The sequence below is a fragment of the Gobio gobio genome (genome assembly GCF_949357685.1).
Source record: "Gobio gobio genome assembly, chromosome: 21".
NCBI classification, from domain to species: domain Eukaryota; kingdom Metazoa; phylum Chordata; class Actinopteri; order Cypriniformes; family Gobionidae; genus Gobio; species Gobio gobio.
In genome coordinates, this window is record NC_137117.1 from 32094878 (window position 1) to 32166966 (window position 72089).

Genomic DNA, 72089 nt, shown 5'->3' on the forward strand with positions numbered 1-72089 from the left:
TTCATCTGTTTGCCAGACTTATTATTAGTGAGCATCTGATCTTCTCACCAATCCTCAAGTTATTCGCTGTATGTCCAAACTGACCTTGCCTTGGCAGCACTGGCATAACATTAGAATCCAGAATAATTTATCATGTTCTTTCTCTTTTTTTTGTACCTCAAGGCTTATTCCACATTCCCACACATCCTTTGTAAACAAACACTAAAAATGATTTTTCTACTTCCCATTTTCCAGTTCTGCATACCCTTCTATGCGTGGGCTTGGAAATCATTACTCAAGTTAAGAAAAACAATGACAGAAAGACCAGGGAACAAAAATGTTAAAAACATAAATGAAATTTTAAAAAAACGAATATTGGAAAAGGAGAATGTCTGATTATTTTAGGTATTACACATCCTTTACAAATGAATTTTCAATAATTTACCTTTTTTTAATCTAATTTTATAATATTTTTGATTGCATTTACAAACTTTTCTAGCTGGTTAAATATTTTTGAAAAAAGGTCTCATTTGTTAACATTACTTAATGCATTAACGCACCATAAATCACCAATATATTCTTACAGCATTTACCCTTTTCATGTTTGTTCACAGTGCATTAACTAATGTTAACAGATACAACTTTTGATCTTAAAATGTATGTTTTTAAGATAAACACATTTTTTAAAGTTACTTTTAAAAGTAATGCGCTACAATTTAGCGTTCCCCAAAAAAGTAACTAATTGTGATACTTAGTGACTTTATATGAAAAGTAATGCGCTATGTTACTTTTTCGTTTCCTGAGTGGGGCTTGCTTGTTTATCTATTTTTTTTCTGGATCTCAGAAGAATAGGACACAGGAGAAGAAAGTTAAACACTCTTACTTCAGCAATAAAAACAAAAAATAAAACAAATGTTTATCTAAAGTCATTTTTGCTTATTTGTATGATTGATTTGGATCATCGAAGGCCAGCAGCAAAGACATTGGTTAATAACGTGAGATTAAATGCATAAAGTATATTAGTGTAATATAACATTTCATTATTCCAGGTTTGTATTTCACTATTTTATTCATTTTGAGGAATATTGAATCCGTTTTTGTGCAAGTGATATGAGTAAATGCTCACATTAAACTACAATAACCATCACATTCAAAGTACTTTCACTACTTATTTGAAAAAGTAACTTTAAAAGTAGTAATGCGTTATTTTACTCAGCATGTGAAAAAAGTAATCTGATTACGTAACTCATACACTGTTAGTAAATAAATGTTGAGATTAACTTTATTTATTGTTCATGTTAACTAATGTAGTTAACCAATGTTAACAACTGAAACGTTATTGTAAAGTGTTGAACATAACTAGTAAAATTCACTGACTTCAAGATTTCATTCCTTTCTATGACTATTCCTTGCCTGGAAACCACAATTTTAAATTATTTGTGTTATCGTGTTATTTGTATGGAAACACAAGCCTGTGCATGTAAAGAAAGTTCAAATGGATCGATTTTCGCAAACAAACTGATGCAACCATTAACGTACAAAAAAAAATGAATTAGAATAAATCTAGATGTCTTGTGATGCATTTAAAACTCCCTTGCATAATCTAAACTAGTTGAAAATAGTATGATATCACAACATTGTACAATAAATATGAGGTTGCTTTGTGTTTCTTGGCAGAAGCATGAAAATGTCTATTTCAGCGCCTTATGGTTAAAAGTCATCTGAAGCCCTCCTGCCACAACGAAACAGATGCCGGGAAGCAGATTCATGACCTCCTAAAATACATGCTCATTAAAAACTCTTGTACCTCACACCTTCCTCTCTGAGCACCATTTAACCAAGCATTAAAAAAACTAAAAGCAACAGACTAGAACGCATGCACTATACAATCTTTTGGTTTTAAGTGACACATATACGTTGATGACACAGTGCTGATCGAACCAACTGACAGAGACAGAATCAATATCACAAACACAAGTTTAAATTACATACATCGAGGCAGTGTTTTAGGCTAAGCATTTGAATGAGAGGGACAACCCTTCAGGATCTATGTCTGCTACCACCTGTTAACCCTGGCCAACACCCTCCAGACCCGTGGTTTCACACTACAACCATCCCGTTCTGCTCCACACCACACTGCCATAGAACATGAGGTGAGGGGTTAATCTGATATTGTGCTGAAGGAAACTACAAAGCAGCGAGCAGATGGCCATCTTTGAGCAAGGTTTCTGCTAAAACACATAGCCAGAGATGGAAACAAGAGAAGCATTTTTTTACTTAAACCACAAAATTTTTGGCTTGACTTTCACGTCTTTGTGCAGATAATGAAGAGATAAAACAGCGCAAATGTGCATGCGATGAAGTGTTCCTCTATGGGATATGGAAAAACCAACAAGGGATGGGTCAAATTAATGAGATATTATTGAATATCTCACTTAAGTCTAACACAGATGAAGATGGGAAGCCTTTACAGAGTATGAAAAGTGCAATGAACAGTCAGACAAGTGTCCATCGCAGTCTTTCCCACCATTTATCCATCTGTGAGATCCGGCAACAAGATAACATTTGTTGGATGTGAGACTATGGGAGTATTTGAACTTCCTCATGACATTTCTCCCTAAGGGTGTGTGTGTGTGTGTGTGTGCGTGTGTGTGTGGTGGGCTATGGCACCAGCCACACATTAAATATGCACAGTTATAATTGTGCTACAGCAGGTTATTGTGTAGTCAAGCTGTAAATTACAACCAAGCTACAGTCACATAAAAAAAGATTCATTTTTTCAGGAAAAAATATGTAAAAATACTACAGTTAAAACCTGTTAATTGGTGTAACTCTAAATTACCTTGCCATATGAAAAACTCTAAACAGCATTATATGTAATTTTACTGTAAAATAGTCAAATTTATGTTTTTTTTCATGTAACAGCTTTGAATTACAGCATACTTTATGGTAAAACAGCAAAAGGATTATTATATTTTATATATATTATATTAGATTATCAGTAATGCAAATTATAGTCTAGTTTTTGTTACATTTATTGCATTTCTTTAGTGCTGTGTGTTGTCTTTATATGACCCTGTTTGCCGTGATTATTATGTTTCTAGCATGTTATATGTTTCACAAGTTTACACGTACATGAAATCAGATATAGTAATTTATTAGTATTTGGCGTGCCCTCCAGGGGAGGTCTCCGAGCTCAGAATTTGGCCCGAACCCAGAGTACTCCTCCTCCTTGACTGGGATAGGATAGAAACCAGCCAAGAGTGTGCTAATGGGGTGGAGGGATGCTGTGAAACTTGTCTCGGGACAAGAGGTGAGAGACGGATATAGAGATATATATATATATATATATATATATATATATATATATATATATATATATATATATATATATATATATATATATATATATATATATATATATATATATATATATATATATATTATATATTATATTATATATATATATATACGGCTTCCTCTTGCACTGATTGGTTTGATTACCGGAACATGCTCCTCCCGAACTTTGTTAATTAAACTTCATTTGGCAGCAGCTCTTCTAGACCTAATTGATGGAGTGTGTAGATTTTCATTTCTTAAACAACCATGTACGAAGACACATCATGTCTATATTCCAGGATGACAATGTCAAGATTCATCAGCCTCAAACTGTGAAAGAATGGTAGGGAGGGAGCCTGAAGAATCATTTTCACACATTAATCGGCACCTCTGAGTCCAGGGGCCTCATTTATAAACGGTGTGTACGCACAAAAGAAGGCGTACGCCACTCTCTACGCAATAATTGGTATTTATAAAAAGCAAACTTGACGGGAAAATGTGCGGTCCTTCACGCAAGCTCTGACCCAGGCGTACGCACAAAAACGGGTGAAATGAGAAATGGCGACACCGTCGGCAGATGGAAGAAACACGTGAAAGTGTGTGAAACTGTAGACCGTTGTGTAAAAGAAATGGCAATACTGCCTCTCATAAATAACTTGAAGACTTCACAAAGCAAGTATTGCAATTAACAGCCTACACGAACACCCGTTTGATCGATCTGCAGTGTAAAACAAACAAAATCAAACGAAAATTACAACAGAAATGCAAAAAAAAAAAAAAGGTGAAATATGTTCTGCAACAATATTGGCATGTTATGCAATTCATCCTCATAAATAATATGGTAAACAGAACAAAATAATGTAAAAAATTGATATTCTCGTCAATGTGTCCATCTGGCGGAGCAGATATAGATGCAATTAGATAGACAGATAGATAGATAGATAATTAGGGAGATATATAGATAAATAGATAGATAGATGTATTAATTGTCCACTGTGGAAAGTTGTTTTCATAGTAAAAAATTTCTTCATCAGCTACGGAATCATGGTATTCATGCAAATGCCTTTAGTTTGTTTTATTTTCGATAAAATAACATATGACGTATGTCTGAACCATTCAGAAAGCTGCAAGAAATTACATTTGCACTGAACTATTTCCCATTTCCACGTAGATAATAGGGATAGGGATTAATAGGGATTCCCCAATAATTGCCGCCAGTCTCTCATCAAGAGGGGTCAGCTCCGGTGTCCCCTTTCCCCCACCCGTGGCAGACACACTCTGGCGATGGAGCGCTAGACGCTTTTTTGCCTCGACTTTGATGTCCGACCATTTCTTTTTTTTTTTCGGCCACGGTCCGAGGTTGTGAGGCTACAGCATTTACGGCGTCTGCAACCTTTTGCACCTCAAGTTCCTTTTTGGCATTAGTAGGCTAATACCCACACTGTGCCCTCCAAAAAATATTTTTCTCCTCTTTTTCACCTCGCCAACGATAATTTCTACTTCACATTGAGTGAAGTTACGTTTTTTTGATTTCCTCTCTGTATTTGCCATGATTTCGCAATCGATGAATATTAACTTGTGGGCGTTTCACAAACTATTTATGGGCAACTATGGGCGTGACATGAAGCCGCAAAAGCTGCGCTACATTTAGAATTGATTGTGATTTATTAAGGGAAAACTGCGTAGGATGTGCGTGCGCACGGTTTTATAAATCCGAATATTTCTGTGCGTACGCACGTCCTATGTTTTATCCGTACACCACTTCTGACGCAAATCCTATGCAAAGTTTTATAAATGAGGCCCCTGACCTTAAATTCATTGAAAGTCTTTGGGGTGTGCTGGAGGAGACTTTACAGAGTGCTTGACTCTTGCATTGTCAATATGACGTCACTTTGTAGGCCAACCAGCAGTTAGCTTCGCACTGGTTCCCTCAAGAAAAGCCCAATAGGATTTTTACATAGGCTTTTGGATTATCGCAAAAAACAAGCTCTGTGATCAACAAAAGTGTATGATACTCACACGTTTTGTCCATCAAGATCATTTTCACAGATAAACACAACTTTTATGAATTTTGAAGCTTAAATGCAGTCGCCAGAAGTAAAAAGCTAAAGGTAGGCTATGAACGAACTACACCACGGTCGCTCGACTTCAACGTCACCATCACTAAGCTTCCGACAACTCAAACTCTAAAAAAAGTTTGAATAGTTTATAAGAGCACGATTAGGAGCATAATGAGGCTGTAAAAGCGGATAGAGTTTACCTGTTCGCTGTGATGGCGTTTAATGTCCCCGACAGCCCCCACCTTTTTCAAGACAAAAAAAATCACGAGTGGGGTAATACTGATGTATTTTATGTCGTAGAATAAAACGTGAAAGTGTCTTAAGCTTGTGTTCACCATAGACCTTATTTCAGCCATTTAAACAAAATCGGGACGATGGGACCAGAAGTGCTAAAATGCTAACTAGCTTCCACGTTTTGGCCTACAAAGTGAAATTTCAAAAAGAAATTTTGTGAGACGTTGTGAGATCCAGGCGATCACTGGGCGCTCAGCACTCATAAACCCCGGCGTGAGCAGCCTTTCCTCGGCCAGCCCTTCTGGCGTCTGCCGCTGGCTCTGATGTCCTGTAGTGGTTCTTCTTGTGTGGATCTAACAGGCGATCTTTGCTCTCATGAATCTATAATTTGTTGTCTGCCAAATCGTTTTGACTGAGGGCAAAGAGAAGTTTCATAACTTTATTTTTTAAGGATATTTAAATATACATGCAGTGAATATAATGTAGGAGTTGCCTGGACCACATTTGTGTGGCTATTAATGCTTGATATATATTTTTAATGAAAATGAAAAGAGGCAGAGTGGTGTTTTATGTAGGGATGCACCGGTTGACCGGAACCGGACGTTTTTTGCTTCTAACGCGCGAACGGCAACCGGTTTTCTTTGTATTTTTCTGCCGATTTTTCCGGAAGTGCGCCCGCGTGCACATACGCCTATATCGCAATCATTCGCGAACATGTCACTTGTGTGTTACAAACGGAAACTGGAGAACTGAGGGAAGAGACGAGATACGCTGAAGGGAATGAAGAGCCGCTTTCCTGCGCGAGCTGAAGTTGCGCGAGCTTACCTCTCCGCGCCCTGCACAAGCGTAGATAGTGAGCGTTTGTTCAGCTCAGCTTCTCACATGGTGGATCGGATGAGAACGAAACAGACTAACTTGTGACAAAGCCGAAATACTTATTTTTGTAGCCTAAAGAAGAACATGCATGCACTTTTGAAATGAAATACTATCAGTTCTGTAGCCTATAGGATGATAATTTTTATTTTACCTTAAAATTACATTGACTTAATTTGATTTAACATTTTGGAACAATTATATACTTTGGTTTTATTTAATTTCACTGGTAAAGACTTTTTTTCTTTACACTGAATTTAAAAACAAATGCTGATTTAAGTAACATCTTTGTTTGGATTGCAGAATATGCAGTTTTTGCCTTTAATTTCACCTTTCAGCCTTTAAATTTCCAATTCAATTTCCCGTTAATTTCAGATTGCGGACTTGTTTTCATTAGCCAAAAGCCAATTTAGCCTGTTAAATACCAAATAAACATCTTGTTCATGTATACTTTAATTCTTTTATTCTGTAAAAAAACAAAAAAAACAAAAACAAACGGAAATCGGTATCGGAATCGGCCAGTTTTCTTGAAAAAAATCGGTATCGGAATCGGCCATGTAAAATCATGATTGGTGCATCACTAGTTTTATGACATATTTCTCCTGGAGCGCCTTGAACATGCGTCTATTTCACTTCAAACGCTCGATTTCTACGCGCATCCAATTCGCCTCGGAAGCGTGAATGGATTCAAAATGTTCACGCGTCAAACTAGATGCGATTTTGACGCTCTATTCGCGTTTGGTGTGAACGCAGCATAAGACCTTCGTTCATCTTCTGAACACAAATGAAGATATTTTTGATGAAATCCAATAGCTCTCTGAACCATCCATAGACAGCAATGTAATTAACACTTTCAAGGTCCAGAAAGGCATTAAAGACATTGTTAAAGCTACACTGTGTGATATTTTCCCCCATCTAGTGGTGAAAAGGTATATGACCATCCAGTAAATTTTAGTTTCTGTTCCTCTCAATTCCGATTTCGTTTTAACTCATACGGTGGCCGATTTAGACCAAGATTAACATGAATTCCAGCTCGACCTCGTCCACATTCGACACGGTGCCTGTGGGATATTCTGTGCGCAGTGGGACCGTTGGAACTCAACTGGCCTAATTATTCGGCTAGAAAGAACTGCAGCTAATCCAGAGTGAACTTTGATGATAGTAATGTTTATTCAGTCATCCAATTGCAAGGCATAAACAGGTTTGCGTGGATATGTACATAAATGTGGTTTCTGTGAGAGAACAAATAAGGATGGTAAATATACATACACAGTTAAGAACTGTATAACTACCGGTATACTTATAAGTTACATTTGTATAATGTAACCGTAAACCAGAGCTTATTGTACCATATATAGGCGCTAAATGCAGCTGCATTAAAAGGAGCGGAGCTGCCGCTGCTGCTGCTAACAAGCGGTGTCCGGTTACAAAAGTGTGTGCGCCGCTTTAACGTTAGCACTGCAGTGCGCTCTGTATAACAATTGTTAATATGCCGATCAGACCTGATACATATTTCCATCAACATACATTACAATCAAATATTTTCTATAAACGAATAAACATTGTTGATAACAAAATAGGTGAGCATTATGCTATTGTATGTTGACACAAAAATACTTCTGAGGTGACATCAACTGAATTACGTGATGACACACTCTGAAACACATCTACAATGACAATAACTATTATTACTTACGGAGTTATTAACGCACAGAAATACCACACAAGGAAAAACAGACTTTTGAGGAATAAACAAGCCAGGAAAACTCCATATAACTCTGTTACTGGAGCTGCTGAGATGAAAACTCTCTGCACATGCACCAGACAAGTCTGAACAAGTTGACGCGCATATGCGCGAGGCAGAGAATTTTGTACAGTGCCATCAAGTGTTAAAACCGGTTAAAACGCCAAAGGCGAAGCTTGAATTTACGGGTATGTCCCTCTTTGGCTAATGTACTTTCAAGATGGAGGGGCAACATGGCGACCACCGTTAGATCCCATTACCTTATGTATTTTCAATGGCATATTATAAACTTACGAGAATACTTTATTACTTGAAAGAAGTAAATATACATTAATGAGCACATATATTTTTGAAAGAACTAAGTGTTTTTAGCTTAGAATAGACTAAAAAAGTTACACAGTGTAGCTTTGTTAAAATAGTCCATGTGACTACAGTGGTTCAACCTTAATTTGGAAAGAAATGAGAATACTTTTTATGCGATAAAACAAAAATAACGACTTTATTCAACAATTTTGTTCTAGCCTGTGTCAGTCTCCTATGCGGTTTACATTGTAGATACAGTGCGTCACCTGCGTCATAACACACATGCGTCATGGTGCTCACGTGAACAGCATCGGCTGCGGTAGAACTCAAAAGCGCAATGGAAACTGCGTAGGAGACAATGTTTTTGCTACCTTTCTGGGCCTTGAAAGTGTTAATTAAATAGCTGTCTATGGAGGGGTACGAGAGCTCTCGGATTTCATCAAAAATATCTTAATTTGTGTTCCGAAGATGAACAAAGGTCTTACGGATTTGGAACGACATGAGGGTGAGGAATTAATGACAGAATTGTCATTTTTGGGTGAACTAGCTATCCCTTTAAAACTTTGTCTAAAAAACATGTTTGTCCAACTAGCAGTTAGTTTAGACATACAGCTTTCCAATTCAAATTAGACCAATCTATCTTTTTATGTAGCTTACTTTAAAAAGTTATAAATCTAGATCATTCCAGTAATTCATTCCAGTATGAAAATATGCACAACACTTTACAATAAATATGAAGCTGCTTTGTGTTTCTTGGCTGAAGCATGGATGGTGCAGATGTACCAGATCACTAAAATGTCAAGTTCAGTGCCTTATGGTTAAAAGGCATCTTAAGACCTCCTGACACATCGAAACACTCGGATGAAGAATGCACCAAAAGTTAACAGATGCTGGGAGGCAGATTGATGACCTTCTAAAATACATGCTCATTAAAAGCTCTTGTACCTCACACCTTCCAGTGGGTGTTTGTGTAGTTAAACATTAACGGTTTCCATCTTTCAGGATATGGATGAAGCCCAGCTTGAATCACATTATCTAGGTCTGTTAAGCCACGTTTCCACCGCAGGAACTTTCCCCAGGAACTAGGGACTTTGGGGTGGTACTCTGTGTGTTTCGACCGCAGGGACCGGGGTCTAAATGAAGTTCCAGGTAAAAATGTCCCCCTCAGAAAGTCCCTGCTCGTGAGGTAGTACTTTTTCAAAGTTTAAGAAATTTCGGGGGTGGGACTTGGGCTCTGAACTATTGAGTTAACGCAGCATTTTATTTAAACCATCATTTTTAAAAGTCTGCTGTGGTGCGTGCAGTAATAATTGTTTGCTATTCGAATCAACAATGGAGTTTAATAAATAAGACTGATGGACAGGCGACGAGGTTTGGGCTTTATTAAGCCAATATGCAGAGGACGAAATACAGTGGGAACTGGAAAGTCACGGGCAGTCCTACGTCACCGGACTAATTTGCCTAATCTTCACGGTACTTTAGACTGCAATGAAAATGCAGACAGCAACAGGTCTGGAAAAAAGTTTTCCTGGGACGAATTGTTCCGGGTAATTTCAGTGGAAACTTGGCGCAAGTCAGACTTTACAAAAACCAGGGTTTCCCCAAAGCAGTGTGAGCTAAGTTGATCATAGAGACAATGGTTCTACGATCTATTTAGGCTTGCGATTCTTTTGGGAAGCGCAGCCCAGATCGGTACAATTTCAGTCAGAATAAAGTGTTCACATGACATTTTAAAAAGACTGATTACTGCTTTTAGTCCAACTGAAATCGAACTTTGAATGTGATGATCGTATAGTATTAGAGAATTACTGTTAAAAGTGCATTCAGTAACTTTTTCTTTACTGACACCTACTGGCCTGTATGAAGTTTAAACAACTGCTTTACATTGAAACGGTTTATCTTGTTTCTTACTTGCTTTGTAAAGTACTGGCTGAAAGCTCTGTATAAATTAAACAAATTATTAGAGATAGTAATAGTAATACTTGCAATTTTAGTCAAATGCTTGGCTGGTCAGATGAAGTCAACATGGTAGGAAAGGGATGGCCTGATCCATGACAAATCAAATCTTTATCTAGAAGGCTGGAATCTTCATATTATGCGAGTTTATATCATTTTAATGATATTTCTCATGAGCACCATTCATTGCTTTACATTTTTCATTTAGAAAAAATGACTGAGAGCACCTTTAAGTGCAGCTGCTCCTGACAGCAAGTTCATTCAGATGATCTACAGGTTTTCATAAAACCTGACCACCTTATCATAAATATACCAACTGGTAATCTGATACATACTCAGTGTAAACATTAAAACAACAAAACAAAACCCCTTTCCAACTGCAACCTCAGAGACTGAATGAGCTCCTCCATCTAAATAAAGCAGCTACACATCAACATGACAATACAGACTACTAACACAATTACCAACTACTGACATTTCATGCTAATTCATGTTCATTTTGACAGTATATTCCATATATATTAAGCGCACTTATATGGTAAAAGACAGACATAGCCTATTCGGGTATAAAAGGTGTTGGCAATTTTTGTGCCTCTGACATAATCTGCGTCTATTCAGTTAATTTCATCAGCAACAACCACAGAAGTTAAAGTGAACTAAGTGCGTTTCACATAAATAACAGGTTAAATCTAGCACGCAACAACAGAAAGTCTAAAATACACAGCAGGTTTGAAATCAACAGAGTTTTGTTATCTTCTTACCTGCATTTAAAGCGATGAAATCTTCTTTGGGAACAAAAAACGCGCCGCTTCGCCTCCCACTGACTCGCAGTGATTTGAATCCCGATTAATCCGCACGAGCGAGGAGACTTTCAGTCTATAAACTTCACCGGGAGCGCTTGAGCCCGACCCGTTTACACACGTGTGTTGGTCCCTCGCTGTCTGTCTCCACGCAAAGAATGATTTCCCAAAAAACTAATGAGTGAAACGAGTCCCAGTGTATTTTTAGACGCGCAAACTCCTGGAAGCCCGTCTCTTGTCTATCATTCGCGGCTCTGACTGTGTGTATTTGGTGAGGAATAACGGGAGGTGAGCGTCAGTTCACAGTAGAGTTATTGTCCGCTAGTGCGACCCGGCGGCCGCTGATGGAAAAGGGCTGGGCTTCAGACATCGCCTAGTCCACACACGAGAGACTGAACACAAAAACAGCCGTGATTATTCATCTGAATGTTCTCTAAGAGTCTACACTTAAAAAAAAAATGCTTTGTTAACAAACAAAGATTTATTTGTTTGTTAATATAGAATTTAATCAAAACAATGTTTGTCTGCAATATAAAATTTTAACAAAACATGTTTGTTTCTGTATTTAACATTTAAACAAAACATGTTTGTTTGTTTGTTAATATAACATTTAAACAAAACATGTTTGTTTGTTAATATACCGTTTAAACAAAAATATTGTTTGTTAAATTTAACATCTAAACAAGCCATGTTGTTCCTTTGTTAATTTAGCGTTTAAACAAAAATGATTGTTTATTTGTTAATATAACAAAACAAAACATGTTGTTTCTTTGTTAATATAGGCTAACATTTAAACAAAACATTGTCTGTTTGTTAATATAACATTTAAACAAAACATTGTTTGTTTGTTAATATAACATTTAAACAAACATGTTGTTTCTTTGTTAATATAGGCTAATATTTAAACAAAACATTGTTTTGCTTGTTTGTTTGTTAATATAGCATTTAAAGAACATGTTTGTTAATTTAAAGAAAACATGTTTGTTTATTTGTTAATATAACATTTAAACAGAAACATGTTTGTTTGATTGTATGTTTGTTAATATAACACTTAAACAAAACATGTTATTTAATTGTTAATACAACATTTAAACAAAACATTTGTTAATATAACGTTTAATAACCATATTTGATTGTTTGATTGTTTATTAAAATATAACATGTATTTATTTTGTTTTTAAAATATAGCGTTATATTGTTTGTTAAAATAATGTAACCTGTATTTGTTTGTTTGTTGTCTGCATCATTCTGTGAATTCTGGTTCTGTAAAGAGAGTTTAAAAACACACAAAAAACATAAAACAGAGGACCATGCTTTTCTTTTGAAAGACCTAGAGGTCTGTCCGTCCGTCCATCCATCCATCCATCCATCCATCCATCCATCCATCCATCCATCCATCCATCCATCCATCCATCCATCCATCCATCCATCCATCCATCCATCCCTCCCTCATCTATCTATCTATCTATCTATCTATCTATCTATCTATCTATCTATCTATCTATCGATCTATCTATCTATCTATCTATCTATCTATCTATCTATCTATCTATCTATCTATCTATCTATCTATCTATCTATCTATCTATCTATCTGCCTGTTTATCTTGTTTATTTCACATTCACTTATACAAACTTGAGTGATAAAGCATTGCCAGTTTAGGTCTTAACACATACTTTATAGAGGGGGTTACAGGGGCAAAGGTCATGTTTGGCCTAACTATCAATCCAAACAATGAAACTGAGAGGAAATGCAAAATAAAAAGTGTAAGAAAAGAAAATTGCAGGATTTTTTAAATCCATTGATTTATGTGGGAAATTTTGTAATTCCTCCTTTGATTTAATTATCCATCATTTTAAATAGTATTTCTGTGACTGTATTTGTATGTGTATGTGTGTGACAGCCAGCGAGAGCAGAAGAGAGCCATGTTGAGTGTATGTGCTCATGGTCACACAGATGGTGGGTGTGTTGAGTAGGTGTTTGTTTGAGTGGGTGTGTCTGTGCGGTGGGAGTTCACAGTGTGCCAAAGAAAGAACACACAAACACATTCATGAAAACACACCCAATCGCGCCACACCTCTCACCCAGCATCACATACATGCGACCAATCCCTATTCACCTCACAGTGGGCATCACAAAAATACAACCAATCTCTTGTCACCTCTGTGTATGCCTCATGGGCAGTCTCCCCCACACCTTCAAAGTAAACCGACATCAAGGCCTTACTCTTTTCCACAAACACATCATGTTTATTTGAACATATCAGACCGATTGAATTGCTTTGAAATTCACTGTGTAATGGTGTATGTTTTGAATATGTGTGTTGCAGTTATGGACACTTTCTGAGTACATTATCAGAGGTGACAAAGAGACCTAAAGCCAAGATTGATTTATATTTATATATTCCATATTTACTAACCTCCTTAAAATGGCATTTAATTACTAAGCATAAGCCGACTGAGCTGAATTAGAAGGACACACTCTTTACAAATGCCTAAAGATAAACAAAAAAAGAAATTAATCTTGAAAAACTTGTAAGGCTGCTTAAAACCAGAAGAGGCCACTGTTGTCCAAATATTCAATTTATTATAGCATAGGCCCTACTTATACACACCCTGTCTTTGTCTAAATAGATTACATAGAGTAGTTATCACTTTTACTACAGTGAATATTATGTTTTAAGATGTTTTAATCCTAAATAACTTATTTCTCAATTTTGCCTCAGAAAAAAAGATGTTGGATTTACAATAGTTTCCATTATTATAACTTGCGTAAGTTATGGTAATAGAATTTGGCATTGATATATTGACATTGACTAAAAAATACTGAAACACAAAACAGTTCTTGAAGCAGTAAAAACTGAATAAAATTCACACAAACATATCAAACCATTCCTTTGCCCATGTTTACTAATTTAAACAATTAACAATTAAAATAATTAATTATTTAAAAAATCATTAAAACACAATTGTGTCCAGTATCAATATGACAACCTGCCCCAACCTGACAAGAAAAATAACCCTTATTGACCAGGTACTACAAAAATATGATATAAAAATGCTATTATAATTATACGAGAAAATTAATAAACAATCATCCACAACCATTTATATTTACATTTTATGCATATAGCAGACATTTATGCATATAGCAGACACTTTTATCCAAAGAGACTTACAAAAGAGGAATAAAGGCAATTCGTCAAAGAGCCAACAATATTCATAATAAAGAAATGCCAGGTTTATTAGACAACTAGATTAGGAAGCAACCTATAGAAGAGGAGCATTGCAGAAAAGTGTGTGTGTGCGTATTTGTTTTATATAATATAATTATGAAGATAGTAGTGATATTATAAACATGTTTTTGCGTGTTTGAATGCGTGTGAAAGTTCTCTGCCTTGAGGAACTGACCTTTGACCTTCTGTGAGAGAGTCTTTTTATTCCTCTGAAATCCAGTGTTTTCTTACACACAGGGGCCAGAAGAAGAGGAATCTGCAAACACTACCTCTATTTGATGTAACACCTGTATGTGAAAAACACATGTACATGAATCACCTCTGAATTGACCTATTGCTAAAACATTCGGACCAGTCCTACCTTGGCAAATGCTGTCTGACAACAATCGATTTTGTCAAATGGGTCTTATGACATATATATACATATATATACACCGATCAGGCATAACATTATGACAGGTGAAGTGAATGACACTGATTATCTCTTCATCACAGCACCTGTTAGTTGCTGGGACATTTTAGGCAGCAAGTGATAATTTTGTCCTCAAAGTTGATGTGTTAGAAGCAGGAAAAATGGGCAAGCATAAGGATTTGAAAGAGTTTGACAAAGTTACCTGGGGAACCATGGCACCAGGATGCACTAGTGGAAGAAGGCAAGCTGGCGGAGGCAGTGTGATGCTTTGGGCAATGTTCTGCTGGGAAACCTTGAGTACTGCCATCCATGTGGATGTTACTTTGACACGTACCACCTACCTAAGCATTGTTGCAGACCATCTACACCCTTTCATGGAAACAGTATTCCCTGGTGGCTGTGGCCTCTTTCAGCAGGATAATGCGCCCTGCCACAAAGCAAAAATAGTTCAGGAATGGTTTGAGGAGCAAAACAACGAGTTTGAGGTGTTGACTTGGCCTCCAACACTGAAACAAAAGATTTTTACTGCTTGTTCAAATTGCTTAATTAAAATGAGCTAAAGCAATCCAATTGATATACATTTTGTCCTAACTTTATGTAGTAGAAATGTGAAATTATTTTTGAATTTGGTGCCTTCTACACTCTAAAAAAAAAGGCTCGTAATCATAGGGGAACCTTTTTTAGTGCTATATAGCACCAATTTTGGTGCTTCAGTGGTTCTTCAGCGGTTCTTCAGAGGTGCTATATAGCACCTTAGTCAAAGAACCGGTGAAGAACCTCTGAAGAACCGCTGAAGAACCACTGAAGCACCAAAATTGGTGCTATATAGCACTAAAAAAGGTTCCCCTATGATTACGAGCCAAGAACCATTTTTGGTGCAATATGGAACCTTTTTTTTTTTAGAGTGTAGACTGAGAAAAGACAGAAGATGTATTTTTGTCTCATGTGGATTAAAGACAACAACTCCCAGAATGCACTTGCTTCAATGAGGCCACGCCCAAAGCCACGGCTATTGGTTATCTCTTGCCCACCGCGGCACCGCCCCCAACGTCGTTTGATATTCATAGTAATAAAATAATTTTGTTCAGTTAGAGAATAGACACTACAATTAAAAACTGAACGTGTCTTTTCAATAAAGTGTGAGTGAGCCGAATGAAAGTCACGACACAGACGCAGCAGGAGTCAGATTTCATTCATCACAAGAAGAGCTGAGCAGAGCTGAGGTAAGCGCGGCGGTCATTCTCGGCGCGTGTCCAGTCTGGCGCGTTATCAGATCGCATGTGGAAGCCTAACTTTCAAAGGAATTTATTGAAAAGTTGAAACATTCACTTTGCTCCGTACCGCTCCGTTATGAATGCTCGAGCCGAGCGGCCGTGCGCATTCACATTCTGTGAGTGAGATCCCTCCCCTGTGGGCGGGTTGAAAACATGCGGAACTAGCTCCTGTAGTCTCTAGCCTCTGGCCAAAAAATCCTCAGATGACGCAAAATGACGATATTTGCGTCATCGGAGGATTTTTTTCCAGAAATAAAATGCATAATTATCTCGTCTCAGGGGGATATGAGGGGGGAAAGTACCATAATTCGAATATACTACTGGGTTTCTACTGATACAAAGCTTAATGCTAAATGACTGAAGTTACCCTTTAATTTGATTGTGTTCAATCCACTTAAATATAAGTCAAATGTAAGTTTACTTAATCCATTTGTGTTGAGATTGGGTGGGGCTTGTTAGTTCCCAGCATGCTTTGCATATGGCTAAATCAAGAGAGAGTAAATGTTATTTTATATGTAAAAGTGTTATTTGATGTATTTTTGAGCAAGATGAGAAAGGGGGAGACTTTAATAGTGTTTAATATTCAATTATATTGGAATTGTTGACAGAAGTGTTGAAAGAAACACTTTGGGTTACCATTGTGGAGAAGAGTAGAGCATTTGCTTCGGCTGTGGACTAAAACAACTAATGCCGTAACGGCTTTGCTGAAGGAGCTTTAAAAGCTTAGCATTTAAGATGCTAATGTGTGCTGTTACTAGCTAAAAATTTGATATCTATCTGCTATGCTTCAGTTGTGTAACATTGAAATATATGATTTTGAAATGGAGGAATGAATATATGAAATTGAATGCCTGAATCATGTCAGGGAGCCATAGAAAATTCAATTAGAGACTACTTAATTAAATCACTTAAAATGTACTAGTTCTATGATGTTGATGTTACATGAACAAATGATGTTAGTTTAACTTAATTGATTCATGTGGGACCGATGTACACAATTAAATCTTGTAAATCCAACACACTTTTTTTTTTTCAGTGAACTTCCCCAGATCTCAATCCAATGAAGCATCTGTGGGATGTCCTGAACAAACAAGTATGATTCATGGAGGCCCCACCTTGCAACTTACAGGACTTAAAGGATCTGCTGCTAACATCTTGGTGCCAGATACCACAGCACACCTTCAGGGGTCTAGCGGAGTCCATGCCTCGACGGGTCAGGGCTGTTTTGGCAGCAAAAGGGGGACCAACACAATATCATTATGTTATGACTGATCTGTGTATATAGCATAACCTGACAAAAAATAAGTTGGGTCCAATGTTGTTTGGACCCCAAAGTTTTTGTCTTTTGTGTTCTGCATAAGAAAGAAAGTCATGTTTGGAACGACATGAGGACGATCATTCTAAATTATAACATTTTCATTTTTGATTGAATCAATGACCCATTTTTTTGCATGCAACTCATACTAATGTTTCCCGAAGCCTCATGACTCTGACAAATAACAATGAGTCATATTATCTGAAGCAATGTCAGCGTAGGCCTATGTGGGACTCATCTGGATGATTCTATTAATCATCATGGCACACACTTTACCCTATGACAGCAGTGAATGTCATCTCTTCATGTCTTCTGCTCATTTGGCTCACATTTTGCTGTATGGTCATGCTGGATGTCACACAATAGCCTCAAACGTCACAGTCCGCCCATGTGCACTAACTGTCTGATCCATATTGCACACAAATCTGGAAAACACGTTTTTTAATGTAAAAAGTTTCAATCTGATTGTTTTTGAGGAGTAAAAGCACAAAGGCATGTTTTGTATCACTCTGTCTGGAAACAAAGTTGAACACAGCTGGTGCTTTTGAAGATGAAAAAATCGCTTTGAAGATTCAATTTTGCAAGGTTAGTGACATCAAATCTCTTAATAATAATGAGTTTTATTTGAGACTGCCACAACATTATTTAAATAATTTTTTTTCCCCACACTGGTACAGTATAAACAGCATATTAGATGGTCTCTTGCTGCCTTAGTGGGAGGTTCTTAACCAGACTTTTTAACGTCCAGTCAAAGATCTGGCTACACAAGATAAAATACTGTTGAAAAGTTTGGGGTCTGTAAAATGTTTTTGAAAGAAAACTATTATGCTCATCAAGTCTGGTCAGGATCAGGGTCCCCTGGTCTTCAGGGTCACATGATCATTCAGAAATCATTATAATTTGCTAATTTGGTGCTCAAGAAACATTTCTTATTATTATCAATGATGAAAACATGTTGTGTTGCTTAATATTTTTTTTTATATATATATATATATATATATTTTTTTTTTTTAAAGAACAGCATATATGTGAAATAGACTTTTTTCATAACAATAGCCGCGTTTCCAACGCAGGAACTTTCCCCACGAACTAGGAACTATGGGGTGGTACTCGGTGTGTTTCGACTGCAGGAACCAGGGTAAAAGTCTTTACTGTCACTTTTACTGTCACAAAAAAATTAAATAAACATCTTGCTGTAGTAGTCTATATATGACCCTGGACCACAAAACCATGCATTCATAAGTCACAGGGGTATATTTGTGGCAATAGCCAACAATACATTGTATGGGTCAAAATTATAGATTTTTCTTTTATGCCAAAAATCATTTGGATATTAAGGAAAGATCATGTTCCATGAAGATATTTTGTAAATTTCCTACCGTAAATATATAAAAAATTTATTATAATATGCATTATAATATGTATTATAGGACTTCATTTGGACAGCTTTAAAGGTGATTTTCTCAATATTTTTTTAATATTTGTATCTCGGCCAAATATTGTCCTAACAAACCATACATCAATGGGAAGGGTATTTATTCAGCTTTCAGATGATGTATAAATCTCAATTTAAAAGAATTTACCCTTATGACTGGTTATGTGGTCCAGGGTCACATATATGACTATGCATTTTCCTCAAAAGTCCATAACAGATGGTTTAAAAGGTTCTGTTGTGACAACTTACCCCAAATAGTGTGACAAAAAGCTACCCTGAGAAATACACACTAAAGTAAAAAGACTGACAACTTACATACATGTTTTATGCGTTATATGTGTTTTTTAAACCTATATTAGTCTTGTATCAGAAAGTGACGAAAATATTAGGCCTATTAGGACAAATATTATAATATTTTCCAGCTATCATAGTTTCTGTCACACTTTAGTTTAGGGTCTAATTCTCACTATTAACTAACTATATTAACTATGACTTTTGCCTCAGTAAACCCATAATACTGCTTATTAATAGCTAGTAAAGTAGTTGTTAAGTTTAGGTACTGAGTAGGATTAAAGGGATAGTTCCACCAAAAATGACAATTACCTCATTTACTCCCCCTCAAGCCATCCTAGGTGTATACGACAATCTTCTTTCAGACGAACACAATCAGAGTTATATTAAAAAATATCCTGGCTCTTCAAAGCATTATAATGGCAGTGAATGGCAGTCCAAAATTTGAACGGAGAGAGGCGTTTCACTTTCTTCATAAGTTGAATATGCAAGGTGGTCTGGCGAAAGCTAGATATTTTCTTTATAACGCATTAAATAGGGTTACACAAACGCATTGCTTCACTTCAGAAGGCATTTAATAACTCCACGGAGCCGTGTGGATTACTTTTATAATGGATGGATGCACTCTTTTGGGCTTACATTTTTGGGCTGCCATTATAATGCTTGGATTAGCCAGGACGTTTTTTCTATATAACTCTCATTGTATTCGTCTGACAGAAGAATACAATATACACCTAGAGGGTGAGTAAATCATGGGGTAATTTTCATTTTTGGGTGAACTATCCCTTTAAGGGATGTAGAAAATGGTCATGCAGAATAAGGCATGATTAATATGTGCTACAAACAGCCAATATCCTAATATGCATGCAAATAAGCAACTAGTTAATAGTGAGAATTGGACCCTAAACTAAAGTGTTACCATAGTTTCTACCAAAGCACAACAGTTACAGGGCTAGTCTGTTTATTTTTTTATTTTTATGTTTTATGGTATCCGCTGTGGTCAATAAAACCCTAAACTTCCTGGAAGTTCAACACGTTGTTGTTGAGGAATAAAGACAGACGACAGTCAAGTTTATTCGACGCTAAAGACAAATAACTACTGTTATACTCATCCGTGTTGTTGTTTTGGTTCAGCAGAACGCAAGGACCCTCACCTAAATCACGTGACGGTGAAGGTGCGTGGAGGTGGGCGTGTCCTCGCGACTCTGACTGGCGCTCACCTGGGTCACTGTGAACAATTCGAGTGGTCGAACAGTGCGCTTTGACGGAAGTGGACACGAAGAATAAGGTGGACGTCTCCATGGCTTCACCTCTGAAAGCGGGATTCCACAGACTGGAGATCCAGAAAACTACATGGGATGTTCCAGACCGATACGCCTCACTCAAGCCCGTTGGCTCTGGAGCCTATGGGACAGTATGGTAAGGAAGGGGGCTTATGTTGGGTCAGATTTATATATGTGAAATGGGAGCGGGTTTATACTGTAGTGTACACGATAAGGGGAATTTACATGGCTTTGGGCAAATAAGAGAGATTAAAAGATGTTAAAAAGTTTTATACATAAAGGGGATTTATATAGCAAGATTCTGGAACTGATTTGGCATATGAAGCATGTGAACAAAGCCCTATTCAATTTCGAGTATTCTAATAAATAACAATAACTGTGGTGTAGTAGATGTAGTAATAATTCTTGAATTTGCATAATGCATCGTTTTTACAAACAGTAGGCCTACTGTTGATGATTACAAACTACCGGTATGTTCATTATGCAGATGTATAGATTTAGTAATAAATGATTTACTTTATGCATCTATGACATAGACTTGAGAATGTAGTGAGCCTTAGGTAAAATAAACAGCTGTGGACTCACATACCTGAGGGGCAGGTTTCAGCACGTTTGCTGATAACACAGAAATTCCCCCAAAATACTGACTCAATCAATAAAGCTTTCTACTGTCATGAGCCTGTATTATTTTATTTATTTATAAGGACAGTACATTAATGATGTGCCGGTATTAGCTAATCTACAACTGTATCCATTGACCAGATGTTAAAAGAACCATAAAAGTTAAAAAAATGTACAAACAAAATTTACAGACACATTTTTTCTTGCACTTTTATGCTTTAAATACCACATTTGTTTTGGTATTTGACATCAGACCATGTGATAATATAAAAGTGTCTAAACAAAAACAATAAAAGCTATATTTTTTTTAATAGAAAGTTGAAGCTTGAACAAATATTTGAACAATTCATGGCACACAAACAAGTTATGGCCCTAAGATGTATATTTTAGGTGTATTTAAGTCTATATACAGTATAGCAAATCTAGTCATAAAAATTAATAGAGGGAATAAAAGTCCACTTGAATGTATTTTCTCCTAACATTACAACAAACACCACAGCTCTTTCATGAACATCTGTTGTACTGGAGATATTTGTTTTGCATACAGTAAATATGGAGCTGTAGATTTACAAATATGCATTATTTAAATATGCATGAACTAAAAATGTAGTAATCAAATGCACATCATTCATTATCAAAACAGGGAAATGATACATTATTTCTGATAAAATATGTAATAATACCAGGAAAGTGAACAAGGAAAAACAACACTTTCTGTAATATTTCTTTATACTGAAATTGCGTGATTCCAGCAGATTTGAGTTCTTAGCCGTATGATGTAGTGCTTGCATGCCATCTCTCTCAGTAATCTGTGAAAATGAATTTCATGTCAAATGAAAGTGTGATGCGATGGTTCCTAATGATAACTTCTGTGCAGTTCTGCAATCGACCAGAAGACAAAGGAAAAGGTTGCCATTAAAAAGCTTTACAGACCATTCCAGTCTCTGATCCATGCTAAACGTGCCTACAGAGAACTCCGGCTGCTCCGTCACATCCAACACGACAACGTAAGTCTCAAATCCCCAAGAAACCCAGGATAGGATTAAATATCACACGTTTCTGGATTATTTACATTGTTTGTGTCTTCCTTATGACAGTCTCATACTTTATAAACTTTCATTTATCATTTAGACCGGAGCTTTAACATTTGTTTTGTATGTGTGTAGTTTGTAACAGCATCATAATCCATCTGTCAATTGAAAGAGAATGAAAAGATTTCATGATACTACTTTTGTGAAAGCCCCCCTTTATCTTCACAAACCGGTTTCTGTGCTTAGTAAACAGTACGCCTGACCTCACGCTGCTGCAGATTTATTATGTACTTCAAGTTGAGTAGCAAGAGGATCAAGAATAATTTATGCAATATGTTATCCTCTTTTCAAACCCCAGACCAGTTAAGTCACTGGAATTACTAATTCATCATTCTTTGTTTAGCAGCGTTTAGGCGAAGTATGCCAGGGCAAAGTTTGCTTTAATGATTTTTTTTTTTTTTAAACAGCAAATAAACATGTACCTGCAAGCAGCAATTATGGATTAGGTCTGTATAGATTGGTGTGGTCATGACGTGTTTTTGAATACAGTCATGTTAAGCAGATCAATATTCCTTTTAAAGGATCGGTTTACCCAAAAATGAAAATTCTATCATTTACCCACCCTCAAGTTGTAGGAAGAAATTGAGGGTAAATATTGACAAAATTAGAATTTTTGGGTGATTTATCCCTTTTAATCCAATTATGTTTGTGAGGCTTGGTCTGCTCTGAAGATTGGGAAAATCTCATTAATCTGTTCAAATTGTTGACCTTGAAGTATTGTTAATCATAGTAATGTGATGTTCCCTTGAAAAGTATTACGTTAGCCCTGAGAAATTTTCTCAAGGGAAAGTAAAAGTTTAGCGGGTATCAGACCAACGTTTTGCGAGCGAATGCAACGTTTCTCAAGGGAACGAAAATATTTGCTAGTGAATTCAAAAACATAACAAATATTAATGTCATATTTGTGTCCCATACACTTGGTGAAAATGTATGATTTGAGGTAATATATTCAAAATGTATGGTACATTTTTGCCTGATCAGTTTTGTAATATTCACATCTTTAAATGTCCGATGGTCTGTCATATACTTCTATTATGCGAGAAGCAGTAGAACAGTAAGAAAACGAACAAATACTATATGTGCCATTCTTCCATTCTTGGGATAAATTATATTGCCCTTCACTTCATTAAATAATTGTAAGATGAATGATGTTTAACAATTCATTAATTGGTAATACACAGACCATTCCTGAATGCAAATGTATTGTTCTTCCTGCAGGTGATCTGCCTCCTTAATGTCTTTACCCCCGATTCCTCGCTGGAGAAATTTGATACTTTGTGAGTATCGAGATGAACAGAATGCATTCCTGTGCAGAAATCTTGCACTTGTCATGACAGGCTGAGGGATGCAGCGCATGCATGCATTTGTGTGTATTTATTTGTGTGTGAGTGAGAGGATGTGCTCCATACAGAGTTTTTATGGCCATTTAAAGTTAATTGTTTTTTTAAATTACAGACTTCCGTGATATTGAAATGCCTACATTGTCTAATGTTTTTTTCCCAGCTATATGGTGATGCCATTTGTAGCTCAGGATCTTAGCCACATAATGAAGAGGAAACAATTAACCAGCAAAGTCATCATATACCTGTTCTATCAGATACTGCGAGGACTCAAGGTTTGCCTTAATCCTAATCATTGAAACTCTTTAATTCTTCTGTACTTCCGTTATTGATGCCTTCGATAGACGTCATACACTAACTTCCTTGTATACCACTTATTGATGACATTGAAACATGAATATTGATTGATATTGCAGCTAATAATATGTTTTTCCCTTAGTATATCCATTCTGCTGGGATTATTCATCGGGTATGTACTCTGTAAAGTAAATCATGTCTGTTTATTCATAAAGTGATAAATATACATTACAGTTCAAAAGTTTGGGGTTGGTAAGATTGTTTAAAAAAAATAAAATAAAATTATGCTCACCAAGGTTGCATTTGTTTGATACAGTAAAAACAGTAATATTGTTAAATATTAATACAATTTTAAAAAGCTGTTTTCTATTTGAATATATTTAGGGGCCAAGCACCGAAGATTTCTTATTATTATTATTCCGCCATTGAAGTCTATGGCAGCCCATAGTGGTAAAGTTATGAAATTCGGCACACAGATAGAGGATAGTCCCAACTGTCCCTATAGCAAACTTTGAGTCTCTAACTCAATCCCTCAAGCGCCACCACCTGTCCAAAGTTGCACTCATGTTTATGCTAATAACTTTTGAACCATAAGAGCTAGAAACAAAATTCTTCTGATTCCTTGGCTCAAGACGATTCGATTGCACCCTATATCGTCATTTTCCGTCATGAAAATGTTCCTGCCATTTTGAATTTTCTGAAAAAAATACTTTTGCAAACTCGTCCTAGGCCGTTGCTCCAATTTTCACAAAAATTTAACCAGATCATCTTCAGGAATCTTATGGAATTCAAGTTGATTCGTCAAACTGTTTTTGATAAACGCACAAACAAATTTTATGTAGCGGTTGCAAAAATACACTTAAGGCTATATCTCTGCAACGCTTTATCGTATTCAAACCCAACTTAGTACATGTCATCACAAGCATGACCCGAGGCAACATGCAGCGTTTTGGCACAGTGCCACTACTGGTCCGGAGATACGAAAAATGCCTATTTTTGCTTATAACTTCTGAACCGTTTGTCCAAAAATCAAGTGATCTCGTTAGATTCAGGATGGCATGCCGAGTCGTCTGATATCCAATTTTACCATATCGTCCATTTTGGCTGTCGGCCATTTTGAATTATGTGCTAAAATGCTGTATTTTATGAACACATGAACAGATTATTAGGAAACTCGGTATGGGTCATCAGCACGATGCCCTGAAGGAGCCTGAGAAGTTTTGAAACAGCGCCACCTAGTGGAGATTTTTTTTACAAACACTTATAACTTTGGGTGGGATTGACTTATTTTCATGGGAGTAAATTTTTTTTGTCTCCTGAATCCTTGCCGTGTACAATGATACCAGACTTACCAGGTTTCGGCGTATGGTTCGTGCAGCGTGGTAATTTAGCACTTATAAAATGTTAGCTGATATTTTCGAAACCTCTAGTCCGATCGAGACAAAACCAGAAAACATCAGAAGTTCGGAAACATAGGTCGCTAGCTACAAGCTAATCCCCTATTGTCAAAATATTGATAGTAAGGGGTAGTAAAATCCAATCAAAGTCAGGTGTCAGTCATTTTTTACGTGTTTTTTCATATAAATGTCTATAACTCCAGAAGAAAATGAGATATTTTCACCAAAATTGACACACACATGTATGGGCTCACTCCGAGGACACATACAAAAAATGGTAGGATTGTGCCTCTTGGTGACGTTATAATAGAACAAAACATGAAATTCCCATAGACTACAATGCATTTTTCAGCCTTTTTGACTAAAATCATCTCATTGCTGCCGTTTATCTGACACTCCCAGCCATTTTGGCATGTCTTGTCTTCTTATTTGCGCTTGGCCCCGGTATTGCTGCTTGCAGCTATATTTTAAAATATATTTATTCCTGTGATGGTAAAGCAGAATTTTCAGCATCATTACTCCAGTCTTCATTGTCACATGATCCTTCAGAAATCATTCTAATATGATGATTTAATGTGCATTAATTCTGATTACCTTTGGAATATTCTTGTGCATGTAAACGCAGCTTCTGATGAAACATTATGAAATGACACTAGTATCTTGTTTCAGGATCTTAAGCCCAGTAACCTTGCCGTGGATGAAAACTGTGAATTGAAGGTAAACATAGTTAAATAGTTATTATTTAAATAAAATTATCATAAAATAAATGATCAGCAAAATAATAGTAAAATATTACAAATGATATTACAAACAAATGATCATGATGATATTGTTTTTTAGGCTCTACTAGAATAGGTTTTTATGCTTGACTTGACATTATTTTTCACATATTTGACATTGTTGCAGCACCTCTCTTCCTAGTCTGTCAGTAACGCTCTGTTTAGTTCTTGTCTCTATGAAGCCCCTCCTTTCGAAAAGCGTAATGTTCTCTGATTGGCCAGTGTGTTGTGATTGGTCAGCCGCTTGGAGTGTGTTTTGAAAATGTCACGCCCCTTACCAAAACAGCGAGTTTAAACACACTACTAACGCAACTCGTCCCTTTATTTAGCTTATGCCTTGGGCGGGAATTATTTAAATGAGGAATATTGTGACGTGTTTGTTCCTGGAAGAAAACGCAAGACTGAGTAGCCTGACAAGCCAGACCCACATCAAGATGTTGGGTCTGGGAACACACCATTGGCAGGGCTCAATCAGAGGGGCTGGATAAACGGTTGTTTTTCAAATTCCCTCTGTACGCAATAGGACAGTGCTACAACCAACCAGAGCAACAGAGCAGAGCGAGTTGATAGATTAAACGGCAAAACTCAGAACACATCTTCCTATTTTAAGAATGACTTCAGTGCCGTCAAGTTTGTTCTTTTATCAAAGAAAAGCTTAACTCCAAGTCTTCCAGAGTCGCGGTCAAAGCCGTTTCGAAAGACCGCTGTTCGCCAGCAGCAGCAGCCATGTTCTTTGTTTTCAAGTAGCAGGGAATTCATTCGGAACCGTCATTATGTTTAGCCCGCCCACTGACTCTATACACGATGTGATTGGCCTGACTAGAGTTTGGTTTTTCAAGCTCGCAAGCCAACGGAGAGTTGCTAGATGACCCTGGCTGCAAATTACATTTGCTGCCGCTAGGGTGGCCCTCGATTTCTAGGCTAACAATCGAGGGTTTTCAGAGATTTTGGCTTACTGATATAGAGAATAACTCCCCTTTGAGTGACTTTGTGCTTTGTAGCTTTACAGACTTTGTAGCTTTTCATGCTCCAACAGCAACATTACACACTAAAGAAAGTTGAACATGTAAAAAGCATTATATGTCCTCTGTACAGGGCTCCCACACTTCTTGAAAGTACTTGAATTTCAGACACATGGATTCAAGGCCTGGAAAGTACTTGAAAACTAACATAGGTCCTTGAAAGTGCTTGAATTAAGCGTGACCTACATTTTGTTAGAGTAGCATGGTGCTATTACAAAAATTGGCCTTTATGTGCTGCCAAAGCCAGAAAAAAACGGCGCTACTGATTGGGGAGGAAGTGGGAAAAACCTGAAAAAATGCTGCGTGAGCGGATGGATTGTGATCACGTGCAGGCAGCTCTGCATAATGAGCACATAACGTGGAGCTTTTAAACTAGCTTAGTGCCAAGTGCAAATTCAGCGATGCTTGGCTCATTGTTAAGCTACATAAAAATTGGTTTATCAAAGTTCCAACGAATAACGCTTAATAAAGTAGTGTTTATAAGCCACTTCTTTGTTTACAGAGGTTACCGGGGAAACCAATATATTTCTGCTGTTCCATAAGCGCCATCTACTGCCAAAGAGTGAAATTGCATTTTCAGCGAGTCAGTTGGTTTGTTCAGACTAATTCAGACTACATATTTTTACGCCGCTTACACACAGAGTTGTAAATGTTATCTGGTGGATCGATGAGAAGCTAATGTGCTTTTATAACATATCTAGAATATTAAGTTGTATTAATATATTAATATAAATATAAAGTTGTTGTAGTATAATATAAAGTAAGTCGTTTTTACAGTCATTTTATGGTTTAGGATGTTTCCATAAAGACTGATCTCACCCTGCACAGGTCTTAAAAGCCTTAAAATATATATTTTAAAAGATGCAATGTACACGTGATTAATAAATAATTTTGCATATTTTTAAGGCCTAACAATTAACTCTTCCATATCTTTTCATTTAATTGGAAAATGTATGTATACAATATTATCTCTATATTTTGATGTTTTAATAAAGTAATGATTTATAAAAAAAGAAAACTAAAACCTGTGTGAAATAAATGTTAAAAGCAGGAATAAGAGACCTGCAAACTGCATCTCTCGTTAAAACTTGCTCCCTCTCGTACACTCTACCTTCCTCTTTCCTCATTAGATTTAAAAAAAAAAAGTCACATGGCCCTAAAATTTTAATTAGTTGTCAGTATATGCCTTAGATACTGCAGTAGTGATAAACACAGGTAGTAACACACAGATTGGCAGTAACACACCCACCTTTAATGTATTTATTATGCTTGATTTAAAATAAAAGGTGCTTTATAAAGTCCTTGAATCTGAAATTCATGAAAGAGTGGGAACCCTGTCTGTAACTACTATAACCACTTTTCCACCGTCAGCCCGAGCAGTTCTAAGGTTGGTTAATGCAAATTAATTAGAAAATGACTCCATTACGTGGTCGGTATATACATCTCATATCGTCTGTAAACTCTTGGGTTACCAATTTGATTTACATTACAAAGATCTCTGTTATCAGCCCCACAATGGAAAATGAAACCATATCCGTACCGGCTGGGCCGGATCAGCACAGAATGGAGCGGTTAAGCAATAGGAAAGGTTGGAAAAGTGGCTTATGTGGCCTGTTTCTTACACTATTTGTTAGATTCTGGACTTTGGACTGGCAAGACACACCGAAACTGAGATGACGGGCTATGTGGTGACACGCTGGTACAGAGCTCCCGAAATCATTTTCAACTGGATGCATTATACTCAAACAGGTGACCTTTGAACCGCCCAACACATTGTGTACAAAGTGGTTCTGTTTTATCTTGGTACGTTTTAAGTCACTGTCTTGTCACAACTCACTGTTCTTTGTTCAGTTGACGTTTGGTCTGCTGGCTGCATCCTGGCCGAGATGATAACAGGAGAGGTGCTTTTCCCAGGCAGTGACAGTATCCTTTCTCATTCCTCGCTTTTTAACTATGACTGTCAAGCAAAATAGTGCCTATTCCTTAACGTTATGTTTAGGTATTGACCAGCTGAAGAAGATCCTCACCCTGACAGGCACACCAAACTCAACGCTTATTATGAAAATGCAAAGCAAAGATGTAGGCAAATACCATCAGACAACTGTCTATTTTAGGATCTTTTTCTAGTCTGTTTGTCATTATTGTATTTATGTGCTGGCAGGCGCAGTCATATGTCCGCTCACTTCCAGTACAAAAGAAAAAGGCTTTCAAAGAGGTCTTTTCTGGTATGGATCCTACTGGTATGTCCACAACTCCCAAATCGATTCCACTTTTATACACTATTTAAACCAATAGCTCCCAGTAATTATTAACTAACAGCTTCAATTTTCTTGTGTGATATTGCATTGTTTTTGAATAAGTAAAAGTCGCCCTCTAGTGGTAAACTAGTACATTAGCTACTATGATAGCTTTTATTATTTTGGCTTTACTTTACAAAGCTTCAACATTTGTCTTGACAAGCTTTCCCATCTGTTGCATCTTTTACTGTAATTCAGCTTGGATTTAATGCGTGTTCCATCTACAGCCATCGATCTGTTGGAAGGCATGCTGGTTTTGGACCCGGAGGTCAGACTTACAGCAAAAAGTGGCCTTTCACATCCATATCTGTCTGAGTTCCATGACCCTGAAAACGAACCTGTGTCTCCTGCATATGATGATTCTTTTGAGAGTCTGGATCTGGGAGTCAGCGAATGGAAGAGTGAGAGCAGCATACACACATAAAACTTTTAAACTCATTTAACTTTTCAAATGTATTCTGTACTTTGTCACTCTGTAAATTCTCATGCTGGTCTTGCCTTATATTTGTATTTAAAGCTATTCTGCCTTTGTATGTCTCACAGGTCTTATCCACATGGAGATCATGACATTTGACCCAGACAACCCCAGAGTGACTGCAACATAATACCTCATCTTTACATCGGGAGAACAGCACTCCAAAGAATTACAGACACTGTTGAACTATTGATTGCTTTTTTATTATTATTATTATCAAACACCTTTAGCTAGATGTCTTTAACACCTGTTGTTATCAAGCACGGTTTACTATATCATTAAATCCTTTTTTTTTGTCATCAAACATTGTTCGCTGGCTATCTTCAAACATAGATTTTGACTACATTAAGTTTGTGAACCAACTTTTAAAGAATTTTAAAGTACTCAGGTATTTTAAGATAATGAAATGAGGAAAAATAAAAGTGTAAAAAATAAAGGTGAATGTCATTTTATTTGTGGATGTCTTTGTTCTTTCGTTTATTATATTATATTGACATTTAATATTAGCTGTTCATCCTCATGTGAGGACCCTCATCCTAATATTAAATTTAAAAGGCATCTATATAGTTGTATTATAATATTATAATATATATCTAAAATATGATATGGAAAATATTTGGTTTATTTTAAGTGTCGTGGTTATGTTTCTTTTTTTTTTTACAATTATATATATTTATACTCACATTTATTTCAAATTTATTTACACATATTTTTATTTTCTGTCTATTATTAATTTATTTTGACAAAATCTTAACTTTTCCATGAACACTTTAGAAACGTTAGTTGATATAGTAAAATTGACAAATAGCCGATAGAGGACGCTATTAGGTTAGGTAGTAATTAAAGTTAGTAATTGTAAGTTCCAACAAGTTTCCATTGAACAATGGCGATCTACTTTGATGTTTCCTGCACCATTAAATGAGTATATCATTTTGTATCTACGGAATCAAGAAGCTCTATAAGGTTTGTTTCTAATGGTATTTGACCTGCTCGCGAGGTCTTCAGTCTGATAAATCAATCAACGGCTAGGGTAGTATCTTTCAAAGGACACTTATCAGGTTTACCCGCTTAAACAACAACAGAATTGTCCTTTAAGGAGTATGAGTAATACTAACTGACCTGCCAGCCAAACCCTTATTGAATGGGAGCTTAGTGTGCCTGTTGCAACCCGATATTTTGGCTCTGCTTGGTCAGGTGTGGTTGGGTCCTATGGGAACGCGTTGGAATAGTGTTCGGTAGTGTTTATCTGTTTAGCCAACACATGTTTAATGTGTAGTGTACATTTAACAGCGACATTTAACTCTCTGAAGTGTTGTGACTTTAATACCCACATGTTTTCTGAGTGTATTGCGCGCCCTTGCCTTTCCAATCTTGATGTGATCAAGAAGTTTAATTTTTCCCTATTGCACCAGAACATAGTCACTATTCAGAACAGTGGTGGATCAATTCATTTTTTGATTTTCAGTTTTAAACCTTTTACATTTGTTCCCCACAGTCTCTAACATATACCTTAAAATCTATTTTTAAATATTTTTGAAAGTAATGATCAATATGTACACTCCCATCTATTTAATATTTAAGTTAAATCTGTTCGTGCTTTTTACTTGATTACACTACACTTGTAGATTTAACTTTTCTTGACAAAGGTTTTATGAAACCATAAACTACATTATTTTATTAATTTCTTTTCTTTATTGTGGACACTATGTCATTGACCCATTTACCTCTTGCAGTGATGATTAAATGATCAATTATGTAAGTTGCATTTGTGTATTCCTATGTTGTGTAAAAGAGAACGGTCGATGGAATAAAAACTGAAGACAAGTGATTGTATATAACCCTGATTTATTGATGTTTCCATGTGGTACATGGTTCATGATTCGATGAATACAACAATTTTAACAAAACAGCTCATCAGCCCATCATCCAAAATCAGGGAAAGAAAAGAGTAAAAGTTACTTCTCTCTGAGGGAAGTAAAATCTCAAAGAGTAGCTTTTGTTGCACTATAATGCAGCAGAAACATTAACAATGCTGGTTGTAGTGACAAGGAATTTTAAGGCAGTTGAAATGCAATTTCTTTTGTGTGAATTTAATACTTGCATGTTGTGACATAGAGCAACAAAAGCTATTCAATACTTGAGCCCCATGCTTTGTTTCTCTAATTAGTTCTTTTCCCACTGTGCATCCCCTAAAGTACTATTGGTACTCTGGATGAGGAGTGATGCCAAAAGGAAACAACAAGAGTCAAATACAACACGGTGAATGTGAAAAGCTGTTTTGCAGGTACCGTATCTAACACTTGACATTAACGTCTCTTTGGGTCACGGTGGTTTTTGGGGGTTAAACACATAAGAAATGTTGAACACATTGAAATGTGGAGTGAAAAGATCTTGTTGCCCAGGTGGTAGATGATATTAGGAAGGGGGAACTGGGTGGATGAGTTTAGAAGCGGCGCTTCTGGCTAGACTGCACCACAGAGGAGCGGGACATTGACATTTGTCCACCGCCGCCACCACCACTCATGCTCATGCTGGAGCCACCGCTATATCCAAAGCCACTGCCGCCGCTGCCACCACCGAAACCGCTGCCGCCACCGAAGCCGCTTCCACCACCGAAGCCTCCGCCGCTGCCACCACCATAGCTGCTGCCACCACCGAATCCTCCATATCCACCGCCGCCGCCGCCACCGCCTGTGAACCGACAAACAAATACATTAGTTATACTGAACACCAATGCAGTTTATTCCATGCAAATTATGTGCTGATAATGTCTTTTTATCTAAGGTAAAGATAAAAAATATAATTAGCTTACTGCTGCTTGACTCCTGGATGTGGATGGTTGCAGAACTGCCACCAGATGCAATCCTGACAAAATTAAAAGAAAATAAATATCAATGTCCATACAAAGATGAATTTCAAGAGAAACAAACAGCTTTCAAATTAGAAAAGTTACTGACCTTGTCTCCTCTCCTTCCAGGAGCTTCCTGTAGGTTGCGATCTCAATGTCCAAGGCCAGTTTGACATTCATGAGCTCCTGGTACTCACGCACCTGGCGCGCCATATCCTGCTTTGCTCTTTGCAGAGCCTCCTCCAGTTCCTTAATGCGGAGCTTGGCATCCTTCACTGCCAGTTCTCCACGTTCCTCAGCCTCAGCGATCTGAGATTCCAGGTTGGCGCGCTGAGCAATTCAAAGAAGACATTACAACTTTAGTTTTCAGCAGCACTTTTTTTTACATTAGTCCTATCCTCTTCTCAGGGACTGAGATATTCCTAACATCACATGCAAGTTTTGATAATTGAACGAGCTTTTATTTAAAAGTACATTTAGTACACACTAGGGATTTGGATGGCAATCTAATTCAGGCCGAAACCTTGTCCAAAAGCATCCGAAGCTTAACAAACTACTTACTTGTCCCTTGACAGCTTCAATTTCATTCTGAAGTCTGCTGATCATGCGGTTGAGCTCAGCAATCTCAGCCTTGGTGTTGCGAAGGTCATCTCCGTATTTGCCGGCAGATGACTGCATCTCCTCGAACTAGAAGACGAAAAGAGAGACATTGTCATTAGGATCTGTTTGTTGGTTGCTAAAAATAGTCATGGTTTGATGCTTGAAAGTCTTTTTCTCACCTTCTGTTTGTACCACGACTCGGCCTCTGCACGGCTGCGGTTGGCAATGTCCTCATACTGAGCACGGACCTCGGCAACGATGGAATCCATATCCAGGTTGCGACTGTTGTCCATTTCCACAATGACTGATGTGTCTTTGATCTGTCCCTGGAGTTCGCGCAGTTCCTAAAATTGCAAGGTGAAGGTATAAGGCATTGAGATAAATCTAACATTGAAAACAAGCTTTGTAGTCATCATCTTGTTCCATCAAACACTCACCTCCTCAAAGATGGCTCTAAGGAAGTTGATTTCATCTTGAAGGGAATCAACCTTGGCCTCAAGCTCAACCTTATTCATGTACGCAGCGTCAACATCCTATGAAGAAATGTACAAAGCTCAATATAATGGGTTGACTCTACAGATAAACAATCAAAATAATTGGAAAATATATAACTAGAGGGTCAGGAAAGCAGCCAAAGGTATTACCTTCTTGAGCAGGACAAATTCGTTTTCCACTGCGGCACGCTTGTTGATTTCATCCTCATATCTGCAAAGAAAAGTTTTCCATTTTAGCACATTCCTTTTGAAATTATACCATTCACACAAAATGCGCTTCATAGACCACTAAACCTGTTCTTGCGCAGCTACTGTACTTACTTGTTCTTAAAGTCCTCCACCAAATTCTGCATGTTCTTCATCTCTCCTTCTAGCTTCATCTTCTCATTACCGAGTCCATCAAGCTGTCTGCGCAGGTTGGAGATATAGGCCTCGAACATGGCGTCGATGTTGGAGCGGGTGGTAGTCTGGTCTTGCAGTAAACTCCATTTTGTCTCAAGTACTTTGTTCTGCTGCTCTAGGAAGCGCACCTGTATTTGAAATAAACCAATAAAGGATTTGAATAAATGGCTTTATTAGGAAAAGAAGGCATCAGGGACTTTTGATATGCCATTACTTATGCCACAAGATGTGTCTTTTGCAGTAATTGCATGTCAACACTTGTATTGACACACCTTTGGCAACTTTAAAGTAACTGTTCTATTAATACGGACACTCCCCTTTGAGATGATAAAATGCTAACCTCATATGACTGTGCTCCTAAAACAATGTTTCCCTTCTGGCATAAAGGCGAGGCTCCTAGGAGACCTGTGCCAAAGGGCACGCCTTTACCCTCAGGTGCTAACTGTACTCTTCGTTCTGCATATTCATGGAATGTCAATAATTATCTGTACAAACTCACAATGGCTTTGAGCTTGCAGGATTCACATAAAAAGAACAAAGCATTGATGACATCAGTAGTTATTTGAGCTACATGATTGCTGATCATATCTCTTGTCAGAATCATACAAATGGGGCGTAGCCCCTTACAGTAAGTAGGGGGTGAAATTTACAAGGTGTGGTTAAATAGTGAACTCCCCAAAGGTCTCAGAGAATAAAAAAACAGGAAACCTATGTTTGTTTAAGAAAAGAGTGATTATTAGGACCTACATGAAGTTACTGCTATAAGACTTTTAGGACCATTGTTTAAGAGTTAAAGATGATACTCATTTACACACACATCTGCAATGCTGACAAACTTGATCCATGCCCTTATTTAGATTGGTCCAGTCATTGGATCTCATCTAGCTTGGGTTTCCAAACTCACCCTCACTGTCAAAGAACAATTGCATACAAGGAAAACACCTCAAGCCTAAGATATAGACTTTGACTGCTTGACTGAAGTTTAGTGATAATGACGCAGGGGTGACATATGCAATAGCATCCTGTCTCTTTCTGTATGTGCTTACTGTTATACTGAATCTGACACTAGCAGGATTTCTGAGTGCAAGTGACTGGCTGTGAAATATTTAATGAGCAGAACCCAGATCATATGAAGGCCCTTGAAATGTGTGCACAAAAACCAAACGTTCCAAAATGTCAGATGTGCAAGATTGCAGATTGTTATGTTGTGCAGCTGTGTGTGTTTTCAAAGAGAAGACTAACCTTGTCAATGAAGGAGGCAAAGCGGTTGTTGAGGTTCTTGATCTGCTCTTTCTCCTGGGTGCGGACAGCTTGGATGTTGGGGTCGATGTCTAGGTTCAGTGGAGCTAGGAGGCTCTGGTTGACTGTGACAGCTGTGATGGGTGCCATACCGCCATGACCGAATCCTCCTCCAAATCCACCTGCACCACCGCCGAATCCACCACCACCGAATCCACCACCACCGAATCCAGAACCACCGCCGAATCCTGCTCCACCGCCGAATCCAGAACCACCGCCGAATCCTGCTCCACCGCCGAATCCTGAACCACCGCCACCGCCGCCAATGCTGTAGCTATAGCTTGATCCTCCTCCCATACCGCCGCCACCACCACCACCGCCGGAGCGACGGAATGATGACACGGAGCTCATCCTGCCGCCAATAGGTGCTGCGCTGGCAGACATGCTGGAGAAGCTCTTTCTCATACCACCTCCACCAAAGCCGCCGCTCATGCTTCCACCGCTGGAACTGTAGGATGTTTTGATCGAAGTCATGGTTGCTGTCGTCTATGAGGGAGTGAGGATCGGATAGAAAAAGAGCAGGAGACAGAGAGATCCAGAGCAGGTAGGCTCACTAAGAGGAAAGTTAAATCCCTCTGAGTGCCTTCTCCAAGGAGTGCAGGGGCTTTTATATCCCTCTAATGCCACGGGAGGGGCTCATCTGACCACTCCCCTTTCGGCCTCAGGCTCCTGTCTCTCCAAGTGATACATACACCCATCTTGCTGGGCTGGTATGGGAGTACTTTTAGCAGAGAGGGCCACACCCTGCATTACATGCACACACACACTCATGTCAAGAGGAGAAATTAAGAGAGGAACAAGGAGTAGAAAAACAAGGACAAAGTTCTACACAGCCTCTTTTTGTATCTACTACAAAACTTTTGTATTTTACTAGTGCTCTGTAATCCAAAACACCATAGTTATACAACCAGATGGCATTCTATAAATTAACGCATGGCGAACTAAACAACTCCATGCATATTTCATGAATTTGGGAGGGACAGGGCTCTCTGTTTGCTTTAAGCGGTGTGCAGGAGTATTAAATAGGGGAATATTTGACGAAGAGCTTGAATGTTGAAGCCTGGCGCTTGTCCTGGAAGCCATTGTGACCTGCAGGCTCCTCTTTCCAGTCAAACAATCAAGCCACTGTTCTCTCACCTCAATGGCTCTGTCACGAACACTACTTCACCACCTTGTTCTGTGGTTCCCAGAGGGCTGATGCAGTTGCATGCAAAGTAGATTTGTATGTTACCTCGTAATAAAACACACAATCTTTAATGGGAATGTATACAGGATTGTTATCATATTGATAGCTGCAGGTAAGTGTCAGAACTCACAACAGTACATGGTGACTGCAAGGACAGTAGTGTTGTTATTTTTGTAGCTGTCCTTAGGTGGCATTATTTAGCAACACGTGCTGCTTTTGTTAGTATGTCAGTATCACCCCTATCATGTTTAAATGGTTTAGAACTGCAGACTTGCTGCTGAAGTGGACAGGTCTGAGAGATTAGTGTAGAAACCTTGTAAATATTCATCAAAGTACAGCAGGAAGAGAGAATGTCAGGTTTATTGACATGAGAGTGCTAGGACATTAGCATAGCCACTTGTTACAGAGGAGAAAAGCAGGTATATTCTATAGCATTTTGGCCCCCAGTGCATTTTTCTTTAAATGGAACAGCCCACTGTTAATCCATTGATCTGGACAGTGATACTGTCAAGTCTTTGTCAGATGTTGATTTGGTTTTGGTGGAGTTTCACCCCTGGCATCGTCTTTGAATGTACACAATGCAATCTATCAGGTGATACAAATTACTCAATGTGGGAGATCAAAGATGTCATTAAGCATCCCTTATAGAGACCACATACATTTTATTTTTATGTGATTACGTGATGTAACAAAATACGGGAATTTAACACTCTCCATGTGTGCAGATGTGCAATGGCGCGGGCACGTGAAATTTGTGTATTCAGTTGTAATCAATTGCTGCCACTTTTGTGTTTTTTAAATATTCTATCAACCTAACAGTCAATCTTTCATTCAAGATTTGCAAGATTTTCATGCAAGATTTTACCCTAATTTAGGGTAGGGTTGTAACCAATTCCTTTTTGGTTTAACATATATTTTCACTGTGACGTAGAACATTGCTTTAGTAATCAAAACGGTTTGGGTATCATTTGCTCTATTATCGATCAAATAAGTTAATAACAGTGTTAAATGTTATTAATTTTTAGCAAACATCAAAGTGAATGTCTCTCATACTGAACATTATAATTTTATGATGCCTAAATTCTCTTGATAGAATTTGAAGTAAATTATTTTAGTTTTTATTGTTATTTATTTAGACAAAATAGTATTCCTTTTTTACTTTACCAGTCTATCAGAAGAGGATAAAAACACAATTAAAATGTTGCAGCAACATCGTCTCAGTCAGAATATTGTGTAACATTTGCCTTAAAAGTGGAAAAACTTAAAGCAAGACAATTAATTATAATAACATTAATTATAAAACTGACTCTAAACTATGAATACAGCTGGCACACTTGAAGAACATTACACTGTACATTGTATGTTCTCATTACACCATGTTTTTCGCATTTCATGTGATTTGTTCCTGTTCACACTTGCTAAATCTGATCGTATTTCAACTGGATGACAATAGCCTTAGCAAGGCCTTAATGAAGTCAGACCAGACCAATTCCTACCGTCTTCCTTCCTCTGATGTCTGTGGACACCTTCCTCCATTGTTTTATACACATATATTAGTCTCAAGACATTTCTCTAATGAGCATTCTCTAAGGCCTGCTTTCACAGATTAAACTAGGGTTAGGCCTTTGTTCAATTAGGACATTTAAGTAGCTTTTATAAACATGCCTGAGAAAAAAAAAACATTACTGGAGTGCATCTTGAGACAAAACAATGGCACTGAAATATTTTAAGATATATCAGTGCAAGTTGCTTTCAGTTAAAACAGCTCAAACATTTAGTCTGGGACTAGGCCTAAACCTTGTCTGTGTAAACACTTTTGTGTTAAAGTTACTTTCTTATGGCACAAATTAATGGCTTGTGCCTTTGGTTTTACCCAAGATCTCACTTGAATAATATCATAAAGTCTGGCACGCAACAGTCATGAAGAACCATAAAAATTGTACAGTGTTCCCTTGACTTAATTCAGGCTTTGTGTGGCATCACCAGACTGAGCAACAAAGAAAAGTGAATCGCTGATCGGTTAGTCATACCGTATGAGTTTAGCATTGTCTGGACATGAAAGCTGTAATTTTGTTGTACACATTAGGTGGGGCCCAAAAGTGCCAATAACGCAATGTTTGGAATTGTTCCAGATCAAGATTTATGCAAGTATTCACTGGAGCATCTTTTTACTGTCTTGTACACTGGGTTGTAACTTCCACAGTTGAACTTGATACTTACTTGCTGATCTGTCTATTATTTATTACATGCTTCCATGTGTTACTTTTTGACGGTAGCAAATGTATCTGTTTTTTGGCAATGATAAAAAGATAAAGTTGTGGCAACAAACTTGTCAAATCTTAAAAATGATTACATGAAATATCTCCTTAGATTTTCGGTTGCAGTTGGATTTATTGATTAAAGACATTATTGCTGCAACCCAGTTTGCTTACACCATTGTTATAGTACAGCGATATTAACTGCAGTGTATCCACTGTTTTGTGTGCATCTCACAAAAGAATGAGTGAAATTCGGCTACAATTAAAAATGGAAACCACATTTCCTTTACCTAGTTTATAATGTCTCAATGTTTATAATGTCTCTGTATTTTCAGAGTCTTCTGTAATTTAGGATGGTACTAAAAGTTCTTGAGTTGAAATCTGCTTAAAGTTGCATGCTTGCTTAGACATATTCAGCATGTTGAAACAAGAGATGGCTTCCTTTGCATGAAAGCACACCAATCACTAGTGAGTAAGAAGGGTCACACCCTCCAGACCACGCCCCCTAAACCAAACCCCTTTTCTTGTCCACACCCAAGCCTTTGAGATCAATTTCCAAATATGGTTACAACCATTCACGCAAACATGGCCTTATAACCCCATGAAATAACTGTCTTCATGAAATAAAATGACATTTACTACTGGGTGGAGTCTGTGTGCATAAAGGTTGTGGAGTTTGCATAAAATGATTTCTGCAGACCGAAATCTCCCAGTTTTGAATTACATAATGGGAGTAAATGAAGAGAAGAAAATGTCCTCAAATTTGAACTGTGCACAACTGTTTTAGTGTAGATGTGAGGCTGTTTGCAATATTTGTCTCTATGATCACTTTTTCCTATGCCTTTAATCATTCAGATGCATTTTAAAAGAGTGCAGAATGAAAGAAGATCAGAATGAAAGGAACAAGAGATTCTTCAGTATGAGCTTATTCGAGTTTCATTGCTCTTAGAACCTTATACATGGAATGTCAATGCTGCAAGAACTATTTTAACTGTCAAAAGGAACTAGAAAACAAACCTTTGTGCAATTAAAACCACAAATCACAGCCTTTGTTGTTCTACCCGATAGGCGTGTGTCCATTCTATAGAGCAGGGGTGCCAAATCCTGTTCCTGGAGATCTGCCTTCCTGCAGAGTTCAGCTCCAACCCTGATCAAACTTATCTGAACCAGCTCATTAAGATATTCAGGAACACTTGATACTTATAGAGAGGATGTGTTGAGTGCTGGAACTGGAATCTGCAGAAAGGTGGATCTCCAGGAACAGGAGCTGCTCGGCCATGGAAACCCATTCCATGAAGCTCTCTACGCACTGTTCTTGAGCTAATCTGAAGGCCACATGAAGTTTGGAGGTCTGTAGCTTCAGTATGCACTGAAGAAAGTTGCCGACTTCTGCGCACTGTGCACCTCAGCATGCGCTGACCCCGCTCTGTGATTTTACGTGGCCTATCACTTTGTGGCCTAGTTGCTGTTGGTCCCAATTGCTTCCACTTTGTTATAATACCACTTACAGTTGAGCGTGGAATATTTAGTAGTGAGGAAATTTCATAATCTCTTAGAATACAATTTGCATCTAGAAGTATGGACTGTTACTTGTTAAACCCTGGGTGTTATATTACACAGCAACTTGTCTTTCAATAATCATATTTACAAAGTATTTACATACTATTACAAAATATTACTACTGAACTAAGGCCCTAAATTGTTCAGCTCCTGTGTATTTAATCAATCTTCCATCGCCCTATATCCATCACACTCTTTAAGGTCACAAAACTCTGGACTTTTGGTAGTACCTAGGATATCTAAGTCAACTAAAGGAGGAAGGAACGTTTTCACATTTGGCTCCTAAACTCTGGAACAGCCTTCCTGATAATGTTCGTGGATCAGACACACTCTCATTGAGTGCACTCTTTACCTGTGGACTTTTGACCTGTGAATTGCATAATTTCTGCTCTAAATTGTAATATCTGTTTTAAAGTAGGTTAAATATGGAGGCACCAATTTTTTACCATTTTGTTTCATGTTACAGCTGATAACTGACCCATAATAAACAAAATAAAACTAATTAGAATCAATTATTAGAGTTTTAAAGATTAACTTTAAGTGAGTTAGATGACAGAAAAGCTCATCTGAATGTAAAAATAGGGGAATAAGCATGAACAAAACAAAAGAAATAGCGCTTGCTAAAGATATATGTGCATCCCTAAGGCACAAAGGTGTTGTAAATGGTGGAAAAATACAGGACTTGTCTTATATATGAATCTTGATGTTGAGTTACAAATCAATAGCTTATATATTTTATATAGTTTGAGAGTATTTTAATATTAAGGGGGAAACATTTGAAACATGAACCTTCTTCCTGACTTATAAATGTTGCTGGCATTGCCTCAAGCTTCTCACACAGAAGAAACATTCTGATGCCTGTCAGCACAGGCTGAGGAATGCTTCAGGTGTCTCCTAAAGTCCTCGCAAAGCATGTGGTTTATTGGAACACCATTCTTTTACATTTCTGTATAGTGAGAAACATTTTTGATGTTTCCTGATGTAAGAAAACCAAGTTGAAATAAGTTTGCATGAGGTAAGTGTGCAGCTCATCTTTGGAAAGAAGGAGCCCCCATGTGCAACTCTTTGGAAAGACTTTTCCCATGGGAGTGCCTTTAATTATTCAGATGATAGCTGAAACGTCCTGTTCTGTCTCAGAGTCTCGCTGAGTCAAAGGGCTGGGCCAACAAGCTCTGAGAAAAGGTGTGAGATTGAGGCCCCTTTTCACTCATAAACCCGACTAGACCTGGACCAGCCAGGTGTGGTGATAGGCGTCTACAATAAATGTGAGTGCACATGGGAATAGGTGTATATGAACTAAATGATTTGCCAAAGTCTACAGTTGCTTGGGTTTCACTTGACTTCTGTATCATGTTAAGTGGTATTCACAGATTTCTCCATTTCAAAAGCATACACTTTCACATGCTTAGCAATCATTTACCTTATCTGAATTTAAATCGGAATACATAAATTCTGCTTTGAACTGCAAATTTCAAATATTTTAGAAATATTACCAGTTTCAAGATATTGTGAAATACTCTAAATTACTAACTGGACATATCTTGCTGATAACAGTTGACTAATTTTCCACAGCAAAAACAGATCTGTTGGCTGTGCATGATTAGTTTAGTGTACTGACAAATCGTCTAGCACTATTAGGCTATTCATGTTTATATAATTATCTGGCATATCTTCAATGGGATGTTTCACATTATTCACACATATCTTACACTTTACTTTAGTGCTTATCTATAATGAATAATTGAACAATGTCAAACAATTACTTGTCAAATTTGACAGTATTCACCAAAGCATATTAGCAAAGCAAACATGTCAACAACAACACTGAAAAAATGGTCCTTCTTATAACTGCCAAATTTTAAAACACAGTATGATGTATCCATCATAAAAATGGTAATATAATTAACCCTCATGTAGTGTTTGGGGTCAATATGACCACAATTGACTTTACCGTTGTTAATATACTTGGTTCCCTTCATCTCAGTTGCATAAAATGTGTAAGTCGCTTTGGATAAAAGCGTCTGCTAAATGACTAAATTTAAATGTTATAAAATACACACACAAAAACGGGGTTTGATTCGGTTGTTCTAAAGGTATGGAAAAAATAAAAGTCACACTTGTGTTGTTCAAAATGACCCCACATTGAAAATGAAAAAGAAAAACAGGTGTGTGTTCACTCTTCATATCTGCTTATTGCAGTTTTTTGTTGGTTTTATTTACTTTTTAAAAAGGAATTGCTTGTTCTGAAGTTAATTCTTTTTTATACATTTGAATTACTAAAATAAATATTATGTGATTATAATAACATATTCCTTTTAGTGGCAACATATGTGGCATTTATTTGACATTATTGCAAATTATTGCAATAACAAGACACTTCAAAAGGCCTCACACAACAATAAATAAATATTCATCACAAAAACCACATAAGAGCCACATCCAGAAAAATGAATGGGCCTCTGCTGGTAATTACACTTTTTTTCTAAAACTGTATTTCCTACAGATTTTTTCTCTAACCAAACAGTTGGCAGAATTCTGCCTCTAACACCTAGATCAATATCCAGAAACAACTCATATTTAATTTAGATCATCCTTAAAATGTTTTTTTTTTTTCATTAAAAATGTAATATTTTATATGCATGCTAATGGGTTAGTTGAGGAATTTTGCCGTAAATAGGTTAAAAAAAGTACTTCATATCCCCCAAAACACAGCGTAAATATAGACGAGAAGTAAATGAAAAAAAAAAAAAAAAAGATATGTAATTTGTATTATAAAAATGTGTATTTGTTTAAACAATCGCTCTAGAAAGGTTTGGTGTCATATTGGCCCCATGCATGGGGTCTTCGCTCTTCATATTACTGTGAATCAAGTGCTGAGAAAGCCTCTGGAGCAAAATTCAGGTAATGGCCATTATATTTACAACACGCGCTGTAAGCGATTAGACCAAACACAACAGACTGGGCTATTTGACCAATCAGGGCAGAGCAGAGTAGACCAATCACATCAGACTGGGCCATCTGACCATTCAGAACAGAGCAAACCAAACACAACAGACTAGACCATCTGACCAATCAGAGCAAAGTAGACCCAACACAACAGACTGGGCCATCTGACCAATAAGAGAAGACCAATTCCAACAGAATGGGACAACTAATAAAGGCAGAATAGTCTCGTGAAAAGGAGGGGTTTAGAGTGGCTGAATCTTCAAACAAACCGTTTTCAGACTATTTTGAGAAATGAGGTGATGAGTGTTTAAAATAACTTTTAAAATAGCATAATAGGGCACTTTAAAAAAAATGTCAGGAGTCATCTGATGAAGGACACATCTATCTCTTCCTTCACTCATCTAGACCCCTTCATTGTCTATGGTGTGATATAAACCACCTGTCCATGGTCTCAGGAACAGCAGCTCTGAACACACCAACTCAGCTGGGACGTGAACCCACAACCTCTGAATACAACAGTCTGTGTTCTTACAGCCTGAGCTAACAGTTTGTTGGAGGCAAAACATGTTGTCTGTTCATGAACAAAGTCCTACAATGGATAATATGAATGGTCTCATGTCTTTAATATGATCTACTTAAAAAAAACCTTAATGATGACTCTTACAGATTTAAAATATAATGAAATGTATAACTAATTGAAGACTATTAGAATTTTTTTTGTTAATTGAAATAAAGCTGAAATAAAGTATAATTATTCTATGAAAAAAAACAAAATTTTTGCAACTGAGCACAAAGGTATTGCAAACAAATGCAAAGTTTCTTGGGGGAATGCAAAAGATTTGCGAGAGAATGCAAAAGCACTGGCTTATTACTTTTCCTCCCATCTCACATTTTTTCCACCACCATGTGCCCTTAGGGGAACTGTAGGTCTTCATCATGTTAGACTAATAAAAAAAAAGTTTCAATATGTACCACTGCAACACCACCCCACATTGTAATGAGGCATCAAAGATGATTTAATTTATCTAGTGTTCCTGACACAGGTCATAACTTGCCTTTGATAATTACCATAAACAAAAAGGGCAAGGTCCCGACAATGCTTTTTAAAGGGCTAGGTCCCAACAATGGTTTTTTTTACCTCTTGAGACCAGATCAAACTGGCATGAGCCAGCTCGTAGTGAAAAATGAAAAAACTGACAATGGGAGGCCTCCTTTTACTTTTCTGAATCACACATTTGGCCAGAGCATCATACGACTCATAAAGCATCCACAGAGAGAGTGTCAATTAGCTATCGGTTGAGACTTGCCCACACCGAGTCATAAATGAATTGGTTGTTTTATGATCGATTTTGACTGTAAAACCTGTTGTTGCTTCTGGTGTAGCGAGTGTCACTGATATCATTGAATTCTGAATTCACTGAATTCACAAAATGCATGTTGCCTATAACTAAAATAATTGTTAAAATTGAACAACAAATAGTTTATTTAATTAGTCAGAGAATAGAGGGTATTTTCCTGCCGGAAAACGTCCCCTCGGCCGGACTGAGTGGCAAAACAGCTGCTGCATGAATGGATTTAATAGGGGAACCGGGAAAAAGCGAGTAAAACGAACGATCATTTTGATTATTAACAAATTTCGGGAGGAGCACGTTCAGATCATTAAACCTGATTAAACACAAGTGGAGCATGTTCAGATAATTAAACCTAATTAAACACGAGTGGAGCACATTAAGTTAATCAATTTAATCAACGATAAGTGGTGTATATATACAGAAGATTTACCTCCTTTCGTTGACAGTTTTTTAGCATCCCTCCACCACCCCATCTCCTCACTTTAATTTAATAAACTCTTATTAGACGTCAACACAATCCATAATACAATGCAGGCTAGTTCTAGACTCTCTCTATCACGGGGGGGTGGGGGGGGGTACTCTGGGTTCGGGCCAAAATTCAGAGCCTGGAACCCTACCCCGGACAACACGCCAAATACGCATAATCTTTACTTTATTTGATTTGATGTTAAGTGTGAACTTGTGAAATGGTGTTCCTTACAACTCACCAAAGATCCAGTGATCCGTGGATATTGACATGCAGCCATCATGTTTCCTGACATTTAAATATGCCTGATTTCAATGGTGGGGAAATACATAAAGCAAATTTGCCTGTGATCTCATATCAATGTTATGATATATCGTCATATCGACCAGCTTGAATAGTTTTTGTCAGTGTTTATTTAAAAACATCCAGTTTTATATAGAATATAAGATGGTAAATATTTAATTGATGTGTTGTCAATACAATATAAATATAACAAAACAATGATTTTTATCGCAAAATGATAACTGCATAACCGCGTTATGAAAAATTCAGGTCTCCAATTGAAAATTTTCTAGTGACTGATCCCGTCTAATTTTTTAAGTTGGCCAAACTGAATTTCTGTTAATTAAATTGCATCAATTCACAGAAATTCAATTTGGCCAACTGAAAAATGTAGATGTGATCAGTCACTAGAAAATGTTCAATTGGAGACCTGAATTTTTTTTACAGTGATGTAATGTATAGAAATTAATTAACTAAAATTAATAAAAATTGTTAGTGCATGTGAGCTATTGTGTTATGCTGACATTCAACTTTATTGTGAAGTACTAACGTTTAGTTTCGAGTTCTTCAGTATCAGTCTTAAACCTGCTGTCTTTTGCACATTTGGCTGTGAAACACTTTCTACCCTGCAGTGCTTTTAGCAGAAGGATCATAGTACTACAATGATTTTATTAGGATGACATGTTGGACACACCTCTATCACTAGGGCATTTGAGAGCGTTTGCTCTTGGTGCGCTGTGTGAACATGTTGCCTTTTTATTATAAGTGAAAGAGAATCATACTAGAATATTTAATTCACAGAAAGAGCTTCAGTCCATAGCAAAGATGTTGCGCATTTTGTGGATCTTGCCTTGTCTTAACAGGCCATTCTTGATCATTCTCTGGTCCAATTGAGTTTTTGGCTTGTTCACTGCATGTATCGAGCCATTCGTTTCTGTAAAGACACTTGTTGAAAAACATGTATTGTGAAAAGTGCCATACAATAAAGTAGACACTTAGATTTAAACAAAAGCAGAGAATGTGCGAATCAATTAGCATAAAGTGAAGTAGATGGGATTGAAACCTGTTCTGAAACTGTAGCACTTATCAATAGGCGTAGGAGGATCTGTCACATTGTTCTGATTCCTCTTTATTATGTCCTCTGGGTTAGATTGCAAACGGACATCTGCGAATCTGGAAACCCTTGGGTCATATTGACCCTTAAAGGTGTGGTGGCCCGCATCTGTTTTGTGTTTGTTTCAGGACTCAGAAAGCATTGAAACCTGTAACTCTTGACAAGCACTTTTTCTACAAAGAGAAAAGAAGAGCAACAGGAAGATGTCCAACAGGCATGTATGAACTCATCAAAATACCACATATAGTGTATAATACACCACAAAGCTAAAACCAACATCTGGTGTATTTGTGTTCTTTGTGCATCTCACATTAGTCATGTTACTCTGTTGAAGACAGTACAAAATAATATGAAGTCAAATAGTTTTTGAGTTTCATCTTCTGGCTATGAGCTTGGTGTGCATGACTGAGCCTGTGCAACAGCTGGATCATTACATAAACACTGTACATTTCCTACAGGCTTCTGCGATGCACTGCATCTTTTTAATAATTGCAGTGACATGAGTGCTGATGCTGAACTAGCACTGAACTAGAGCTTGACTTTTCAGTATATGAGGGTGAAAGTGAGAAAGCAACATGATTGCATTGGTCATTGAAGGCATTTGTACACAAAATGTGGTTCACATGCACCTTTTCATGCTTTTGCATATATACTAAAATGTACAACAGCATCTAAAACACCAGCATTTGCACTGTAAACCCTAACGCTCAAAATACTTAATTGGTTTCAGTAGGACAAACTTAAATTAAACAAATTAGTTCAGTTAAATTAACTAAATGAGTATTTAGAACTTTCTTTTTCCCAGAGTTCACAGAACTCAAAATCTCATTCAGCTTTTGAGTTCTGACAAGGTTTACAGTGAAGTAACTCATTTGATTTGCAAGAACTCAAAATAAAAACTTGATAGTTCAGCATACTTAAAAGTGGGAACATCATAACTAAAAAAATTGGATGTAACTGATTACCTCAAATTTTTTGAGTTAGCCCAACTTATTCGGATTTACAGTGCATATGAACAACTGTAGAAATGTACTTTGGTCATGACAACTCTCAGGAGTAGTTTGTAACACATTTTATTATTAAGAAATATAAAGTGTAAATGTAGGTTTGGTTTTGGTGGACTAAATTTGAGTAAGCAGACTCGCTCTGCTAAAACATAAAGAAATACAGAGAAGAAAAAAGCTGCAGTGGAGCAAAGTACAATGACTCCCTGTAACAAAGCTGCTCTGAGACGGAAGATTGAGAATCCAAACGCATCTTTATTTTAAAGGGTAATCCACACTCGTCGTCAACAAACAGGCAAGAGGTCATAACAGGTAATCAGTCCAATCCGGCAAACAAGACAGGAGAGACAGGCAAACGGGTAATCCCCGGAACAGAAAGAAATCCAAAACCAAGAGACAAGAAACCAGGGAAAATGCTCAGGAATGCAGTTGTTACACTAAACAAGACTTTGCAATGAATGACTGAGATAACCAGGCTTAACCAGGACGGAGCAGGCTGAACAGATGACCAGGGTGGTGCGGGCCAGGCAGGCAGCCAGGCAGATGACCAGGGTAGAAGGGCTGACCACCATGGCAGAGCAGACGACCACCACAGCAGTGCAGACGTTCTTGAAGACCCCCACGGCGGAGCAGACGACCACCTCAGTAGCGCAGAGGTCTTGAAGACTCCCACAGAGGAGAAGATGACCACCACAGCAGCGCAGACGGTGTTGAAGCCAATGGCGGAACAGGCTGAGCAGGTGGCCCAGTCGGAGTCCTCTCTGGACTCGGAACAGGAGACGGAGTCCTCTCTGGACTCTGGTCACGGGCTAGAGTCTTCTCTGGACGCTGGTCAGTGGCTGGAGTCCTCTCTGGACGCTGGTCAATGGCTGGAGCCATCTTTGGACGCTGGTCAGTGGCTGGAGCCTTCTCTGGATGCTGGTCTGTGGCTGGAGCCTTCTCTGGACGCTGGTCTGTGGCTGGAGCCATCTCTGGACACTGGTCAGTGGCTGGAGCCTTCTCTGGATGCTGGTCTGTGGCTGGAGCCTTCTGTGGATGCTGGTCTGTGGCTGGAGCCTTCTCTGGATGCTGATCTGTGGCTGGAGCCTTCTCTGGATGCTGATCTGTGGCTGGAGCCTTCTCTGGACGCTGGTCTGTGGCTGGAGCCGTCTTTGGACGCTGGTCAGTGGCTGGAGCCATCTTTGGATGCTGGTCTGTGGCTGGAGCCTTCTCTGGACGCTGGTCTGTGGCTGGAGCCATCTCTGGATGCTGGTCTGTGGCTGGAGCCGTCTCTGGACACTGGTCTGTGGCTGGAGCTGTCTCTGGACTCTGGTCGTGGACTGGAGACGTCGCTGGACTCTGGTCGTGGACTGGAGACGTCGCTGGACTCTGGTCGTGGACTGGAGACGTCGCTGGACTCTGGACGTGGACTGGAGACGTCGCTGGACTCTGGACGTGGACTGGAGACGTCAATGGACTCTGGACGTGGGCTTGAGACGTCTCTGGACTGGCGGGTACAGAGTGGATGTCACATTCCTCCACAACACCCACTGGAAAATCAGAGCCGCTTATTTGTAATGCCAAATCGATACAATGTTCCAGACTCGAATTAGGGTCATGTAATGGCATAAACGATCTGAGCGGCTCAGATAGTCCCCAAGTAAAAATATCATGAGGCATAGCGTGTCCATTGAAGTTTGGTGTGCCAGTTCAACAAAGTCTCTAACATAATCCTCAATGGGGCGGTCTCCCTGACGGAGACACATTAACTGTGCTGCTGGATTCATAGGGGTGAAGTCTTCTGTAACAGAACTGCTCTGAGACGGAAGATTGAGAATCCAAACGCAGCTTTATTTTAAAGGGTAATCCACACTCATCGTCAACCAACATGCAAGAGGTCATAACAGGTAAATCAGTCCAATCAGGCAAACAAGACAGGAGAGACAGGCAAACGGGTAATCCACAGAACAAAGAAATCCAAAACCAAGAGATAAGAAACCAGGGAAAATGCTCAGAAATGCAGTTACACTAAACAAGACTTCGCAATGAATGACTGAGATAACCAGGCTTATATATTGTGAGCTAACAAGGTAATGGGGTGCAGGTTGATGTAATCATTAAGGAAGTCTGGGTAGTGAGTGATATGGAAAATGTAATCCTCAGATAAAGTGACAGTCCGGGATGGAGTGCCCTCTGGTGGTAACCACGGGCACTCTCATTTGTGATCGTGACACTCCCCATAATGCCAAACTCCAACAGTGTATGATAGTACAACGTGCTGCATTAAAGACTAAGGAGCAGATCCCTGTAGCAGATCAAGACAGGTGGTGCTGGCGAGGAGGAGGGCTATAGACACAGTGTGCAATTTAATAGAAAAATTTAATAGACGTCTAACCATAGCCGAAGAATAGTCATCTAGAACATGAACATGTCAAAGATAAGAAACCAAACACCTTGTAATCATTTTTGACTTTGCTTACATGATGGAATATCCAAGCTGATTTCACAGCAATTTTTATGTATTTTACGAGGTGGCTAATTTGTACGAATTTGTACGACCTCACTCATACGAATTCCTACAATTTTTGCTAAATCGTACGTAATTGTATTGTACGAGTTGGTCAATTCATATGATGTCGTACGAATGACCTCCCCCTAACCCTGCCCCTAAAACCTACCCATCACTGCAGTATAGACAAATCGTACGAATTCATACGAGTGAGGTTGTACCAATTAGCCACCTCGTACAAATACATACAAATTGGTCATGAGATAGCGTTGGAATATCTTACATCTCGCAAGTTATTTTGGCAAGTTATTTTTTAACCAAATTCAAGGTTATTTTGGCTAGAAGTGGGTTACTCATAGCCGGACTATATCGGGTCTAGAGACAGTGAAATGACGGTTATTGCTTGCTGGGAGTCCTGCAAAGAAGACAGAAAATGCACTTGCATTTGCTGTCCTGCAGCAAAACATGAGAGCAGTCATAGTGAGTGAGAGAGACCTGGACGCATTAGTGAATGGTGAGATATTTTGCTAAATAAAGTGATTCTGCCAGAAGAATTGCGTGATATTATGTCTTGTTCCGTCTATACATCTCAGTGAGCTTTTATGAGGGTTTTATGCATGCGCAGTAAGGTGAATTTAGCGTTTTCCGACGTTTCAGTGTGGACAAGAAACATTTGGAAAACACTTGAAGTGTGGAAGGAGAGCGTATTGAAACAAAATACAATTTTCAAATCTATCTGGATTAATGAAGATGTAGCCATCTATTTGAAGAAGCGATCGATATGCTGAAGAATCAGCGAATCAGCGGCACAGAAGAGTTTTGAAGACTGAAGACTGAACTTGGTGTAAGTGTTTACAGATCCCTTTTTGATTGAATATTGACATCATGGTAACATTAATTGGCTTCAATATGTTGATTCGATTTTATGATTGCATATTGCATACACATTTTATTGTATTTATTGTTGTCATTTAATCATTGCTTAGCCGTATAATTCTTATTTTGTTTGCCATAGGATGCCTGAATGTAACGAGGTTATCCACTGGAGGCAAGTTGAAGGACCCATGTGCAGTTTTATTTCATCAAACATAATCCAAACATAAAACAAAGACTTGACTTGATCCAAACATAAAACAAAGACTTGACTATAACGAAACTCACCAACAGCGGGTTACAACATTCAATACTTGACAAAGACACATGGCAAACATGAGGGCTTATATACACATACAGACTAATGACAAGACAAGTGACACCTGTGAACAGTGACGAGACAATGAACCAATGACATGACAACACAAGATCACATGAGGGCATGGGAATCACATGACAAGCAACATGACAAAACCAGGAACCAAGACAGTGAACATGACACTCAAACATAACGTGATAAAAGGCTTGTTCGACTTCACCCAGCGATGCGCAGACCGATCGGCGGCTGACTTGAAGCAGTGCATGCCGGTTAGAAATTTTGTCCGACTTGAGGCAGCGCCGACGCCACGTGACAGTGACGTATGTCAACAAAGTGCCGCGAGAGCGATTCGAGAGCAGCCGGCGATTACAGCCGGTGCAGTTTCTCGAGAGCGACTGCATGAGGCTGCACGGGCTCTGATGACGACACAGCCGTTCCACGATTGGCCAGATTCACCGCATGACAGCGATCACGTGTGTTTCGTGTTTATTCTAAAACCTTCAGCTCCACTAATGCGCACAAATCTGTTTTTTATAACAGTAAAACCTCCTTTCATGTAGTCGCAATGTTATATTGTCATGTTTATCAAAATATAACTGATTAAAAACATAGACCCCACTTCATTGATAGTGTAGGCTTATATGTTGAACTTTATTCTTGTAAAAACACACGCTGTATTAAGCAGTGCATAAAGTATTACATGACAATAATGTCTCTGAAACATCTGTGTATTGCCAAATGTTGCATTTGTTTCACTTCAGCTGATAAAGTGTGCAAACACAGCGCGAGCGTCACCGCGGGAAGCAGAAAGTGTCCGACTTCACGTCTGTGTTTGCAGCTCCTCCCCGCCTGCACGCGGCTACTCTCGCCGATCAGGTGCATCCAGCCGCAGCCGATGTCGAACACACCTAAACTAAACCATGAACAATGAACATGAACCAACACCAAAAAACCATGTGACAGATCCCCCCCCTCTATGGGCGGCCCCTGACGCCCAAACAACACCAACACTTCAATGGCCTAATAAAGAGTCCAAACAAAACAAAAAAAGTCTTGGGGGGCGGTCTTGGGGGAGGGATGGTGGGCCAGGCCCGTGCAGGGGCACCGGACCCAGACATGACATGGGCGGACCTGGACCTTGTGGCGTGGGCGGACCAGGACCCTGTGGCGTGGGCGGACCTGGACCCTGTGGCGTGGGCGGACCTGGACCCTGTGGCGTGGGCGGACCTGGACCCTGTGGCGTGGGCGGACCTGGACCCTGTGGCGTGGGAGGACCTGGACCCTCAGGCGTGGGAGGACCTGGACCCTCAGGCGTGGGAGGACCTGGACCCTCAGGCGTGGGAGGACCTGGACCCTCAGGCGTGGGAGGACCTGGACCCTCAGGCGTGGGAGGACCTGGACCCTCAGGCGTGGGAGGACATGGCGGCAACGGCAGTTCTACAGGCCATGGCGGTAACAGCAGTTCTACAGGCCATGGCGGTAATGGCGGTTCAGGGGGCCACAGAGGCGTGGCCTTCATGGCCTCCATGTACCCCTTGCCCCCCCCCCCAAATTTTCTTGGGCGGGACAGCGGGCTCGTGGGCTGGAGCCTGGACGTGGCCGTGGGCTGGAGCCTGGACGTGGCCGTGGGCTGGAGCCTGGACGTGGCCGTGGGCTGGAGCCTGGACGTGGCCGTGGCCGTGGCCGTGGGCTGGAGCCTGGACGTGGGCTGGAGCCTGGACGTGGGCTGGAGCCTGGACGTGGGCGTGGGATGGGCTAACTGGTGTGGAGAGTACTGTGGGATTTTGGGGCTCCTCCAAAACTCCCACAGTAAAAGCAGAGCCACACAACAGTAGTGCCTGGTCCATATACTGGGCCAGTGACCAATGAACCTTTCCCCCAGGCAACTGGGATCGAATGGGTTCATTAAGCCCAAATCTAAAAATGTCCTTGAGGGCCACATCATTAAAATCTACCTCACTGCATAGTCCACAAAAGTCCTGAACATAATTTTCCAGGGGACGATTCCCCTGGCGTAAACGTAGCAAAACAACTGCTGGGTCCATAATGGCGGTCAAGTATTCTGTAACGAGGTTATCCACTGGAGGCAAGTTGAAGGACCCATGTGCAGTTTTATTTCATCAAACGTGATCCAAACATAAAACAAAGACTTGACTCGATCCAAACATAAAACAAAGACTTGACTCGATCCAAACATAAAACAAAGACTTGACTCGATCCAAACATAAAACAAAGACTAGACTCGATCCAAACATAAAACAAAGACTAGACTAGACTCGATCCAAACATAAAACAAAGACTTGACTCGATCCAAACATAAAACAAAGACTAGACTCGATCCAAACATAAAACGAAGACTAGACTTGATCCAAACATAAAACAAAGACTAGACTAGACTCGATCCAAACATAAAACAAAGACTAGACTAGACTCGATCCAAACATAAAACAAAGACTAGACTTGACTCGATCCAAACATAAAACAAAGACTAGACTTGACTCGATCCAAACATAAAACAAAGACTAGACTTGACTCGATCCAAACATAAAACAAAGACTAGACTTGACTCGATCCAAACATAAAACAAAGACTAGACTCGATCCAAACATAAAACAAAGACTAGACTCGATCCAAACATAAAACAAAGACTAGACTCGATCCAAACATAAAACAAAGACTTGACTCGATCCAAACATAAAACAAAGACTTGACTCGATCCAAACATAAAACAAAGACTTGACTCGATCCAAACATAAAACAAAGACTTGACTCGATCCAAACATAAAACAAAGACTTGACTCGATCCAAACATAAAACAAAGACTTGACTCGATCCAAACATAAAACAAAGACGTGACTCGATCCAAACATAAAACAAAGCTCGACTCGACTCGACTCGACTCGACTCGACTCGACTCGACTCGACTCGACTCGACTCGACTCGACTCGACTCGACTCGACTCGACTCGACTCGACTCGACTCGACTCGACTCGACTCGACTCGACTCGACCGAAACTCACCAACAGCGGGTAACAACATTCAATACTTGACAAAGACACATGGCAAACATGAGGGCTTATATACACATACAGACTAATGACAAGACAAGTGACACCTGTGAACAGTGACGAGACAATGAACCAATGACATGACAACACAAGATCACATGAGGGCATGGGAATCACATGACAAGCAACATGACAAAACCAGGAACCAAGACAGTGAACATGACACTCAAACATAACGTGATAAACTAAACCATGAACAATGAACAATGAACATGAACCAACACCAAAAAACCATGTGACACTGAAGCTACAAGAAAATGGTAAACACTGTAAAATGGTAACAAACTGTAACTTTATAACTGATATAAAATTTAAGTGTAACAATATTTTGCATAATATAATATTCATGATTATTTTTACATTTCTAAAGCTGTGCATACATTAATACTCCCATATTTTAGATGCTGTTAATATGTTAATATTGCTTCAATATATCCAAATGCATGTGTAAAATACACATGTAGAAATACACTACTAATGATAACAGGCAAGATACAGTTTAAATATATAGCAAAAAGGAAATCAATTGAAAATAAAACTGTTTAAAACATATTTTTCTGAAACATTGTCACTATCACTAAAATGAAAATCTTGTGGCATTGAAGCTACAATGAGCTCTAAATCATTTCCATTTCCATCATTTCAGCTGTGCATACAAGCTGACACGTTATTTTGAAATCACCTAATGTCCAAATAATGTTTTAGATTTTTTTATGGATCTGGTTATTTTCTGGTTACCTCAGTAACTGCTGCAGTGCACAGTCATGTGTAATTGGAGAATCAGTCATGCTAAGCAAAAACCTTTTTTTTCTGTTGATGTTCTGGATGTTTGAACCTTGAAGACTTGGGGAAGAGAAATTACAATTTTGCTGGGGTAAAGGGCCATCTGTGCCTCCTGTTTGTTTTTAAACCTATCTGTGAAATATGGCGCTGTGCAGAAAGTGATATTTTCCGCTAGAGGAGGGGGAAATATCTCCTAATGTGTGAAATTTCACTTAAGACACATTTTTATTTGGTAAAATTATTTTGTTTGGTGCAATACATGAATGTTCTACAACTTTCTTTGCATTAATTCGTTTGATAGGTGCCTAAGTGATTTATAAGTAGGCAGTAACTAGTTAGTGAATAGAAGTGGTTGTATTCTAGTTGTTGATTTGGGAGTGAAAGAAAGGTGTGTCCGCATTTATCCCTGACATTTTAAAGGCACCAGTCGAATGTGTTTATAACAATGGCAAAAATGTATCATCTAAGTAAATTGATACATGCTTTACACAGATTGATGTGTTTAAAGGTTATTGTTTAAAAATATTGGTTGTGATAGGGTTATTAACATATAAAGCCATATTCCGTTAGTGTTTGGTTTTTTTGATTTACATGTGATTTTATTGTTCTGTCAGTGTTTTTCACACACCTGAAAGATTTCCAGAAAAATTAGAAACACATGTGAACAAACACATTTAAATATGGATGTAAATGTATTTTTAAAATAGTAGAATGAATGAATTAGTGTCTGAATGCATGAAAAAAAGCTTAATAAAATGCTTAATACTAAATTAAGTTGAGTTATTAAAAATTATTTTTTATAAGTATTTATTGATTTGTAAAGTATTTATTTAACCAAAGTAAATGAAAAATTATATTAAACTTGAAAATAAAATAAAATAAGTAGTTATTTTGTAGTATGGGATCTGTCTTTACAGGATAATGAAGTCATCTGGCCTTTGTGTGTACATATGGTGCAGCAACAGAGCATGTGAAAATGGTTTGAAAGGTGTGAACAAAGTGACTCGTGTTACAAATCGATGGAATGCAGAAGGTCTGACAGCATCACACCCAACCCAGCTATCAGTGCAAAACAACAAAACGAAGTACTATAACTCCCATTATAAACAATAATACACAGCGTAGCAACATCAAAAATAATAGGAGCTATTTTGTTTTATTGCACTGCAAAACTGCTCATGTAGCTCAAACAGTGGAGTAATAAGGCCCGTTCACACCAAGGATGAAATTTATAACGATAAAGTTATATAAAATGTTCTAAATGTAAAAAAAATAGCAGAGTCCACACACAGAGGAACAATATTGTTGGAATCACTTTCACGATGATTTTTTTTCCAGCTGATGAATGCTAAGATCTATGGAAGCTTGCTTCCGCCACAGAATAAAACATTTTAAAAGATAATTGCGACTATTTTTCTCAAAATTGCGTGATATAAACTCGCAATTGTGTGTTATAATGTCAGAATTCATGATATAAAGTCAGAATTGCGTGTTATAAAGTCAGAATTGTGAGATTTTCAGTCAAAATTGCAAGATTTAAAGTCAGAATTGCAAGATTTAAAGTCAGAATTGCGAGATATAAAGTCAGAATTGTGTGATATTGTCACAATTCACCGGTGTGAGTGCCCGTGATCACCACCAGTGGGCACTCTAACCCGGACTGTCTTTCTATCATAGACTACATTACCCATAATCCTTTGCATGATTTCATTAGCACTCACTGTTTACACCTGTGTCTCATTACCTCTGCCTATATATACCATGTTCACGCTGTCATTTACTGCAAAGTCTTGTTTGTTGTGTATATACTGCATTTCTGAGCATGTGCCCTGGTTTCTTGTCTCTTGGTCTTGGATTACTTGCCTGTTCCGTTGCCTGCCTTGTTTGCCTGTTTATGACCTTTTGCCTGTTTTGATTACGATTGTGGTTTACCCTTCATTAAAGCTGCATTTGGATTCTCAGCCCTTTGTCTCTCGGAGCAGTACGTTACAGATATACAGTAAGAAATGCAAAATATACATTATTTATTATATATTATATATTAACTCACAATTCTGACTTTATATCTTACAATTGCAATTTTATATCACGCAATTCTGACTTTAAAACTGGCAATTACGAATTTTTATATTCTGTGGCGTAAACAAGCTTCCATAAAGAACAGCCAATCAGAATACATCCTGCTTTAAAGAACTCGAGCATTTAAAGCGGCAGACGACCAAACAGCAGCACGTGATTATAATAAACAGAATGGTATCCTACGTTTGTGTGGACTCTCATATAGTTATTGTCAGTGTTGGGGGCAACACATTACAAGTAACACAAATTAGTAATCAGATAACTTTTTCCAAGTAACTAGTAAAGTAACGCATTACTTTTTCAAATAAGTAACGCAAGTTACTTTGTTTTCCCATGTATTGACTGACACCCCTCCTGTCCCCATGTTAAGAGAAATTGTGAGTAAGTGCAGAGGTGTTTTGTGCGACGTGTAAACATTATGGTTACTGTAGTTCTAGAATAAATGTGAGCAGGCATTTACACATCTCACTTGCACAAAAACTGTGTTGAACTTTCTTCTCCTGCTGCTTACTCTTCGGGGCAGTTGTGGCCTAATGGTTAGAGAGTCAGATTGGTAAACCCAAGGTTGTGAGTTCAATCCTTATTAGCACAGCAAAATGGCTGCCCACTGCCCTGGGTGTGTGTGTTGAAAACTCTACTCCTAATGTGTGTGCACTAATTTGGTTAAATGCAGAGGACAATGCTGTGTAAACACTGATTATCTCTTCATCACGGCACCTGTTAATGGGTTAATTTTGTCCTCAAAGTTGATGTGTTAGAAGCAGGAAAAATGGGCAAGCATAAGGATTTGAGTGAGTTTGACAACTGGAATGGCTAGACGACTGGGTCAGAGCATCTCCAAAACTGCAGCTCTAGTGGGGTGTTCCCGGTCTGCAGTGGTCAGTATCTATCAAAAGGGGTCCAAGGAAGGAACAGTAGTAAACCGGTGACAGGGTCATGGGCGGCCAAGGCTCATTGATGCTCGTGGGGAGTGAAGGCTGGCCCGTGTGTTCCGATCAAACATACGAGCTACTGTAGCTCAAAATGCTCAAGAAGTTAATTCTGGTTCTGATAGAAAGGTGTCAGAATACACAGTGCATTGCAGCTTTTGATTATGAGGTGACATGAATAACACTGATTATCTCTTCATCACGGCACCTGTTAGTGGGTAGGATATATTAGGCAGCAAGTGAACATTTTGCCCTCAAAGTTGATGTGTTAGAAGCAGGAAAAATGGACAAGCGTAAGGATTTGAGCGAGTTTGACAAGGGCTAAATTGTGATGGCTAGACGACTGGGTCAGAGCATTTCCAAAACTGCAGCTCTTGTGGGGTGTTCCCGGTCTGCAGTGTCAGTATCTATCAAAAGGGGTCCAAGGAAGGAACAGTAGTAAACCGGTGACAGTGTCATGGGCGGCCAAGGCTCATTGATGCTCGTGGGGAGCGAAGGCTAATGTGCCCTACCACAAAACAAAAATAGTTCAGGAATGGTTTGAGGAGCGTGTTTGAGGTGTTGACTTGGCCACCAAATTCCCCAGATCTCAGTCCAATCAAGCATCTGTGGGACGTGCTGAGCAAACAATCCAAGGAGGCCCCACCTCGCAACTTACAGGACTAAAAGGATCTGCTGCTAAGATCTTGGTTCAAGATACCACAGCACACCTTCAGGGGTCAAGTGGAGTCCATGCCTTGACGGGTTTTGGCAGCAAAAGGGGAACCAACACAATATTAGGATGTTGTCATAATGTAATGCCTGATCGGTGTATACTTGGCCTTCACATGACACTACGCATTTTTTTTCTTCTGCAATCCAGAATGCTAGCACAGCTGAATGGTTTATTTGAGCTGTGCCCTGGACTGTACAGACCTGAATTTACACAAGCCCAGGCCATGTGAGAAAAAGTAACGTAACGCATTACTTTTCATAAAAGTAACTAAGTAAAGTAGTTGTTTGGAGTAACACAATATTGTAATGCATTACTTTAAAAAAAGTAACAGATAATGCATTAACTGGTAAAAAGCATATATTGAATGCAATGTTTGTCACTTTGGATAAAAGCGCCTCTGGCATGCATAAATGTGAAACTGAACTTTTAGATACAAAAGGTACTGCACACAGAAATAATACTGCAAAATACCTTCTACTTGCACAACCTTAATTCTTGTTTAATAACATTATTAGTAAGTTAAGTCCTGACATGAATCAGTTATCCCACCAGTGTACCGACAGAAACTCAGAGGCCCAGAGGACATAAGCCGGTGATATAACCTGCCTGACAAGAAGCAGATCTTCTGGTTCTCTCTCACACGCTCTTCCACAGCTTTGCATGATATATTTACCTCCATGTTCATGTACTTTTGCATTGCTTTTAAGTGCATTTGAATAAAGTGTTACCATTTAGTACTCACTATATCGAAATAAACTGGGAAATTCATCCTGAACCAGTAAAAATGATCTAAACTAGGTTGTTATACAAAATGACAAAGACAGGTCAGTCCCACCACTGTAATTATATTCCTGTAATTCATTGAATACAATGCAAGGTGATTTTTAAAATCCCAGCGTGCCAAATTGACATTTTTAGCTCATTGTGTAACAAGATTGACTGTTTCCCTCAATTAGTGTATTTTAGTTTAAGTTCAAACTTATTAGATGCAGTAGGTCATTCAATCAAAGATGTAAAACCAAGCCATTCATTCTTTTAATCCTTTAAAATCAATTCCTTTACTCACTGCGTTCCCCTCCCATCCTTTGCTCTCCTCCTTCTTTTCTCCACCTAATTCACGTCCTGCCACATCCCAACCCTCTGGCTCTCTGCTCCTGTGCCAGAGAGCATTGTTGGGTAACACGTTACTTTGATAGTCCACTTTAGACATTCTACTAACTATTTAGTAATAAGGGTAGCACTTTACTTTACAGTCCTGTTACCCATATACATAGAATGTACTTATTACAGTAATAGCTAGGTACTAATCCTGAACCTACCCCTAACCTTAACCCATGTAGTTATCTTATATTACCCAGTACTTTCTACGATAAGTACACTGTGAGTACACGCAAGTGCACATACTGTCAAATAAAGTGCAACCATAACAAGCAGTGCTAGGTAGATTACTTACTAATTGTACACAGATAAGGTATAACATTATGACCAGGTGAAGTGAATAACACTGATTTTTTCTTCACGGCAGCTGTTAGTGGGTGTTAGAAGCAGAAAAAATGGGCAAGCGTAAGGATTTGAGCGAGTTTGACAAGGGCTAAATTGTGATGGCTAGACGACTGGGTCAGAGCATCTCCTAAACTGCAGCTCTTGTGGGGTGTTCCCGGTCTGCAGTGGTCAGTCTCTATCAAAAGTGCTCCAAGGAAATAACAGTGGTGAACCGGCCACAGGGTCATGGGCAGCCAAGGCTCATTGATGCACGTGGGGAGCTAAGGCTGGCCTGTGTGGTCCGATCAAACAGACGAGCTACTGTAGCTCAGATTGCTCAAGAAGTTAATGCTGGTTCTGATAGAAAGGTGTCAGAATACACAGTGCATCGCAGTTTGTTGCGTATGGGGCTGCATAGCCACTGACCTGTCAGGGTGCCCATGCTGACCCCTGTCCACCGGTGAAAGCGCCAACAGTGGGTACATGAAGGAGCAATGGAAGAAGGTGGCCTGGTCTGATGAATCACATTTTCTTTTACATCACGAGGATGGCTGGGTGCGTGTGCGTCGCATACCTGGGGAACACATGGCACCAGGATGCACTATTGGAAGAAGGCAAGCCGGCGGAGGCAGTGTGATGCTTTGGGCAATGTTCTGCTGGGAAACCTTGGGTCCTGCCATTCATATGGATATTACTTTGAAACGTACCACCTATCTAAGCATTGTTGCAGACCATGTACACCCTTTCATGGAAACTGTATTCCCTGGTGGCTGTGGCCTCTTTCAGCAGGATAATGTTCTTCGTATATCTTCTAAATATGGACGATAACTTTAAAGATAATGATAACGATACAGTGCATCTGGAAAATATTCACAGCGCTTCACTTTTTTTCACATTTTGTTATGTTACAGCCTTATTCCAAATGGATTCAATTCATATTTTTTTTCCTCGATTCTACAAACAATACCCCATAATGACAATGTGAAAGCTTTTGCTCAATACTTTGTTGAAGCACCTGTGGCACCAATTACAGCCTCAAGTATTTTTGAGTATGACGCTAAATGCTTGGCACACCTATTTTGGGGCAGTTTCTCCCATTCTTCTTTGCAGGACCTCTCAAGCTCCATCAGGTTGGATGGGGAGCGTTGGTTATTTTTTAATACATTTGCAAAGATTTCAAACAAACTTCTTTCACGTTGTCATTATGTGGCATTGTTTGTAGAATTGAGGAAAAAAAATTATGAATTTTGGAATAAGGCTGTAACATAACAAAATGTGGAAAAAGTGAAGCGCTGTGAATACTTTCTGGATGCGCTGTATAGTTCTAAAAATTATTAAAGAATAGTAGATTTCACACCACAGCTATAACGATATCAGCGCACAGAAAGGATATCAATGTAATCACTTTCAGAACGATTTTATCCAGCTGATAAATTGACATTAGAGTTATATTGACATATATTGCCTGAAGGAGTTTGTTTTCCTCATAAATTTACTAGTTTATTTACTAGTTTATTTAGTAGTTTCCATATCAACATTATTTAGAGAAAAAATTGTGTCAAAATTAAAAAATCTTTGGAAGATATCACTGAACATTTATTTAAACATAGACAAAATACATTTTTTAATTAAGTTTATTTTCACTTTAGAACTACGCAATTGTATTTTATACTTTTATGAATTATATTGAGAAACCATGAGAAAAATGTGAATAAAGTCAATGTTCAGAAATGCTTAATTATTATATATATATATATATATATATATATATATATATATATATATATATATATGATTAGTTAATCTTTCGAGTGTCGGTTTAAGTCATTCGTTCATCAAGTCCCAGCCCCATTAGGCAAGGCTATGCAGTCGCCGGAAACAGAAAAGATTAGTTCATCTCTCGAGTCTTCTCGTTCGAGTCGTTCGTTCAAGTCCCCATAGGCTGAATGCAGAAACAGTTCATCTCTTGAGTCTCCTTCTTTTTTCACGTGACCGCTTCCCAGTTCAGTGTCTCGCAACATATACAACATTACAGTCGTATTATTGACTGCATGTTGTAATATATTTATTATTATAAAATCATCGGAAGATATGTGCAATAAACATTTGTAATGCCTATCCGTTCTGAACAACCAAATGTGTCCAGGCTTCATAGGAAAATAAATTATTATACTAGCTAAAAAACTGAACTAAACAAACAAAAAAACGACTCACTTGTTTGCAAGGAAGGTTGTGAATTAACCATAGACTGTAAAGGAATTAACTCATTTCTGTATCCAACGCGGCTGTCACGTCACGTGACAAAAGAAGGAGACTTGAGAGATGAACTGTTTCTGCATTCAGCCTATGGGGACTTGAACGAACGATTTGAACGAGAAGACTCGAGAGATGAACTGATCTTTTCTGTTTCCGGTGACTGCATAGCCTTGCCTATGGGTCTACTACTTGATGAACGAATGACTCGAACCGAGACTCGAGAGATGAACTAATAATTTCTGTTTCCTGTACAGAACATATGGGAGGTTGCGCATGCGCAGTCAACACAAAATGAACGAATCGCTCTCTGAGACAACCCATTGTTCTCGAGTCATATTAAATTACACAAAATGAACGAATCGTTCATGAACGACACATCACTAGTTTGTTGACTACGAGTGTGGATTACCCTGCATTTGGATCCTAACCCTTTGTCTCTCGGAGCAGTACGTTACAGAAGACTTGGCCAAAAATGAATCCAGCAGCACAGTTAATGTGTCTCTGTCAAGGAGATAGATCCATTGAAGACTTTGTCGAGGACTTTAGTGGACTGGCACATTTAACATCTTTTGACGAGATGTGCCTTATGATATTTTTTCGAGGTGGATTATCTGAGCCGCTCGGTTCGCTCATGCCCTTGCATGACCCTCATTGGACTTTAGAACGTTATATAGACATTGCTTTACAACTGAGCGGTTCCGCATTTACTGTGGGTGTTGTGGAAGAGGAACGCTGCACCTCCACAGTACCCGCCATTCCAGAGTCTAGTCCCGTCCTGGTCTCCGTCCAGACCCCAGTGACATTTCCTCTTTTGAGTCCAGTTGTCCCGAGGAGGCCTGTGCTGGGGTTTTATGTGGTGGCAGTCCTACGTGCTTTGGAGGAGCACAGGGCTTCCTCCAGATATTCGGGGACCGTTACTGAGCAGCCTGCGGTGACCAGCGTCCAGAGAGGGCTCCAGCCACTGACCAGCGTCCAGAGATGGCTCCAGCCACTGACCAACGTCCAGAGATGGCTCCCGCCATTGACCAGCATCCAGAGATGGCTCCAGCCACTGACCAGCATCCAGAGATGGCTCCAGCCACTGACCAGCATCCAGAGATGGCTCCAGCCACTGACCAGCGTCCAGAGATGGCTCCAGCCACTGACCAGCGTCCAGAGATGGCTCCAGCCACTGACCAGCGTCCAGAGATGGCTCCAGCCACAGACCAGCATCCAGAGATGGCTCCAGCCACTGACCAGCATCCAGAGATGGCTCCAGCCACAGACCAGCGTCCAGAGATGGCTCCAGCCACTGACCAGCATCCAGAGATGGCTCCAGCCACTGACCAGCGTCCAGAGATGGCTCCAGCCACTGACCAGCGTCCAGAGATGGCTCCAGCCACTGACCAGCGTCCAGAGATGGCTCCAGCCACTGACCAGCGTCCAGAGAGGGCTCCAGCCACTGACCAGCGTCCAGAGAGGCCTCTGTCTCCTTCGGTCCAGCGTCCAGAGAGGACTCCGACCCCTGTCACGAGTCCAGAGAGGACTCAGTCTCCTGTCCCGAATCCAGAGAGGACTCCGACCGGGCCACCTGCTCAGTCTGCTCTGCCATGGGCTTCAAGACCGTCTGCACTGCTGTGGTGTTCGTCTGCTCCACCATGGGGGTCTTTAACCTCGTCTGCTCCGCCCTGGCTGCCTGCTCTGCCTACGCCAGCCTGGTCATCTGCCCGGCCTGCTCCGCCCTGGTCGCCTGCGCCACCTTGGTCATCTGTCTGGCCTGCGCCACCCTGGTCATCTGTCCAGCCTGCTCCTTCCTGGCCTTCAGCTCTGCCTCAGTCTCCAGGCCCTCTTCCGCTCCATAGGCCTGGCCCTCCATTCCGCCCCCAGTTCCGCCTCCGCTCCACCTCCCTCCTGGACAGTTTAGGAGTGTCTGGAAGCCACTCCTTTGAGGGGGGCTATATCACAATTCACCAGTGTGAGTGCCCGTGGTTACCACCAGAGGGTCTCCCACCCAAGACTGTCACTCCATCAAGGACTACGTCTCCCATAATCCTTTGCCCGGACTCATCAGCACTCATTGATTACATCCACCTGCACCCCATTACCTTGTTAGCTCACACTATATAAGCCTGGTCATGTCTATCATTCATTGTGAAGTCTTGTATGTTGTTACACTGCATTTCTGAGCATTCTCCCCTGTTTCATGTCTTTTTGTTCTTTGGATCTCTTGCCTGTTTCCCGGATTACCCTTTTGCCTCTGTCCCCTACCTTGTTTGCCTGTTTGGACTGCTTGCCTGTGTTTGACCTTTTGACTGTTTTGATTACAATTGTGGATTACCCTTCATTAAAGCTGCATTTGGATTCTCAACCCTTTGTCTTTCGGAGCAGTACGTTACAAATAGGCTATTTACAAATAGCGAGTTCTTCATTCATTATCACTGTAATTAACCATATTATTGTTTAATAAGCTTGTAATAAAGGAGTGTGTAAAGGTTGTAGCATGTAGTTTTGAATGTTAAAGCTGTTCTTATGATACTTTATAAAAACTGCTTAAAATTCAAAGCTACATCAGTGCTACAACCTTTACTGTTTTTGTTTCACCTTTAATGGTCAGTTTTTCAATGGCTGAAACAGATGCATAATGTACAAACAATCTGAGACACGATCTGTGCAGATATAGCATTCCTTAAATCTTGATTTAAGATCATTTGCCACTAACGAGTTATTCTGACGCTGGCGTCAGCAATGCAAAAACAATAGAGCAGTCAAGGTTTTGGCAGTAATAAAAAAAAATTAAGAATAAAAGTTGTGTAGTTTCAAGTTCTCAATGATTTATAGCAGAGACTCTATAGTGTTTTAGTTTCCCACTACCTACTTTGTATGTTTGTCCCCCTGCAGCTATAGGCAAGTACAGGCACAGGCACATGTTCATAATATGATATTTCATTAACAAACTTCGGGAGGAGCACGTTCAAATGATCTATCCAATCATAATGTCATTCCAGTCAGCTGTCAGCAATCAGTAATCAACAGCACAAGTGGAGGATCATATAAATACCCAGTCAACTCGACAAAGTTCCTTGACAGGTTTTCAGCATCCCTCCACCACCCCATCTTCCTCACACTCACCTGGTTACATTCTTAACCAGAGATACGGGGGGAGTACTCTGGGTTCGGGCCAAATACCGAGCTCGGAGCCCTCTCCTCGGACAGCACGCCAAATACGCATACAATTTATTCTATCTGACTTATTTGTAAGTGTGAACTTGTGAAGGAATTTTCTATTAAAAGACCCCCAAGTATGGTCAGGGTCTGTCACATTTGTGGCTGGTTTGTATGTAGGGTTTTGCATAAACCTGTTCTGTACTGCAGGGTATATGCGCCTTCCTCTGTTTAATAAAAATATATATATATTTATCGTCTTCTGACAGAACGCACAGTGCTTCATCAGAGCTGTCAAACCTGTGAATTTGATCCCTGAGCCATGCATTTGCTCTCTTACATAACATGAATGCTGTATCGTCAAATAGTACACATGTGAACATGTCCTTAATAAATGCATGTGTTCAGTGGGAACACAATGAAATATCTATAAATATCTTAATTCTATAGAGGGCGCAGGCTGATAGGCCCTTTACAAGCAGTCTGCAAGCAATCACATCATTACCGCATGGCCAACACGATCACATGAGAATGCGTATCAATAGTACGAGTGTGCAATGTCATGGAATATATATGCCAATATGAGTTTTGACGTGCTTATGGTACGCATATTATACGCACTTTATGGTGTGTAGATGACACGCTCTTGGGTAGGTGGGTGGTTTGTGCTTATAATATGCCATAAAGTGCGTATCATATGCACGTGAAAAACTGTGTACCATATGCACACCAAAACTCATTTTTGCCATAAACATTCCACGATATTGCACACTCATATTATTTATACACATTTTCGTGTGATCGGGCTCGCATGGCACAAGCTGATTGGCCTTTGCTGGTCCTGTAGCCAATAAGATTGCTTGCTCAGCATTTAAATAGTCTTGTTCAGTGTTCAGAGTTCAACTGAAACCCTCCACCTCCCCAGCTCCACCTGCCTAAATCTGCTACGGGATTAATGCATGTCTATTTATGCAGCAGCATATTTTACATGCTCACGGCAGCACATCTGTGTATCTGTTAGCAGGTCCAAGTACATTATGATGTGTGACAGATGACCACAGAAAATAACAAAATTTAGGGAAGGTCAAGAGATACTAGTCAGCTAGTTGAGTTTACTCTAGTTAAGTTTATGATTCAACTCAAATCAACCAGCAGTTATGGGATATTTATACTTATTACATTTAATATTAACAATTATTCAATTTTATCTATTTTAGTTTAACCATTTATTTTAGTGATATGGATGGGCCTTGCATAAAGTTAAAAAACACTGAGAGTAACGGACAATGTTTCTCATCCCATCTTTTTACGTGCTTTACTCAGCATTTACGCTAAGCAAATTAGCCACCAGATCTCACCGATTATGAAAATAGATGACAGAAGTTTTTCAAATCATGAAATGAGTAGCACAGTAATTTTTAGCTTTGACCTGCTGATCATGCCAATAACAGACAGACATGTGTAATGTGTCATATAATGAGATATTTTGGTATCCCCTATGCGTACGCACACACCATTTGAGAACCACTCAAATGGAGTTTCACAAGTTCAGACTTACAAATAATCAGATTGAGTAAAAGAGTATATGCAAATATGTGTATTTGACGTGCTGTCCGAGGGGAGGCTCCGAGCTCGGAATTTGGCCTGAAGCCAGAGTACTCCCCCTGTGTCTCTGGTTAGGATAGTAACAGGAAAGTGTGAGGAGTCGGGGTGGTGGAGGGATGCAGAAAACTGTTGAGGAACATTGAGTCAGCTATGTGTATGTATATATATATAGGCCTCCTCTCATTATGATTGGATAGGCAATTTGAATGTGTTCCTCCCGAACTTTGTTAAACATTAGAAGTCATGTTTGAACGCAGCTAACACAGTAACTAAACAAAAATAATTATGTTTTTCATTTTACAGCATACTCACTTATGGTCCTGAGAACTCCTTATTTACTGTTGACACGCCTGACTGAATCAATACATTAATTAATGAACTTGGAGAAAAAGTAGATGTCTGATTACATCTTGACATGAGGCTGACACATCAGTTTGACTCAGTTTAGGAATAGACCTGAATGCAAGTTTACTTTCAGTTCATATTAATTTCGACCTATCCAAACACACAGGACTTGAGTTGTTTGGATAGGATTAGTGATTACAATTCTTTTAAAGGGTTACTTTAGCATTAAGCTTTGATTTAGCATTAAGCTTTGTATTTAAACTGGGTCATTTATTCAGTAGAAATGTGAAATTATTTTTGAATTTGGTGCCTTCTTGACTGAGAAAAGACAGAAAATGTATTTTTTGTCTCATGTGGATGAAAGACAACAACTCCCAGAATACACTTGCTTCGCTTCCCTACGAGGCCACTCCATACACCGTAATTTTGATCTTCATAGTAATACAATCATTTCGTTTAGTTAGAGAATAAACACTACAATTAAAAACTGAACTTGTCTTTTCAATAAAGTGTGAGTGAGCCGAACGAAAGTCTCGGCACAGATGCAGCAGTGTCAGATTTAATTCGAGCTGAGCAGAGCTGAGGTAACGTTAAGCGCCAGTCTGGCACGTTTTCAGATTGCATATGGAAGCTAAACTATCACAGGAATTCATTGAAAAGTTGAAACACTCATATCTGAATTCTATAGAGGGCGCAGGCTGATAGGCCCTTTACAAGCAGTCTGCAAGCAATCACATCATTACCGCATGGCCAACACGATCACATGAGAATGCGTATCAATAGTACGAGTGTGCAATGTCATGGAATATATATGCCAATATGAGTTTTGATGTGCTTATGGTACGCATATTATACGCACTTTATGGTGTGTAGATGACACGCTCTTGGGTAGGATGGGGGTGGGTGGTTCGTGCGTATAATACACCATAAAGTGCGTATCATATGCACGTGAAAAACTGTGTACCATATGCACACCAAAACTCATTTTTGCCATAAACATTCCACGACATTGCACACTCATATTATTTATACACATTTTCGTGTGATCGGGCTCGCATGGCACAAGCTGATTGGTTTTTGCTGGTCCTGTAGCCAATAAGATTGCTTGCTCAGCATTTAAATAGTCTTGTTCAGTGTTCAGAGTTCATCTGAAACCCTCCACCTCCCCAGCTCCACCTGCCTAAATCTGCTACGGGATTAATGCATGTCTATTTATGCAGCAGCATATTTTACATGCTCACAGCAGCACATCTGTGTATCTGTTAGCAGGTCCAAGTACATTATGATGTGTGACAGATGACCACAGAAAATAACAAAATTTAGGGAAGGTCAAGAGATACTAGTCAGCTAGTTGAGTTTACTCTAGTTAAGTTTACGATTCAACTCAAATCAACCAGCAGTTATGGGATATTTATACTTATTACATTTAATATTAACAATTATTTAATTTGATCTATTTTAGTTTAACCATTTATTTTAGTGATATGGATGGGCCTTGCATAAAGTTCAAAAACACTGAGAGTAACGGACAATGTTTCTCATCCCATCTTTTTACGTGCTTTACTCAGCATTTACGCTAAGCAAATTAGCCACCAGATCTCACCGATTATGAAAATAGATGACAGAAGTTTTTCAAATCATGAAATGAGTAGCACAGTAAGTTTGAGCTTTGACCTGCTGATCATGCAAATAACAGACAGACATGTGTCATGTGTCATATAATGAGATATTTTGGTATCCCCTATGCGTACGCATACACCATTTGAGAACCACTCAAATGGAGTTTCACAAGTTCAGACTTACAAATAATCAGATTGAGTAAAAGAGTATATGCAAATATGCGTATTTGACGTGCTGTCCGAGGGGAGGCTCCGAGCTCGGAATTTGGCCTGAAGCCAGAGTACTCCCCCTGTGTCTCTGGTTAGGATAGTAACAGGAAAGTGTGAGGAGTCCGGGTGGTGGAGGGATGCAGAAAACTGTTGAGGAACATTGAGTCGGCTATGTGTGTGTATGTATATATATATAGGCCTCCTCTCATTCTGATTGGATAGGCAATTTGAATGTGTTCCTCCCGAACTTTGTTAAACATTAGAAGTCATGTTTGAACGCAGCTAACACAGTAACTAAACAAAAATAATTATGTTTTTCATTTTGCAGCATACTCACTTATGGTCCTGAGAACTCCTTATTTACTGTTGACACGCCTGACTGAATCAATACATTAATTAATGAACTTGGAGAAAAAGTAGATGTCTGATTACATCTTGACATGAGGCTGACACATCAGTTTGACTCGGTTTAGGAATAGACCTGAATGCAAGTTTACTTTGAGTTCATATTAATTTCGACCTATCCAAACACACAGGACTTGAGTTGTTTGGATAGGATTAATGATTACAATTCTTTTAAAGGGTTACTTCAGCATTAAGCTTTGATTTAGCATTAAGCTTTGTATTTAAACTGGGTCATTTATGCAGTAGAAATGTGAAACTATTTTTGAATTTGGTGCCTTCTTGACTGAGAAAAGACAGAAAATGTATTTTTGTCTCATGTGGATGAAAGACAATAACTCTCAGAATACACTTGCTTCGCTGCCCTACGAGGCCACTCCGTACACCGTCATTTTGATCTTCATAGTAATACAATCATTTTGTTTAGTTAGAGAATAAACACTACAATTAAAAACTGAACTTGTCTTTTCAATAAAGTGTGAGTGAGCCGAACGAAAGTCTCGGCACAGATGCAGCAGTGTCAGATTTAATTCGAGCTGAGCAGAGCTGAGGTAACGTTAAGCGCCAGTCTGGCACGTTTTCAGATTGCATATGGAAGCTAAACTATCACAGGAATTCATTGAAAAGTTGAAACACTCACTTTACTCTGCACCGCAATCCATTATGAATGTCCGTGCGGCCGTCTGTGTGTTTGATCTCTCCCCTATGGGCGGGTTGATAACATGCGGAACAGCTCCATCTAGTGGCTTTAGTCTTTAGCCTCTGGCCAAAAAATGACGATATTTGCGTCATCGGAGGATTTTTTTCCAGAAATAAAATGCATAATTCTCTCGTCTCAGGGGGATATGAGGGGGGAAAGTACCATACTTTGAATATACTACCGGGTTTCTAATACAAAGCCTAATGCTAAATCACTGCAGTTACCATTTAAGTTGGGCTCAGAACGGTCAGTTGGCAAATTTGAGATTAATTATGATGATTTAAACAATATCTTTTTCTTATAGCCCCCCCCCCCCCCCCCCCCAAGGGCCAGAATTTGACCAGATTTAGCAGAGACAAAAAACATGTGATCACTGGATTCATAAGGATTCATTCTAACCCTTAGGTTTCTTGAGTTATAGGCATGGTTATAGGCTAATCAAAAATATTAATTCCTTTATTATAATGCCACCTAGAAGCTGTCCCTGAGCACGCCAGTGCAGCCCAGGAGGGCGCTCCCGGGTCAGTCCCTGAGCACGCCAGTGCAGCCCAGGAGGGCGCTCCCGGGTCAGTCCCTGAGCACGCCAGTGCAGCCCAGGAGGGCGCTCCCGAGTCAGTCCCTGAGAACGCCAATGCAGCCCAGGAGGGCGCTCCCGAGTCAGTCCCTGAGAACGCCAATGCAGCCCAGGAGGGCGCTCCCGAGTCAGTCCCTGAGAACGCCAATGCAGCCCAGGAGGGCGCTCCCGAGTCAGTCCCTGAGCACGCCAGTGCAGCCCAGGAGGGCGCTCCCGAGTCAGTCCCTGAGCACGCCAGTGCAGCCCAGGAGGGCGCTCCCGAGTCAGTCCCTGAGCATGCCAATGCAGCCCAGGAGGGCGCTCCCGAGTCAGTCCCTGAGCATGCCAATGCAGCCCAGGAGGGCGCTTCCGAGTCAGTCCCTGAGAACGCCAATGCAGCCCAGGAGGGCGCTCCCGAGTCAGTCCCTGAGCATGCCAATGCAGCCCAGGAGGGCGCTTCCGAGTCAGTCCCTGAGAACGCCAATGCAGCCCAGGAGGGCGCTCCCGATTCAGTCCCTGAGCACGCCAGTGGAGCCAAGGAGGGCGCTCCCGATTCAGTCCCTGAGCATAGCCCAGGAGGGCGTTCCCGAGTCGGTCCCTGAGCACGCCAGTACAGCCCAGGAGGGCGCTCCCGAGTCAGTCCCTGAGCATGCCAATGCAGCCCAGGAGGGCGCTCCAGAGTCAGTCCCTGAGCACGCCAGTGCAGCCCAGGAGGGCGCTTCCGAGTCAGTCCCTGAGAACGCCAATGCAGCCCAGGAGGGCGCTCCCGATTCAGTCCCTGAGCACGCCAGTGGAGCCAAGGAGGGCGCTCCCGATTCTGTCCCTGAGCATAGCCCAGGAGGGCGTTCCCGAGTCGGTC

At 39.3% G+C, this 72089-nt stretch overlaps 3 protein-coding genes across 5 annotated transcripts in view; 1 reads left to right on the forward strand and 2 right to left on the reverse strand.

The window, feature by feature from the left end:
* The window catches only part of plxnb1a (plexin b1a), a 96012-nt gene extending 84643 nt beyond the window's left edge, over positions 1–11369 (reverse strand). For all 3 annotated transcript variants that reach the window (XR_013815501.1, XM_079803569.1, XM_079803568.1), the window contains exon 1: positions 11250–11369. The gene's annotated coding sequence lies outside the window, so the exon portion shown is untranslated. The remainder of the gene's footprint in view (positions 1–11249) is intronic.
* An 8914-nt stretch (positions 11370–20283) lies between these two features.
* Positions 20284–30311, forward strand: LOC307118142 (mitogen-activated protein kinase 14A). Its single transcript, XM_079803608.1, has 12 exons — positions 20284–20669; positions 22032–22161; positions 23464–23522; positions 23749–23860; positions 24025–24054; positions 25949–25996; positions 28715–28829; positions 28932–29003; positions 29080–29159; positions 29242–29320; positions 29605–29778; positions 29921–30311. The coding sequence occupies exons 1-12, from the start codon at positions 20551–20553 to the stop codon at positions 29980–29982; spliced, it is 1080 nt and encodes a 359-aa protein (XP_079659734.1). The 5' UTR covers positions 20284–20550; the 3' UTR covers positions 29983–30311.
* A 1366-nt stretch (positions 30312–31677) lies between these two features.
* krt5 (keratin 5) lies at positions 31678–36293 on the reverse strand. Its single transcript, XM_079803589.1, has 9 exons — positions 35439–36293; positions 34116–34324; positions 33945–34005; positions 33738–33833; positions 33480–33644; positions 33262–33387; positions 32810–33030; positions 32665–32717; positions 31678–32543 (listed from the first exon to the last, which is right to left on the reverse strand). Exons 1-9 carry the CDS (start codon positions 35967–35969, stop codon positions 32296–32298), a joined length of 1710 nt encoding a protein of 569 aa, XP_079659715.1. The 5' UTR covers positions 35970–36293; the 3' UTR covers positions 31678–32295.
* Between the last annotated feature and the right edge of the window lie 35796 nt (positions 36294–72089).

Coding starts and splice junctions, on each gene's coding strand:
- LOC307118142 (XM_079803608.1), top strand. CDS start 20,551: ATGGCTTCACCTCTGAAAGCGGGATTCCACAGACTGGAGATCCAGAAA. Junction 20,670..22,031: donor GGAGCCTATGGGACAGTATG/GTAAGGAAGGGG, acceptor ACTTCTGTGCAG/TTCTGCAATCGACCAGAAGA. Junction 25,997..28,714: donor ATGAAAACTGTGAATTGAAG/GTAAACATAGTT, acceptor ACTATTTGTTAG/ATTCTGGACTTTGGACTGGC.
- krt5 (XM_079803589.1), bottom strand. CDS start 35,969: ATGACTTCGATCAAAACATCCTACAGTTCCAGCGGTGGAAGCATGAGC. Junction 33,834..33,944: donor AATTTGTCCTGCTCAAGAAG/GTAATACCTTTG, acceptor ATTTCTTCATAG/GATGTTGACGCTGCGTACAT. Junction 33,031..33,261: donor TTGAAGCTGTCAAGGGACAA/GTAAGTAGTTTG, acceptor TGAATTGCTCAG/CGCGCCAACCTGGAATCTCA.